The 65,277-nt window shown below is 47.1% G+C and overlaps 21 protein-coding genes across 21 annotated transcripts in view; 8 read left to right on the top strand and 13 right to left on the bottom strand.

Moving 5' to 3' along the window:
* Positions 1-901, bottom strand: part of BDW43DRAFT_289594 (ankyrin repeat-containing domain protein) — a 1,721-nt gene extending 820 nt beyond the window's left edge. Inside the window, exon 1 of the mRNA XM_032043405.1 lies at positions 1-901. This exon is cut by the window's left edge and continues 820 nt beyond it. Within this exon, the coding sequence (XP_031895849.1) occupies positions 1-871 (871 nt within the window). The 5' untranslated portion in view covers positions 872-901.
* A 318-nt stretch (positions 902-1,219) lies between these two features.
* On the bottom strand, positions 1,220-2,511 carry BDW43DRAFT_198181 (uncharacterized protein). The gene is made up of 7 exons (XM_032039106.1): positions 2,431-2,511; positions 2,176-2,380; positions 1,994-2,119; positions 1,587-1,910; positions 1,422-1,527; positions 1,346-1,369; positions 1,220-1,288 (listed from the first exon to the last, which is right to left on the bottom strand). The coding sequence occupies exons 2-7, from the start codon at positions 2,357-2,359 to the stop codon at positions 1,276-1,278; spliced, it is 777 nt and encodes a 258-aa protein (XP_031895848.1). The 5' UTR covers positions 2,360-2,380; positions 2,431-2,511; the 3' UTR covers positions 1,220-1,275.
* An 891-nt stretch (positions 2,512-3,402) lies between these two features.
* On the top strand, positions 3,403-4,486 carry BDW43DRAFT_289576 (uncharacterized protein). The gene is made up of 2 exons (XM_032043404.1): positions 3,403-3,699; positions 3,771-4,486. The coding sequence occupies exons 1-2, from the start codon at positions 3,568-3,570 to the stop codon at positions 4,395-4,397; spliced, it is 759 nt and encodes a 252-aa protein (XP_031895847.1). The 5' UTR covers positions 3,403-3,567; the 3' UTR covers positions 4,398-4,486.
* Positions 4,487-6,199: 1,713 nt separating this feature from the next.
* On the top strand, positions 6,200-12,061 carry BDW43DRAFT_289566 (uncharacterized protein). The gene is made up of 7 exons (XM_032043403.1): positions 6,200-7,521; positions 7,574-9,240; positions 9,298-9,648; positions 9,710-10,327; positions 10,377-11,259; positions 11,327-11,635; positions 11,686-12,061. Exons 1-7 carry the CDS (start codon positions 6,445-6,447, stop codon positions 11,902-11,904), a joined length of 5,124 nt encoding a protein of 1,707 aa, XP_031895846.1. The 5' UTR covers positions 6,200-6,444; the 3' UTR covers positions 11,905-12,061.
* A 1,162-nt stretch (positions 12,062-13,223) lies between these two features.
* On the bottom strand, positions 13,224-14,170 carry BDW43DRAFT_315344 (class I SAM-dependent methyltransferase; the record flags this gene model as incomplete). Its single annotated transcript, XM_032048032.1, has 2 exons — positions 13,224-14,100; positions 14,157-14,170. The coding sequence occupies 2 exons, from the start codon at positions 14,168-14,170 to the stop codon at positions 13,224-13,226; spliced, it is 891 nt and encodes a 296-aa protein (XP_031895845.1).
* Positions 14,171-15,106: 936 nt separating this feature from the next.
* Positions 15,107-17,062, bottom strand: BDW43DRAFT_303443 (IucC family-domain-containing protein; the record flags this gene model as incomplete). The annotated part of the gene is made up of 5 exons (XM_032045412.1): positions 15,107-15,151; positions 15,200-15,665; positions 15,742-16,430; positions 16,486-16,586; positions 16,636-17,062. 5 exons carry the CDS (start codon positions 17,060-17,062, stop codon positions 15,107-15,109), a joined length of 1,728 nt encoding a protein of 575 aa, XP_031895844.1.
* Positions 17,063-22,193: 5,131 nt separating this feature from the next.
* Positions 22,194-23,699, bottom strand: BDW43DRAFT_315341 (uncharacterized protein; the record flags this gene model as incomplete). The annotated part of the gene is made up of 1 exon (XM_032048031.1): positions 22,194-23,699. One exon carries the CDS (start codon positions 23,697-23,699, stop codon positions 22,194-22,196), a length of 1,506 nt encoding a protein of 501 aa, XP_031895843.1.
* A 610-nt stretch (positions 23,700-24,309) lies between these two features.
* Positions 24,310-25,368, bottom strand: BDW43DRAFT_198102 (uncharacterized protein). The gene is made up of 3 exons (XM_032039105.1): positions 25,123-25,368; positions 24,723-25,029; positions 24,310-24,668 (listed from the first exon to the last, which is right to left on the bottom strand). Exons 1-3 carry the CDS (start codon positions 25,302-25,304, stop codon positions 24,486-24,488), a joined length of 672 nt encoding a protein of 223 aa, XP_031895842.1. The 5' UTR covers positions 25,305-25,368; the 3' UTR covers positions 24,310-24,485.
* Positions 25,369-28,721: 3,353 nt separating this feature from the next.
* BDW43DRAFT_322432 (uncharacterized protein) lies at positions 28,722-29,557 on the bottom strand (the record flags this gene model as incomplete). Its single annotated transcript, XM_032049550.1, has 2 exons — positions 28,906-29,557; positions 28,722-28,809 (listed from the first exon to the last, which is right to left on the bottom strand). Exons 1-2 carry the CDS (start codon positions 29,460-29,462, stop codon positions 28,722-28,724), a joined length of 645 nt encoding a protein of 214 aa, XP_031895841.1. The 5' UTR covers positions 29,463-29,557.
* A 2,524-nt stretch (positions 29,558-32,081) lies between these two features.
* BDW43DRAFT_289561 (uncharacterized protein) lies at positions 32,082-33,858 on the top strand. The gene is made up of 4 exons (XM_032043402.1): positions 32,082-32,631; positions 32,684-32,923; positions 32,982-33,050; positions 33,101-33,858. Exons 1-4 carry the CDS (start codon positions 32,087-32,089, stop codon positions 33,768-33,770), a joined length of 1,524 nt encoding a protein of 507 aa, XP_031895840.1. The 5' UTR covers positions 32,082-32,086; the 3' UTR covers positions 33,771-33,858.
* A 126-nt stretch (positions 33,859-33,984) lies between these two features.
* On the bottom strand, positions 33,985-35,983 carry BDW43DRAFT_322431 (uncharacterized protein; the record flags this gene model as incomplete). The annotated part of the gene is made up of 4 exons (XM_032049549.1): positions 33,985-34,801; positions 34,888-35,012; positions 35,048-35,689; positions 35,744-35,983. The coding sequence occupies 4 exons, from the start codon at positions 35,981-35,983 to the stop codon at positions 33,985-33,987; spliced, it is 1,824 nt and encodes a 607-aa protein (XP_031895839.1).
* A 1,815-nt stretch (positions 35,984-37,798) lies between these two features.
* On the bottom strand, positions 37,799-39,167 carry BDW43DRAFT_303439 (aminoglycoside phosphotransferase family protein; the record flags this gene model as incomplete). Its single annotated transcript, XM_032045411.1, has 4 exons — positions 37,799-37,952; positions 38,151-38,406; positions 38,465-38,639; positions 38,925-39,167. The coding sequence occupies 4 exons, from the start codon at positions 39,165-39,167 to the stop codon at positions 37,799-37,801; spliced, it is 828 nt and encodes a 275-aa protein (XP_031895838.1).
* A 3,175-nt stretch (positions 39,168-42,342) lies between these two features.
* BDW43DRAFT_315336 (uncharacterized protein) lies at positions 42,343-43,203 on the top strand (the record flags this gene model as incomplete). Its single annotated transcript, XM_032048030.1, has 1 exon — positions 42,343-43,203. The coding sequence occupies one exon, from the start codon at positions 42,343-42,345 to the stop codon at positions 43,201-43,203; it is 861 nt and encodes a 286-aa protein (XP_031895837.1).
* A 977-nt stretch (positions 43,204-44,180) lies between these two features.
* Positions 44,181-45,732, bottom strand: BDW43DRAFT_289556 (class I SAM-dependent methyltransferase). The gene is made up of 3 exons (XM_032043401.1): positions 45,044-45,732; positions 44,655-44,988; positions 44,181-44,602 (listed from the first exon to the last, which is right to left on the bottom strand). The coding sequence occupies exons 1-3, from the start codon at positions 45,574-45,576 to the stop codon at positions 44,486-44,488; spliced, it is 984 nt and encodes a 327-aa protein (XP_031895836.1). The 5' UTR covers positions 45,577-45,732; the 3' UTR covers positions 44,181-44,485.
* Positions 45,733-50,009: 4,277 nt separating this feature from the next.
* Positions 50,010-52,604, top strand: BDW43DRAFT_303437 (C2H2 finger domain protein; the record flags this gene model as incomplete). Its single annotated transcript, XM_032045410.1, has 5 exons — positions 50,010-50,404; positions 50,505-50,718; positions 50,822-51,144; positions 51,218-51,594; positions 51,661-52,604. 5 exons carry the CDS (start codon positions 50,010-50,012, stop codon positions 52,602-52,604), a joined length of 2,253 nt encoding a protein of 750 aa, XP_031895835.1.
* Positions 52,605-54,176: 1,572 nt separating this feature from the next.
* On the bottom strand, positions 54,177-56,114 carry BDW43DRAFT_315333 (caspase family protein; the record flags this gene model as incomplete). Its single annotated transcript, XM_032048029.1, has 1 exon — positions 54,177-56,114. The coding sequence occupies one exon, from the start codon at positions 56,112-56,114 to the stop codon at positions 54,177-54,179; it is 1,938 nt and encodes a 645-aa protein (XP_031895834.1).
* Positions 55,775-56,778, bottom strand: BDW43DRAFT_289553 (uncharacterized protein). Its single transcript, XM_032043400.1, has 3 exons — positions 56,736-56,778; positions 56,618-56,669; positions 55,775-56,557 (listed from the first exon to the last, which is right to left on the bottom strand). The coding sequence occupies exons 1-3, from the start codon at positions 56,744-56,746 to the stop codon at positions 56,384-56,386; spliced, it is 237 nt and encodes a 78-aa protein (XP_031895833.1). The 5' UTR covers positions 56,747-56,778; the 3' UTR covers positions 55,775-56,383.
* A 378-nt stretch (positions 56,779-57,156) lies between these two features.
* Positions 57,157-58,140, top strand: BDW43DRAFT_303436 (uncharacterized protein; the record flags this gene model as incomplete). The annotated part of the gene is made up of 4 exons (XM_032045409.1): positions 57,157-57,185; positions 57,220-57,536; positions 57,588-57,823; positions 57,886-58,140. 4 exons carry the CDS (start codon positions 57,157-57,159, stop codon positions 58,138-58,140), a joined length of 837 nt encoding a protein of 278 aa, XP_031895832.1.
* Positions 58,141-58,667: 527 nt separating this feature from the next.
* On the top strand, positions 58,668-61,683 carry BDW43DRAFT_322425 (CHAT domain-containing protein; the record flags this gene model as incomplete). Its single annotated transcript, XM_032049548.1, has 2 exons — positions 58,668-61,414; positions 61,668-61,683. The coding sequence occupies exons 1-2, from the start codon at positions 58,749-58,751 to the stop codon at positions 61,681-61,683; spliced, it is 2,682 nt and encodes an 893-aa protein (XP_031895831.1). The 5' UTR covers positions 58,668-58,748.
* Positions 61,684-62,205: 522 nt separating this feature from the next.
* BDW43DRAFT_289546 (uncharacterized protein) lies at positions 62,206-62,862 on the top strand (the record flags this gene model as incomplete). The annotated part of the gene is made up of 2 exons (XM_032043398.1): positions 62,206-62,459; positions 62,525-62,862. Coding segments are annotated over exons 1-2 (307 nt in total), but the record flags the coding sequence as incomplete, so codon positions are not given.
* A 984-nt stretch (positions 62,863-63,846) lies between these two features.
* BDW43DRAFT_322423 (uncharacterized protein) lies at positions 63,847-64,453 on the bottom strand (the record flags this gene model as incomplete). Its single annotated transcript, XM_032049547.1, has 3 exons — positions 64,209-64,453; positions 64,099-64,168; positions 63,847-64,061 (listed from the first exon to the last, which is right to left on the bottom strand). Exons 1-3 carry the CDS (start codon positions 64,392-64,394, stop codon positions 63,847-63,849), a joined length of 471 nt encoding a protein of 156 aa, XP_031895829.1. The 5' UTR covers positions 64,395-64,453.
* Between the last annotated feature and the right edge of the window lie 824 nt (positions 64,454-65,277).

The raw sequence follows: 65,277 nt of genomic DNA, 5'->3' as shown, positions 1-65,277 counted from the left end.
GATCATGTCTTCGAATAGCCACATGTAATGCCCGATGTCCATACATCGCGGCTTCTACCCCATTATTGAATAAAAAGTTAAGCATGGTTCTGTCGCGGCGCTGTACCGCTAGCTTTAGAACACCTGCGTAAGATAGCGGGGCCCCATAATTCAGTAGCATTGCGATAATATTGTATCGACCATCCTCAACCGCGCGGTACAAGGGAGAGGGGCGATAGCGGTCTGGATCAGCCCCTTTTTCAAGCAAATATTTGACTAGATCCGCATGCCCACACCTGACTGCTAGAAAAAGTGGTGGAGGGTCTTTCGCGCGACTGTGTTGACGTCGGATCCGTCCGGGACTATCATCACGCAGATTCCCACGATAGAAGTTTGCCTGAGCACCCCACTCAAATAGAAGGGTTACGATCTCCGGATTATTTATTTCAATAGCAGCAAGTAAAGCCTTCTGGATCTGCACAATATCTGCCACACTGTACCTGGCAATCTTTAATGGATGAGCTGAGATGTCGCGGGTTAATGGTTTCATATCTTCATCATCCGAGTCCCACTCAACCTCATCTGAATCCTCTTCCCATCGCTCCTCAGCAGGTGCTTCGCTTCTCCAGCATGGTCTTGGTGGAGTTCGCAACCTAGTTCGGGCGGTTTGAAGTCCCTTTAGAAGTTTTTCCATGAGTCCTATATTTCCTTGTTTAGCGACAAACGCTAGTGCAGACCCATGGTAGTAGCGACTGTTGTATTCATAGAGATAATCGTGTAGCGTATGATAGAGGCGGCGGTTTATTCGTACCAGTGCATAGACATCCTGTTGACACGGTAGATATGACGCGATCAAGAAAAGTGTTTCGTTCGGTAGGCCAGTGAAATACATTGCACGAGAGCAAATCTGCCGGGAGGTGATTAAGAACTAGTGATGGAAGGGAGCCAAACAATGGAATAGGATTTTCTTATGTACAGGCAACACGGGGTCTAGTTTCGGCACTAGTGACTTCAGATGAGGGTATTCTAGACCCTGATAGACCACTGGTCTGTGCCCAAATTATACCCAAGCTTGGCCTTCAGGTTTCTTGTCAGTCCCCCGCCTCATTAACAGACAATCTGTTTAGAATCTGCGCTCAACCATTTACATGTCCTCCGGAAAGCGTCCTATCCATGTGCTTTTAGTCCCAGTCAATAGTAATACAATTCCTCTTTTTAGTCTTTCCATCCTCCGGGCATATGGTGTCCGGACTGTCATCAAGGCATTTTCCCGTTGGGTTAGCCCAATTACACTTGTCATAATACACGCCTTGTACACGTTAGAGACGCTGCTGGGGCAAGCTCAGTAAACACCCGATCAGCTTACCTAGTGCAAACAGGGCATGGGTGTCTAAAGGGCTGTTAGAGATGAAGCGGGAATTAAAATAGTGGACAGATCGTACCTGCGTTTTTGCAATGCCTGATTGGGATCTTTCCTGGCAAGAGCCTGCACAAGAGTTGCGCCATAAGCACCCTTGGTGACCCCTTCGTGCTGTATTGGCATGTCCACTGAAACTAGATTAGCTATATTCATTAGAACCAGTGCATCTTTGAGCTGGCAAGCTAACCTATCTGCTTTTCCAGGATATTCCACGAGTGGAAGGCCTCATGCAGAAGGGTATTTCCAGCAGCACGATTTTTTAATAGAGTGAGATATTTGCCCTTCATTCCCGAGAACGGAGTCCCTGCAAAGTCAGATAAAAATGGAGGGGGTTCACCGGCCCATTTATTCCACGCAAGCGGGCAGAGTACCATTTCTTCCTGTTCCAGCATTTCATTGTAAAATGAATAGGCTTTAGCTGCTGGATTTTCCCTACATGTCATCATCGGTGCTTGGGTCTCCACATACACGGACGTCCCTTTATGTTTCTCCCGGGTGTCCTTGTATCTCCCTACATTCCGCGGGCGACAGTCAGTTCATTCTATGGACAGGGGCAATGCAGACCGATGACACAACTGGTTAATAGTAACTCACGGAACCTGTCTCCATTTTTGTCGATGCGATCATTTTCATACACAAGCCAATTGTCGTTGCAATTGACAATCAAATCAAACTTCCTTCCGGAGTTTTCTAGAGCATTTTTGATCTTGGTGAACCGTACTGCAAATAGGTCAACAAGCAGCTTTCATAAGGCTACCATAGATATGCTAGCATACTTCTCACTTTATTCATATTAGCAATAGTCTGCGCTATGGTGACCTCCCCGTCATTCCTTTTAAGGATTGGAAGCCCAAAGAAGTTACCCCATAGTTTGAAGTTCCGATACAATGTGGTGTATTTGTGTGGATTCCAGTCCTTCGGTTGGGTCTTTTCCTTGAAGATCTGTATTAAGTCCTTCATGGCCTGCTCAGCTCTCTCGGCCTATACCAGCTCAAGTTAGCAAAGGTCTATATTACATGTGAAATACATACCTGTGTCCGAGCTTCGCTAAATTACGACAGCAGATAGCGCTGCTGGGCTGGGCTGCATGTGGCTTCAGGGTTGATATAGCCTTTCTCGGAGATAGCAGTATAGTAATCCTCTGGTATAGCCTTATTATCATACCAAGCTTCTATAAATCTCTGCCCTTTAAAGATAAAGAGCGGAGTCATTACCTATCCATCTGCAGTGATATATTTAAGCGCTGTGATATTCTCTGCATGCTCTGCTTCAGTATTATCGCGAGGTCTCTTTTTCTTTGTCCCTAGTATTTTCTGATTCTTTCCTTGACCTGGTTGGAAGCCGCATTCGTCAAAGTTATATATGAGACGATCAGGGACCCCTTTAAGCAAGTTGGTGAGCTGAATATACCAAAATTGAAGTAATTTAATATCCTCTGTCTCTATACACTTCTTCTCCTTTGTTCCTTGCATCTCAGGGCCAAGCTGGAGGTGTGGAGGAAGCTTCTTGATAAAGTGATATGTCCAGGATCGATCAACGCGTCGCACAGATTTAACCTGCTTCAAGGTTTGATTTGCAAAGTCAATTAGAAGCAATACTGTGACAGGGAGGTAAAGATCTCACATTCTAGTAATCTATCTTACTAAGGCATCCTCTTGATACTGATTTAGAGCTTTATTTGTAGAGGGGCGACCATTTCGAGACTTTCTATGATCATGGATGCGGCCGTATAGAGTACAGTAAGGAACTCCGAATTCTCGCGCGATTTTAGCAATATTAGGTTTTTCAATTTGCTGGGCCGCTTTGGCGGCTTCATCTACACATCCATCATGAATTTCAGACACTTTAGGCATATTGGGTGGTTTGTATAGCTTCAAAAAGATGATATTTTATGATATTTTTAAAATCTGCCTTTAGGCCGAATCTGCCGGTAGGCCGCCGACCACCCACCGCCTTCCGCCGGTGGGTGGTCAGGTGGTCCGCCACAGATAATAGCGGATTGCGGGTGATCGACCAGTCGTAAATACCCAGTCTCCGCCACGAACTTTTTACAATCCGTCATCTTCCTAATCCCCTCCTTTTGATCATTATATATTTTTTTTCTCCGCGGAAAATAGACCACCTCCGCTCGAGACAAACTAGACAGAATCAGATTACCCACTGTAGCTATGTTTAGGCGCGTGAGACAGATCGAGCCTGACAGGTTCTCCATAAGACTGAGCAAAACACTTCAACCTCTCAATGTGTTTCCTTGGGGAGCGCTTGCAATGTGGTATCTAGGCGTCCCCATTGCCGTTGGAGTAACGTGTACCTCTAGTAGTAGAATTTGAGCCCAGTCATGTTCCAGCTAACCGCCTTTCTTTCTTCGTAGGCCCCCATGATTGTGGTGGAAGACGACGACTACACAGCCGCCATGGAAAAGCTCGAGAGCGCAGGATTCTACCGAAGTGTTCCCAATCGCACCCCTCCTCCGGAAGTCATGGAGGACCATCCAAACCCACAGCAGATGTTGGAGGAAATAAATGCTGGCTACAGCCGCTTGGATCGGTCTTGTGCAGTGTTTAATTATCCACACGGTGATCCAGCAGAAAAGAGCTTACAACTATTTTTATTTCCGAACACCTTTGCGCACGTTTCTCAAGAAGATATAAGAGATGCAGCGTTAACAAAACGATACAAAATCTACGGCAATCTTCGCTACCCACTGGAACAGGCGTTAGTGGAAAGCTTTGTAAAGGCTGCCATTGATGAAGAAAAAGAGACAGGGTTTTCTGCGTGGGGTGAGTCCCTGAGGTCCTGGATATCTCTGATGACAGGATACCTCGAGGTTGACAATGATGTCCTTGATCATTGTCCGGATAAACAGGCAGTGGAATGGTATAGTCACAACTTTGGTCGAATCCATGAAGCCAACTTCGGCCCTATCGATCGACGGATTTCAAAACGTCTCGGCTCGGGCAGAGATATGCCGATAGATATGAGGGGGAATCCTATTTGACAATGACTATCATTCAGCTACAACTACAACTATGTAGTGCCTGCTCGCCAGGGAACTATCAAAACAAGGCAATTCATATCAACTACCAGACATGTAACCAAAATAGATAGACGACTAGTGTTCGACTAGACCATAATCTTTTGTCCCATCAACGTTCACTGGTAGCACGTTTCAGCGATACTGGCAGCCCACCCGGACGTCCCAGAGGCCACCACACATTACCTATGGCCTCGACAATTGACTGAAGGGGTTTGCCGGAATTTCCTACCGGGGAATTTCACCGCTCAGTTATTAACTGGGTCGAAGAAGATGGTAGAGAAAACTTACTAGTTCTGGAAAATAGCGCTACATGGCCATATTTACAATAATCATGGCTCTGTTGAGAGCCTTAGCGATCGGTAACAATGCATAATGGGACGCCGTTCTAGATTACTATGGTCGATATGGAATTGTTCCATCACTTTATCACTCCAACTGACATTGGCGATTCGAAAAGCACGGCTGCAATGGGTGTGCACCAACGGATCCACCTTCCTCGCCTTGGCTTCTTTTATCCCTATGTATTGCGCCTTCTACTTGCCTTTTATGATTCTAGTTGGCACGGAGTCCAGAGAGCCTACGGCAGCAACAGTATGCTATCCGGGTCAATGGCTACCATATGGCAGCCGAGACAACCTTGCTATTCGGGAAGTGTCAGCCGCTATGCCGCGACTTAATAAAGAACATTGCCATGCGGTATATACCGCCGCTGCCTACATTTTCATCTGTTCCTTCATGAAGGGCCCTCGACCTTGTGAGTATCTGGCATTTCGGGATGACGGTTGAGAAGACTTTCTGACTTTGTTCCTAGGCTTCAGAACAGTACTAGAAATCTGCAGCAAGGTGTTTTCGCCTGGCGCAGTTTTGGGAAACACGGAAAGGGGATCAGATTCTAGCTCACAACGGGAAGAAGGTGCAGGGGCTCCAGTCAGGATCCAGCCTATCTCGTTCGAATATGGATATTGGCTGGACCAACTGCGACACTTTCTAGGATTCGAGCTGGAAGCTGATTATGCCCGGTATCCGATATATTGCACAGCAGCCGAAAGGATTTGGCCGTCTTACGAAGCTATATATAGCTCTTACCCGCCCACAATGACCGCACTGCTAAGCTACATGTGTACATCACACTAGTATAGTGACGTTGAAAGAGGACACGTCAGCAGGACAGGGGTCAAGCGGGGTCACTGGGTGTGCAGTATTGAGATTCAGGCGGTTCAGCTGAGCTTCAGGTGAAGAAGGTGAAGAAGGTGAAGAGAAAGCGGCGAGGGCGCTAAACCCAACGGATCAAAAAAACAAGGTAAACTCCAACATACAACGGCTAGCCGGGATTCGCTAGTGGTCACCCATCCAACTACTAACCGGCCGGTTGTGGCTTAAACGCGGCCAGAAGTCGGGTGGCTGCCGCCCGGGGAGCTAGCGGGTGAGCCGCTTTACCGTCGCGCGACCTCGGGTGGGCTTGGGTGAGTGCACAATAGATGGGGTGAGCCACTCACCCCAGGCTCACCAAGGCCACTCGACTTGCTCACTGGGCCCTGAGGGAAGACTAAGGTACAAGCGGCAAGGCGCGGCGGTGATAGGCAGCAGTTCCCGATTAGGAAACGTGGGAGGTGTGTTTGGAACTAAAGCATATGAGGGCCGGGAAAACCCTAATCCAGAACAGCTGGGCCTAAATGGAAATTCCACTACTAATAAAATTCATTCTCATAGAGCTCGATTTGCTTTTTACTGTCGGGCGGCCACTGGCTCATAATTCCATGCACGGGGAATGGGTCGATTCTCCGGAGGAGTTCTGCCGCAGTCAACTCGCATGACGCTAGCCGTAATAGTGGGGAGCGCTAGTATATTAATTACCACTGTCGACAAGGCAGCCTGGCCACAATTAAGAACGCTCACCCCTCCCTCGTTCTTGCCATCATTTATGTAACGTGGCTATGAAACGATTTTACCTTGGCGGAAATGGTCCCCATTCTCCGACATTCAATTCTCATCAAGTATAGCTTCAGATATGTATAGAAGGGAAAGTGCCCGTCGGCTAGTAGAGGAAATTGCCAAGGATCATGGCTATCTCGACGAGACGGTCCTCGGCACTATGCCGGCAGAGGTGCGGCGAAAGGTCGAGGAAGCCATGCTCAAGAAAGATGAGATGATCGGATCTTCTGTGATAACGTATGCAACCATCTCACTGACTGTGTGCTTTTCTAATTTGACATTACACAGACTATCCAAAAACCTTTACAATAGTAGTGCCAGATTTGTCTTTGAGCTACTGCAGAATGCTGATGACAACTTATACCATAAGGCACAATCACTCGGATCTATGCCCTACGTGTCATTTCGCGTATATCCCAAACGGATTGTGCTAGAGTGTAACGAGGACGGCTTCACTCCTGAGAACTTGACTGCAATATGTAGTGTGGGAAAGAGCTCCAAGCAGGGAGCTCAAGGGTATATCGGTGAAAAAGGGATTGGGTTCAAGTCCGTTTTTATGGTGGCCTGGAAAGTTCATATTCAATCGGGGGACTTTTCATTCTCGTTCAATCACCGACCTGGCGATTCCGGGATGGGAATGATATCTCCCGTCTGGGAAGAGCCTGAGCAGATCCCTGAGCCCCACCTCACACGGATCACTCTGTATTTGCATGAACCTAGCACAGATGAAAGCTTCTCTCGACAATACGAGACCACACTAGAGCAATTTCGAGAGCTCCAGGCTACATTCCTTCTATTCATGAAGAACCTTCGGCGGATCGAAGTGAAAATCCATAGTGATCGCGGCGAAGAGACTTCTTCGACGATATTTACTCGAGAGCCTGGACATGGCGACCGGCAGACCACGCTTCGACAGCGAACTGTTGAAGGCAGCAATGTTCAAGAAACAAGCCAAGATTACTATATCGCAACTGAAAAAGCATGCCACCTTCCCAAGAGCGAAAACCGCACCTACACACAGAGTGAAATAGAGAGCAACGCCTACGCTACATCAGACGTGGTCGTTGCTCTTCCTTTGTGCCCGGACTTTACGCCGATCATCGAGGTACAAGACGTCTATGCCTTCCTCCCCATTCGGAAAATGGGATTCTATGTGAGTGAATCATGGTTGGTCTGTGCAAGCAGTGAATGTTAACATGAATTAGTTCTTGATCCAAGCCGACTTTGTCACGGATGCGAGTCGTCAGGATATTGTTCGTTCATCTGCTCGCAATGCCGCTCTAATACCCTTCATTGCAAGCGCCTTTGTCCAGGCATTATCTAAACTAAGTATTGCCCAGCATTCATCCATTCGCTACACATGGATGCGATTCTTGCCAGAGATTGCAAAGATGTCTCAAGATCGCTTCTGGGGCAAGTTGGTAAACAATATTTTCTTCTTCCTTCTTGGAGAAGCAATGTTGTGGACCAGAACACATAGCCGAACACGCGGGATCTCATTCATGCTGCGGACCGGATCACGCTATCTCGACAGGAGTTGGGAGTGTTTACTTCCCGACCTACAGGATGAACAATATCTCGCCCCCGAATATAAAGCCCGGGATCTGGATCTCTTGAAAGGCTATGGCCTTTGCTGGATGGAGTTCTCCGACTTTCTTGTGAGGCTTGAACAAGACCTGGATCAAGGCTCTGGATCTAGAATGCACGCCCCCGACACATCTGATGATTGGCATACTCGTGTCGCGGACATCTTAATTGAAGCCTGTCCCAAGTGGTCTACCAGAATTAGAAGGCTTAAGATCATTCCGCTCGTGGGTGGAGCTTGGACCTCCATATCAGCCTCGAACTCTAGTATATATTTTTCCTTCATCGCGAGATATAAGATTCCATCCACAACAGGCGTATGCCTAGTAGAGCCGTCAGCAGAACTCAACCCAAGGCGAAAGGCGCTCTTCCGCCTCATGGGGGTTAAAGAGGCTGAGGTGCCTGATGTGCGTCGTTGGGTACTTAATTCTCTTAACAAAAATATTCCAGATCTAGGGACTTCTCGAAAACACCTAGCTTTCCTCTACCAGACCGCTCACCTTGACCCAGACACGGATCGATATGCATATTACAAGAATTCATCCGTCTGCGATCATCGAGGCTATTGGCGATCAATACAGGCAAGCAGGTTGTACTTCCCCAGCCATGACGAGTACGGGGCCCAGCAGCTACTACAGCCTGAGTCCGATTACTCCGGACATAGTTACATCCTCCACCCAGAATACATCAACAAAAACACTCCAGAGACGCCTGAAGGGGAAAGTCGCACCTGGCAAAAATGGCTACAACAAGTGCTCAACATCCGCGATGAGATCCCCTTGGTTGAGGACGGCAGCCTCAGTATAGAATGCGCGCACGTTGGCAAAGCCCTGCCAGCGAAATTTCTTGGTTTTCTATTACGTTACTGGCTCAGTGGAGGAGACAAAGTTCTGGCCGATCCAGCTTTGGTCAAAAAGCTCTTGACAGTCAAGGTCCCCTGTGAGGATGGCAGGGAGCACCCCATTGGTGAAACATACGTTTGCACCGAACATCTAGAGTATGCGAAGCAATTTCTCCATGATGGTGAGTTTTTCCCGTGGCTGGATTCCTCCGTCGTGGCAGAGAATCAAACACGCCTTTCAGACATATCTATTGTCTCCAAGGCCCTAGGGTTCGGGTATCCCAAGTCAGACATTGAGTTCATCTTCGTCGTCCTGCGTTATATCAAAGAAGCAAACCCAGGCCCTTCTCCGCTTCAGGATATAGGACGAGTCATTGATCTCTATGATCGGCTATACACGAGATGGCGGGAGTCCGCAACTCCGGATATCACACGGAAAATGATCCGGTACGATGGTGTAACCTCAATCTTTCTAGGCAATGACGAGGCTAACGTCAATTGCAGAGACGCGTTTGATAAGTATCGCCTCGTTTATATTCCGCGTCCGGCCAACAACCCTAAGCACTATGTAAGGTGGGATGCCCCGAAATGTTGCATATGGGAATCCCCAGAGCATATTTGGAACGTCCACCCTCTTCAGAAACTCTATGGCGACATTCCCGATACCGACTTCGTCGCTCGACTTTTTAAAGATATCCTATGGATTCGCAATGTTGATGCGATGGACGTCTTAGAGGAGCTGGTGCTGTATAGCCAGGAGAACATAATGGAGGAAGATGGCGAAATTTGCAGCCTATACCATACATTAACTAGGCTATTGCCGCAGAAGACCTCAGAAGACGTTGAATATATCCGGTAGGCTCTTTGAACGTTCCGCCACAATACAAGAAATACGTGGCTGATGAAGGACCTGCAGGGAATCATTTTATAAATATAGCCTTATCTACCACCAGAACGAGGATGGCTCATCGGGTTGGTACAAGCCTTCGCAATGTCTATGGTCAAAAGCCACAAACATCGACGGGATGGTAGCCTTGAACGACGAATACGAAGGTCTGGAGGAGTTCTTTGTTGACATAATTGGCGTACAAACCTTAACGCTTGAGATGGTGATTACGAAATTAGTCGACCAGGGAAGCACGTCTGCGTCTATTGAGGAAGTCAAGGAGACTATTTGGCTGCTAAACAAGCATCTCCAAACAGACGAAGAAGTGCCAGATAGTCAGTCGATCCGGGATGCGAAAGTGTTTCCCGTGCGGGATCTCAATGGCCAGATCCTACTCCGCAGCTGCGACGAAGCATTCTCAATAGCGGATCGTAAACACCTGTACGACTACTTTGCTGGAAAGGCCCACTTTCTCGACTTTAGTGTCAATGACATACATCGACTGGCGCCCTTTTTGAACTGGGCTGGACTTGAGCGACGTTATTTGTCCGTTTCTGTCAAAGAGATTTCTAGGTTGAGCAATGGTGCCCATCAATCTCTGGTGTCAAAAGATCGAAATATAGCTCTCAGAGCGTATGGCTTGCTGCGGTACGTTAATTCATCAAACATGAAGGAACAAGCTAATGGCAGAAAACAGCATCGCTGCACATTACAATAGCCCCAGAATGCTAAAGAGTGAGGATACCTTTTATGAGCTTCTTAGAAAAATCAAGGTCTGTGCCACGGACGGGATTAGCTCTGAATTGCATCTAAACCAGGACGGAAAAGATATCTTGGTGGAAGTGTCGAGAAGTGAATTACATCTGCATGAAGCTGATACTGACCTGACAATATACGTGCCACGAGATGAAAAGGCACAATGTCTATGCTTTGTGGACCGAATTCCAAAAGCTCTTCTAGAATGGATCATGACAGAGCCGACCACAAGAATATGCGCGCCTTTTCCTGACAGAGCGTTGGACGTGATGGAGAAGGTGTTACAAGTGCCACTTCCCTATGTCGCCGCTACCCTTGATCGAGCGGGGGTTGTGAGTATTGAGACCGAAGAGGTTGCTGAAGAGGACGATACCGACCTGACAACCAGTAACGACGACCGTCAGGCGGAAGAGGTCAGTGGCGACGCAGCATCTGGCTATAGCAACCAATTCGGCACAGAATCAAATACACCCAGTACAACCTTTCCTACGCCATCAGTCGTGTCGGGTGAAATCGGAGGAGAAACTATGCCATCGCCAAGGACCAGGCCTAATTTCTGGAGCTTTCCACCCTCCTCTCTGCTGACGACCCCCAGGCCCGCATATAATGCTGCGCCCGTAGATATAGAATATCGGTCCATCTTAGACAAGGTTGTCTCAGCTGCGCGCCAGTTTATCTTTCCCACTCGGGACTCTATCGATACATCACTCCTCGGTGAGTTCCAGAACCTGCATCTCCGCGAACAAGGCGACAATACCGGCCACCTTCGTTCGCTAGAGAAGCTCGAGCGAGACAAACGAATAGGTGCGGCAGGTGAACTATTTGTGAGTATCAGCATGAAAGCCTCAGACATAACGATGTAAACAAGAAGATAGACTAATTCATCCGCAGGTATTCGAAGTCCTATCCCGTCTCAGCCCAAATCTACCAGGATTCTCCAGAGAAAACTGGCAGAGCACCATCCGCCAGTACATTCAACTTCACGAGGACTACATCGACTTGCAACCATGGTGTGGGCGTGAGACAGCCGACCTTGTATATACTGACAGCGAAGGTATCATGACCTCCTTCCTAATAGCAAAAGGCTACTTAAGTTCCGAATTATGGGCGGGGAAGCGACCTCGTTTTTACCTGGAAGTCAAATCAACTACCTCCTCCTGCGAAACGCCCTTTTACATGAGCAAGTACCAATACGAGCGGGTACGTATAGCATGTAGAGGGGGAAAGTATATGCTGCTAACTTAAAACAGATGCAATCGTCTTCTGAAGACGCATCAGGGACCGGGGGGTCAGAGAGGATCTATATCATATTTCGCGTTTTCAATATAGGGACAAACTCTGTGGCAATGAAGGTATTCGTTGATCCTGAGAGTATGAGGAGGAGCCGGCATTTGCTTTTCACTGCGGAGACTTGGTCGATTGTTCCGGGTTCGGGCGAAGCACACTTGAACAACGGCGATCAGCCCTAACTAGATATAGGGAAATGGCCACGTTGTGTATTTATACCGATCTTGAGGCCTCGCAGTGTGTACCTAACGTATTTCTTTGCAAATCTCCACCAAGAACATAGCTGTCAAACTCGACCATATAGTTATGCCATTTTACGGAAACAGAGTTTTAGAAGAATTTTTTTTTGAGATTTATACTAGGAGTATAAGTTGGAAGGATACTCGCCAGTTTGACCTTTGATCTGGAGTTCTGATAGCCTGATACATCGTATCAGAGGCTGAACACACTTAATACCCCATTTACTCCAGTGCAATGTCCCAAGTTCCGGTAAAGTCGGTCAGTTTTGGACATGGGTTACAATTGCTAATAATTGAAGGAGCCTGGGTTTGAGAACGAGCTTCGAGCTATCTGCAGTATGGCAAATAAGCGCCTAGAATGGGAAGAGAAATCAAAGAGACGTCTCGATAAATTGGAGCTAAGGCTAAAGGAAAGCCAGGTTACCTACAACCAAACGCAGGACCATTGCACATATCTAGGAGGAATTATCGCAGAGTTAGAAAGAACAATGCTGCAACCGGTAAGAGTGTCTGTCCCGCCTTAGGCCGCACCGGCTGGCACCTGTCGCATAAGGCGTACCTGACGCGGGATATTTCCTTTCTTTCGCGGCTAATACAAGATTGTAGAATTTTGATAAGCAGTTGATGGAGCTGGTGTAGCTCACGTGTATGGGATTTGATATGAATCTATACGGGACACGTAATCGCTATAGCGGCTTGGCCGGATCAGCAACTCCTCAACCCCTGAAGGCTTTACCCATTAGTAGGAAGAAGAAGCGCTCAAGATAGTTGAGATAGTCGTCCATAAAATTGAGTATCTATCCGAATGGCATCCGGTCCTCAGTAGGCTACGTACGTGTAGCTGATACAGCATCATTCTGCCCATCTTTCCCCTGAGATCACAACAGGATTGATTGTCTTAAGGTCTAAATCTACTCTACAGAGATATTCCTTGGTGTTGTGGTCAGGTCACGTGGCTGCTGCCTTAGGCTCCCATAGGCTCTGACAGCAGTTTTGATACTCTATGTTATATGGCCTAGATGTGACTACTAATAAGGACGTGAAGAAGGATATCTACTTCTCATTCTCGAAATTTATACATCTGGTGAACATGAAAGGCAAAGTGCAACAATATATTCGCACATTTGGCGTGCTCTATCCGACTGGAGATCTTAGTGGACGTCTCGCGTGGCAAAAAAAAAAAAAAAAGGGAAAAAAGGAAAAGAATAAGAAACGAAAACCAAAATCAGACGAGATATATATCATTGTATCTAAAAGTGTCCTTATTTCCTTCTAGCCATTAGGAGAATGCTTCGCGTTTCTATGTCTAGCTTAATATCCCGCCAATTACCCCCGGACGCGGTATACTCACGCCACTCTTCTTCAACCTCAACCATCTCTTGCATCAGGGTATCAACAATATCTCCGTTACCGCCCTTATTCACTGGTAGAGCCTGAGGGTGTGCCCTGCGCCATTCATGGACAGCACTCCACGTCCGCAGCAATCCCTCCAGTCTGTTAAGGGTTTGTGGTATATGCATGCGTATTCCTCCTCCCGTCCCTGATGCAGGAGCTTCAACAGTAGGCTCGTACTCTAACCTCCTTATATCTTCCCAATTAGAGAGATCCCGGCATTCTATTGGTCGCATCCAGTCGTCCCAAACCGCCTTTCCTGGCTGAGGCCAGTACGACGTCAGACACTGAGCAGAGAACCGTCTCAGCGCCTGATCAGCGTGAGGATGTCCAACCAAAACATATTGTCCCCAGTTCCAAAAAGCAACAGTGCCCCCAGGCCGAACTATTCGTACCATCTCCTTCCACAGCTGATCAGGATCAAACCAATGTGCTGCCTGACAGGATATGACCAAGTCAACTGTGCGCGGCGTGATTAGGGAGAGATCCTCTGCTTTGGATTGACAATATTGGATATTATCGAAGTCTGTCCGTGCCCTGGCTTCCTTTAACATGCCGTCAGAGGGATCAACTCCTAAAACTAAGCTGAAATGCCTGGCTAGCGCTCGAGCTGCAGCTCCGTGGCCGGAGCCCAGGTCAACGCATAATTCGTACGTGGCTTGGTGATAAGCCAAAATTGTGTCAAACACAGCTGTGGGGTGTGAAGGACGATGTTCAGCATATTTTGAAAAGTCATACTTTTCATCCCTTTATGAGCAATAAGAGTAGGTAAAGTGAAGAATAAGACTTAGATAACTACTTACAAGAAACTAGTCATTGAGTACGCGTGATTTGCGTATGATTTGGCAGGAAACTAAATTCAATGCGATTGCCTTGATGAATCTTTTTCCGATATATGAGCTGGTATGTGAGATTGTTAGGTGATTCTGATACAGCCTTTCCCTTATAATAGATTTCCTCGCAGTTGAGCCGCTACGTCACCTCGCCTCGAACCCATCGTCATGACTGCTGTTGATGCTATGTTGCTTTTCCTTCAATACCACCAGAGAGTAACAAGCTGTCGACACAACTTAAAAATAGCTTCTAGGCCTAGGACACCATATTCAGGATATGGAAGTAAACTGTCTGTATGTGAGTCAACTGATGGAAGTATGTGTCCATTACCCCGATACTATTAGATTATCTACTGATAAATTTGGTCGGGCTAATTGAAAGCTAGATGGAATCTACGTTTTACGGTAGTTTCATCCGTGATGTTGCATTCCTGGGAGTACCCAACCAAAGCAACGCGCTCTCTACAAACCTAATTTTAGCTGAAGGACGCCTTCCATAGTTTAATAGTATCCCAGCTCCGTATTTTAACGTTTAGCTGAATTCAACTCAAATTTGTGTTGTACTAAGTCCTATTCTGCTCAATCTATGAGTCATTCACTCACTGAGGTTGCATTGAGTTTCTGGACTTGTTAAGATTGAAATCGGCGTGAGGGCAGAAAATAGATTTTTGTTCCTATGAAGAAAATGAATTTTAGTAAAATCTATGCAACTAAATATCCTCGTTATTACTAGATTATTTGTATTGTTTGAATAAAATATAATTAAACTATTAAAACATGATTTACATAGTATTTGAGATAAAAAGACAACCAAGTACCTGTATGGGCTTTGTACTTAGTGAAACCCTCCTATAACTCATAATTTTATGGAACAAGAGAAGCACTTACCCTAGTCACAGACTCACAGTGACCTCCCAGCATCATGCGCTCCGGAGAAGAATATTCGGCAACTCTCTCTGATAGTACTGCGCAACGTCAGCCGTATACTTCTGTTACAATATAGGGAGGCATACATCGCGATAAAGGCCCTGCAGCCGCATCTCCATAAAACACTTAAATGGCATTGTCACCTGCATGAAAAAATCATACACCATCCTCCCACCTGGGTCTGCAGACGGATTCAACGCTTTCCTTAATTCTTCACGAACAATGGGCCAACCTCCATTTGATTCTAGGCCCAACATGTACAACAGATGGCCAACGTGTACCTGGAGAAGAGCATGGTGCACTTTATGCCACACGGCATGCAAATCATCAGTAATAGTACTAGCACCCGCAGGGATCGCACCGAGATCACGGCCAGAACGACGAAAAGTAGGATGATGAACCCTTATTCCTCCAAAATCTCGAACAGCGAACCCAACTACCTCTTTTGCCTTGATGTCGATACGGACAAGAGTATTTTGGCTATGGCTTTCAAAACCAATTCCATAGCGGGCTAATGGGGGCAGAAACAGGGAGAACAGCTGAGCAAGGTACCTGTTTTGTAATAACCATCAAATTAGATCATAGAGGAAGATGTTATTGCGTGATACAGGGGGTAGAGGGAGTTCACCTTCTAAACCAGGTTTGCCTTTTCGGCAAGTCATCCAGCCCGAACATGATCTCCATGTATGTTCGGTCATCTTGGAGAGGTTTCTGGTATAGTCCGGTAACTGGGATAAGCGCCTGTCCAAGATTCTCTGCTTGCTGCTCCAAGCTTTGTCGTATAATGCATGTTAGATGACGCGCTTTAGCGAAGTCATCCTGGCCACCTGTGATAGACGCTACTTCTTCAAATACCCACAAATTAGGTGGAAGTAAGCCCTCCAACGCCTTACTGAGTACAGGGCCTAGAGCCGCACTCCAGGGAGTAATAGTTCTCGGACCCGATGTAATTTGACAATTCAACGAGAGCTTTAGATGAAAAGGAAAGTCCACTTCAGGTGCGAAAGATAGAGTACGTATTGAGACTAGTGCTTGGCAGCAGTTTTGCACGGCTCGAAGCTGGCGCGCGTCGGGGAACAGTGGCATAATATTTGGGAGCTGGCGAGAGAAACACGGTACGACGATTAAGTCCGGTGATTCAGGCTTGGCAACACGAAGAGATTTTAGAAGAGGCTCCAGCAGCTTCTCAAAGGGTCCAAATGCCTTCATCTGCGACCTTGTCACGGAGAGGAACGATAGTTCAGGTCGCAGTAGCTCTGGGATATCATCAGGCATCACGGCCTTCAGCGGTGATTGGGCAAGACATGTTCGGTGTAACTTATTTGGGTTAATTTCCAGATTGTTGCTATTCAAGACGAATGTAAAGCCGTACCGGATGTGTAGGATGTCCAAACACAACTGATCGCTCCCAATCGGTCAGTGAAGACTTGAGATGCAGCGTTGGTAGCGTAGTTGCGATTTCCAGCCATTTCCCTTCCTCAACTCAGTTTTAGGCTTGACAGGAAAGGGGCTAATGCCTCACCTTGATTATCCGCGGAATTCTGTACTTCTTTCATGAGGGACTCTACTGCGCCGCTCGAATACTGTTGAGGTCCCCAGAGACAAATGATGCGACAAATCACACCCGGATCCAGCTCCTCAGATACCCCGCCTTCGATGCACCGGATAAGCACAGGAGCGAGCAGGTCATCTGCCCGGATGAATCCAATAACCTTACCACCATCCGTTTCGACGTAGGAATCCGCTCGGATACCACATTTGATCCAAGTGTCGCCATAGTTGGTCGTGGCTTGATTACGCAAACATAATGACAGGCTTACACTTGCAGATTCCTCGATCGTTGCTCTGGCTAATCCATCATTCACAGCGCTGGCAAGAACCCGTTTAGTTGTCTCGAAGAGCGCTCGTTGTCTATTGGATACTATAGATGTGGCCAGGGCTGGTGGCATGTTGATTGGTTAAAAGGGCTGCTGGCCTATAAAGTTGGGTGTAGGTAGCTTTTACCAATGGACTTGTCCAGGTAGGCTCGCTCATCTATTTAAATTGGACAGAAACTCAATACAACATCAGTGACTGCTTGAATACGTATGTATACCGAGTGGAGCCGGGCTTGATGCAACATAAGTTTAGGAGTGGGAGGGCCATAAACTTTAAGGTTATACTCAACTTGTAAACGTGGGCTATATGACGCAATCTTTTATACGGGAATTTCATGTCTTCTCGTAGGTTAGATCTAGGAGCTCTAGAGCTGGAATTAAACCTAGGTTGTGTTTGAGAGTTCCTGCCTGCTCCAATATTTCATACTTAGGGGTGGTTGTATATCGTAGCCGATAATTTGAAAATCTGCGCTGTCGCCAAGGATCTGGGGATCTACTGGGAGCACGATCGGACTGGTATCTGTCATAACCGGAGAACTCGAAATGCTAGAGGCGTCATTTGGCCCTGGAGTTTCAAGGTGAGAATAAGACGAAGTAGTTCCATGTGGCTGCCCTTCTGACTCGTCAAGCATACAGTGCAACTCCTGCATAGAGCCTTGACCAGGTTCATTGAAGCTAAGTTCATGCACACCAGAACTGCCAGAATCTAACAACCGTTTTGATGTAGAACCAGTGTCCAGCTCAATACGAAGTTTCCAGTACACAAACTGAGGAGCCTGCGGTTTGTTCGGGAAATTGGAGGTCAAAGAAAATCCATTTACCACAACCAAGAGATCCAAGTTATACTTCGTTTCCAAACCTCTCGCTACACTGTACCACATATTTAAGGAGTCATGATATGATACTTGGCGTACGCAAAAGCGTCCGATATTAACAGAGGAAGTAGCTAAGCTATCGTATAGATGGGCTTTAAATACAAAGTCTGTACAGACAGCGATTGGGATAAAATTATATGGTCGGACAAGTGCTCGGTTGAACTTGGATCTGGCCAGCTCAACAAATATGTGTTTCGCCTCAACCTACACAGGGAAAAGTGGAAAAAGAATATCTTCAACCGTATAAAAAGGGTAAATCGGGTAATGGTCCCGTTAGCTACTTGGGTAAAAATAGCAGTGATCTTGTGCGTTTGGAGCGTGATTTTGAAGCCAAAAAGCAGGGGTATGCCGCAATGAGAATCTACAACACTACCAAATCCTAGCCAAATACATGCTTGAGGCACAGCTCTGAACAATGGCTTATCACCAGGTTATTCATATCCTTTACAGATGCAGTTCGCATCATAACGGATCGTCGGCCCTTCTGTAAGCTTAGAAGGGGAGACAAGAACGTCATTTCTATCACTTAAAAATCATGCCAATGTTAATGCCACTTCTGATGATGGAGCCTTTTAAGTATTGCTGCAAAATAGGCAACCAAGAGATGATTCAGATACTTCTTGACAATTTGTTGGCTTAGATGACTGTTGGAGAGCACTGCCGTTATACGCCATATATACCCTGACAAGGTGGCCAGCAGCAAGTGCGGAGCACAAGTTCAACTCCCCTGCCAGAGTGGCCGCAGCGACAATACGTGCGAACTGACGAGCATTATCACCAGGGCTGGTCGGGTGAGGACCACGCACACCGAGTTTATCGAGATTAGCAGACTGTCCTTCAAGAATTGTGCCACCGCCAATAGTCCCAACTTCGACTGAAGGCATAGATACAGATATATGAAGGTCACCGAAATGACTAAAAAATGTCTGTTAACACACTATTTCCTAAAGGAAACACGGAGGCAAAAAGGCGACCGGGGAATTTATGGTCGGGTTGTAAATCAACGGTGTCACTTGGCCTGCAACAGTGATAGCTTGAACGGTTACTGCTCGAATGTGATATCACTGTCAAGGACAACTTGACCATAGGCACCTCATCTGTGCTAACGGCTGCTGCATCTGCTCAAACAGCAATAAGACAAGTACTATTGTCGGTAAAGGAACAACATCTCAACTCTGGAATGAGGTGTCGCGTGAAGCAGTTATTTAACTGTATACTTTCTCGAGCACAGGGTTCGGCAGTTCCTGTGTTCTCGGAGTAATTGACTTGGCCATGATCTACTTTCTACACGGGGCTGGGGAGATTCGCCACATGCTACTTATGGCTTGGGGAAGCGAGCCTATCAGCAAAATTCAGTATAACAAGGCATTCGGAAGTGAGTTCTCGAAATCCAAGAATGAGATTTGTTCCCTAGGTGTCTTGCATCAGGATCTCCAGCTGGACAATATTCTGTGGAACACTGAGCTAGGGCGGGCCCTGATCATTGACTTCTATAGTTCTGAATTGGATCGTTGACTCCTGAACCAGAGAAGCCTTTGTGTAAAGTAGAGACGCGCGAGTGAAAGTGTCTCCGTGTAGTTTATAAATAAGAGCAATAGATAATATAGTGTAGGTTTCGCTTGTGAACATTCTGTAGCGGATTCATCTAGTACTAATGTAGTGAGTAGTCTATACGGGTGTGAATAGACTTGTTACGCCCGCGAGTTGGGCCGGGTTTTTGAGGTTGTTCAACCCAGCCCGTTGGGTTTAGGCCGGGTTAAGATGATATACAAACCATCCACGGGTCAAGATATATATATGTGAACCACCTGCGGGAGCCCACAGCTATAGATCCCTTCCTACTGTAGTAATGATTTACATTCTTTATATGATACAGTAATTTATTTATATTACTATAGGTAAATAATATATTTACAGTATTTTTGTCTTGGCAACCCGCAGGCTAACCCGTTGATCGGTGGGCCACCCAGGGAAGTAACCCGGCCCATGCCGGGTTTCGTGGGCTGGGCCTAACAAGTCTAGGTTTCTCCTTTATAAAGTATCAGTCTTCAGATTTGTTTCAGGACAACATCCACCTGTGATGATTAGTTATTTATGCAAGGAATAGAGAGTAAATATATTTATATCTTCTATCTTTCAATGGCCAGGTTATATCTTTGATTAGTAGCTGAAGCCTGTTACTTATAATAAATCCTGTTTTCTTTATTTCTCTGCTCTTTTTAATACTCTTCAGTGAAGCTGCGTAACTCACTGAGCTTGTGAAGCTTCTCTAACTTTTGTTATTATTACTCTACTTTAGATAAATCTGACATGATATTATGTGATATTGGTAGATATAGATAATAGTACCAGGGCAAAGTAATGAAAAGATTTAAAGAGAGAAGAAATTTTTTGACGAAGTGCAAATGATATCCTCCCTATTTATTTTATATAATAGAGATACTAGGATAGCTTAATGTGCGATTGAGCCTGTACTAAATCATCTAGCTCACCCAGCTCACCCAGCTCACCCTACAACTTAGCGTCGCTCACCCGTAAAGCAGTGAGCCCCAGAGGGCACCCCTGTCCTTTGACTGAGCTTACTCAGTTGGCTTAAACGCGGCCAGAAGTCGGGTGGCTGCCGCCCGGGGAGCTAGCAGGTGAGCTGCTTTACTGTCACACAACCTTGGGTGAGCTTGGGTGAGTGCATAATAGATGGGGTAAGCCACTCACCCCAGGCTTATCAAGGCCACTTGACTTGCTCACTGGGCCCTGAGGGAAGACCAAGGTACAAGCGGCAAGGCGCGGCGGTGATAGGCAGCAGTTCCCGATCAGGAAACATGGGAGGTGTGTTTGGAAACTAAAGCATATGAGGGCCGGGAAAACGCCAATCCAGAACAGCTGGGCCTAAATGGAAATTCCACTACTAATAAGATTCATTCTCATACAGTCTAGACCGAGGTTTGTCCGGTTTTGGGCTAGTTGGGGTATCCGCCTATCCGCCTACTGTACTATCACCCTGTCATTCCTTCGCGATAGACAAACACCAAGAAATATTATTTTGATCTTTCTTTTTCCCCTTTCATATTAGCTTCCTCACACCTATTCTTTGTGAAGACGGTTCAACAATAACGCTATATACGCCGAGGGAGCCGAAATTGGCCTTTTTCCGGAAGTAACCGCTTCCTGGTGGTCGCCCTTTTTCACAAAGAGCTGACTCCTTTATCTCCTTCCCCTATCTCCCTCCATCACTTATCTTCAAACCGCTCTCTCAGCACCAGGGATAGTCCTCTCTTGGTATTCTGATCCTTGCGGTATATCTATGTTGTAATTCAAAGGAAGATTAATTGTTCTTGATTACTTCCGTAAACCAGAGGGTTTATATACAAGATGAACATCAAGATTGATTCTACATGGAATTATTCCGTATCTGAAGCTCTATACTTTACCTGGTCGAGCCTCAGGTTACAGCAATCTATCTCCTTATCAAGGCTCTGTTCCTCACCTTGAATCATGGCTCGTCACTCTCGGCGTGACTACGCTGGCCGTAACAGCGGCGGGGAAGAGACAGCGAGCAGCGTATCTTTCCGTTTGGACTTGGTCGCCGTATGTTTGTTGACGATGTGGTTCCGTTGCAGGAGACCTCTCTCCACTTGATGAAGAATCTGCTCAGGATTGAAAAGAACTAATCCAGTTGCCAAAAAGCGCTATAGATATTGCTGCTAGTAAAGGCCAGCGTGCGGGCCTTAGGATAGTCTGATTAAAAATTATCTTTATCAATATGATTGAATCCACAGCGCATTTTAAATTTAACTGGTTTTCCGTACACCCTTCTTAGAGGTGAAAAGCAGATAATATCAAGCGGCCGAAATTTATAAGAAGCGTGAGCAGGCATGTAGATTGGTACAATATCAATCAATCTCTGAGCAAATCTGATCAAATTGAGGCGTAAGATGACTATCATGGCTATTGAGAATAAATATGCGATATTGCCACACAGACCGGCCTGTAGTAGTCGGCAACGTGTCTATACTTAGTCAGTCAATCCATAACTTTCGGTCTTCCTCGAGTCTCATTTACTCCATAGAATAGGATATTTTTCCAATGATGTATGGACGCCATGCCAGGCTACAACTTTGGAATGGCTGCTCTCTGAGGACCAGAAGTGACTTTGTTAAATCGACTCTTAGCTTCTCCCCGTTGACCCCCTTCTCTTACCTAAGAACCAAGTGCCATTACTTCCTGATCTCCCCTTGAAATCGATAGAGATACCCTAGCATATTTAGGTAGATCAATGCTTGGCCACTTCTAAACAGAAAGAATTCTGCCGCACTCTCCGTGTAAGGCTTTCAGGAAATGTCCGATGCGCGTGGCAACAAAGTGAATTTCAGATGTTCCCAGCGAGTCGCGTCCCCGATAAGTGGTATTCTTCTGCTGCAACTCAGCTTTATCCGACCCCTGTCCAGATCAATACTAGTGCCATGCACACGGGCAAACTCAGGAATAGTCTCAGGTCCCTGGATTGAATCCTCGAAACATTTCCCTTCATCAAATCTAGGATTGTACAGAACCCGTGCTGTGGCTTCTTCACAGATGATAACACGTTCGGCCACAAGTGCCATTAGTTCGCCATCCCAGGCGCCTTCCCTACCACTGCGCCTTAGCAGGCTGAGCGAATGTACTCTTGTACGGTGATCCCGACACTTCAAAGCAGTGAAATAAAGAGGAAATATTACACACATATCGAGTTGAAATAGTGAGCAATCAAAGCTTTTACGCTCCCAACCTGAGCAGTTGGAAGGACACCCCTTCAGAAACCTCCGGGCGAGTATCTCTTCTGCCAGGGTGACAATCTTTGTAAATTTTACAAAGAAGAGGTCATACGTTGCTTCCTCTTGTTCCAGCGATGTAGAAAGCATGATAAATGTTGTAAGGAACGATAGTAAAAGGGTCGAGTTGGTCTCAATTCGGTGGCAATCGGAAGCAAAATGACGTGAGCTAGACAAGTTAGAGGGACTGATTTCTTTGATGAAAGCCTCAAAGCTAGATTCCCATTCCTGAAGATCCCCTAGGAGGTTATTTCGCTCATCAATTGCAGAGTTGAGCCCGCAGAGATCGGATTGAAAATCTTCTATCGGTGACATTGGTTTTGGCTTGTAGTACTTCCATTTCGTCGCCACGTGGCGGATAAATTGGAACACACGGACCTCTATTGCGCATAAAGAATCCCGTGCCTCCATCAGTGAAGAACAAGGAGAATTCGTGGGTCGATACGGTCTTGATAAAACCAAGCGTGGGATTCTGGCTCCTACAAAAGCCGCTGCTTGTAATTCCAGCTCGAGAAAGGCTCTTTCAATCGAGTCCATAGCGGTCAACACAGTATCTGCGGAACTGAGAGACCCTAACGTGAAGTTTCTTGAACGTACTGCCGGTAAAGAACAGAGGTATATTGCACCATCCAGATGTGTCAAAGCTGAAGTTCCACAGCCACGAAGTAACTCATATGAGACGAGAAGGAGGCAAGTCATCAGTATTTCTGAAAGTGTCTCACGGAAGTTCGCTTGGTTGTCCAATATCCGAATGATTCTCTTGATGGCTTTTCCATATTGCTGACTTGAGTACTGGGAAACTTTGTCCTTCGCGAGGTAAGAATACGAAATACCCTTCTTATTGACCAGAATATCATATTGAGAGCTAAGTGCCAGCATGGCATAGCGGACAGCCGGCAAGGAATCGCTCAGCAGGGGAATAGTTTGCGTCCAAATTTCACGGTGTAAAGGACTGGAAACCTGAAAGGCGACGTACTGGCGGAAGTTTAGAGCGTGGCGACGGTCAGGCGCGGTATGTGGGTTCATCTCCAAGTAGACAGAAGGTCTTTCCCTGTCGTTGAACGATTGTTGTCGAAAAGGATCAAGATATCCGTCGCACTTCCGACCGGACGAAATACACCTTGTACATTGTGGTTTTCCCTCGTCGCACTTGACATGCCTCTCTCTGGTTAACGCATCGTATTAGAATGGCTTAATCACTGCACTACTTTTTTATTTTGATGGGGAAACCACTGACTTGCATGTTAGGCAGCCACTTTTAACTTTCGGTTTGCTCGCCCTAGTCCTTCGGGGGAGAATTTCAGTCATCTTAAGAATCAGTGACTACATGGGCATGGAATTGTCGCGAAGTCTCAGAGGCTAAAGGCCGAAAAGTCAACCTTTTCATTGCCTGTGGGTACCAAAGCTAAATCTGGAAACATAGTTACAGTACCATAATGCAGGGGTCACACTTCTGTTGGTACCGGGATATCTATGTTCCGTACCGGTATCTGCCTCGCCCAGCTATCTCATCCGCTAGATCGACTACCCGTATTAGGTACCTATACCAACAAGTTGCACAACAAAAAACCTCTGCGCAGGAACTTGGTGATTCTTGACACGTCAAATAGATGGATGCAGTGTGCTAATGGTTGAAATTGGATCTTATCTAGATCTTATCTATACATATCTCTATAAACTTGAAGCCGCCTAGACAATGCAGTTGCATAATGATCTGCTGTGAGGACCAGTCAAGTTCAAATGAAAAGTTCCAGACGATGAGCCTCAAACAGCACCCTTTTGTCCAATACAAGGACCTGAATAGACGTATCTTTATGATGGCAAGGCAGAAAAAGCAATAAAGGCGTCCGGGGTGACAGGTCCAATCTGTGTGTTGAAATACATAGTAACAACCCTGGTCCTCAATTCTGGTGAAAAGTAGTCATATCCAACAATGACGTTGCATGAATTCACAAAAATGGTGACAGGGACAGCTCCCTGGTACATGATATCCCACTGAAATGTTTATCGTAAGTAGGGAACGGAGACGAAATATCATTAGAGGCTTACAGAAGCAACTTTACCGCTGACAAAATCTCTTTCGACTAGCCCACCAAACACAGCCTTGTTTTGGACCAGTACGTCATTTGTCCAGAGAGGGAAGTTTTGATGAACATAACCATGGAAAACCTCCGGCTTGTTGAAGTCTTCAGTGAAAGAGACCATGGTATTGTCAACCAAGCCATTTTCGGAAACATTGCCGTAGTTAAAGAGAGAGGATGCCAGAGTGCCCTCGTGAGCTTGGTCAACACGGACTTTACCCTGTTCAGGGGAATTGTAGATATGACCAGTGGTAATATGGGACATGTTCGAGTTCCTATAAATTCTGGTTAGTCTCGTTTGTTCTATGATAAACCAATTGCAGGCGTGGCGAGAAAAAGGGCCGGTAGGAATGGAAGGGCACTCAGACCATTTATGTTGGATAAAGTTCGTGCCAAAGGCAGACTGTACCAACGGCGGAGCACTTTGCTCAAAGTGCGAAGAGAGAAGTTCCATGGAAGAGGGGAATGGAAGACACCGAGTACCATTTGGGGGCGCTACCGCCGCGGCCGCAGCCACAAAGGAACACAGAAGGGCTGCTGGGTAGTACATAGTAAAAAAGTAAGGACAGAAATCTTGTCAAAGAATGAATATAGAAAGAAATGAAAGAGCGTCGGAAACAATGATATTGGCAACAGTTATTGATTGAGAGGGAATCCATCGAATTTATAGATAAGTTAGTAACCAGCTATTGAAGGGGGTTGGTTCATCAAATGTGAATGTGCCGCTAAACCACTTTAGGGCCAGTTTACGAATAAGCTCAGTCTTAGCACTCAGCCACAAAATATGATAGATAATATATTCAAGGTTGGCTCCACTACACTAGACTATTAACAGCTTGGTTTACGATCACACTGGTTTGAGGGATGGGTAGACCATTTATTAGGTTTAGTGTGAGCATGACTGGTATGGTTTTTCCCCTTTTAGGGCTAAATTAAGTCACAGTCCTGGATGCGAAAAGTTAAAACTGGGCGCCTTCTCAGCGGGCCCTCTTGTGTTGTCACCGACATTGGTCAGGCTGACCCAGAGATGCCGATATTCAACATCGCCTTCAAGACTGAACTGAAGACATTTTGCTGCTTTTTCTATCACATGATCGTCTTTGTTGTGAATTGAGGCTCGACCAGATAAACTATAGAGCTTCAGATACGGAATAATTCCATCTAGAATCAATCTTGCTTAACTTGTATATAAACCCTCTGGTTTACGGAAGTAATCAAGAACATTTAATCTTCCTTTGAACTACAACAGTCTTCACTTGAAGCGACGCCCCTTCCTTCTTCAAGAACCCCAAATATTTCTCAGGAGCTTGCCAAAATGAAAATTCGATGCCAATTACCGTTCGCGAAACTAGTGCTTGTCAGCGACGGATTGTCGAATAACAGACGGCTCTAGGATTGGGAACGAATACAGCGGAGAGAAAGAACCAGGAAGAACCACTTTATTCCCCTGCTCCATATGAGGCTGTATCAAACGGTGTTAGGCGACGGCTATGGAACACCCAATCGATCTTGTACAGGTTCCAAGACATAAGTGTGCCCCATGCAGCGGTCTTAGATCGAAGCCTACTAAATCTGCTCAAACGATACACATTACCTACGAATCGTCTAGAAGTGAGCTTCTGATGTCCTATGATGTGAGCTCCTTTTTTGGTGCACCAGGCTATTGATAAACTGACCACCTAGAAGGACTTGAAGGTGATAGAACTAGCTTGTCGAAATGATACAGACCGGCACACCTTGTCCCCGACTCAAAAACCCGTGGTCTTATCACTTAACCTGACCTATACCTGCAGTGGTCTAGGCAGCCAATTCCGCCTGGGTAAGACTACCTTGGAAAATGAAGTTGAGAGGCCGCTCAAGCTTAGTGGCATTAATAGTAGCAGTAGCAGAGGCCTCTTTACGGGTAGCTATGCTTTTCTGGACCTTAAAAACATCTTTTTGCAGCTTTTTAATGTTGTTGACGGTGAGTTGATAGTAGAACTTGATGCTGGCGGCGTTTCCGGACGGGATTCCCCTAATACTGCTTACCTTTCACCCAATTCTGGTAGCTCATACTCTTTCCCCTGGTCATACACTACCAGATCTATCTCGGATGAACTGGTATTAATAAACCCCATCGATACCTGGGGTTTCAAGGTTACAGCCCTGGTCAAGGAATAATGTGATGCGCCCGTGCTTGTTGCGTCTCTTCCATTCCGCGCGAGCTGTGCGAGGGGAAGCAACGAAGCCCAGTTATCTTGCGTATGATTGCAGAAAGCTCGGAGATACTCTGCAGTCGTGGCATTCATTCGTTCAATTTGTCCATCGGTTTTGGGATGGAACACTGTTGATAATCGTCCCTGGATATCTAGCAGTCCGCAAAAGTGTTCGCAAACTTGGCTCAAGGCAAGTAACTGGGCAATGGTCTCTGGAATGGACAAGGAACTAGAATTACTCCCTTTCCCAGCCAATCGTCTATTACCATCACATCCTCACAACTATTGGAGTTTGGTAGTATAGTTATGAAGTCGATAGCTACCTCGCGCCATTTCTGGTCTGGGATTCGTAGAGTGCACAATAGATGGGGTGAGCAGCTGGCTGACACGCACCCGGGAACACGCGATCTCACGAAAAATTACCCAAAACCGAACCTTATTACCCACTTCCTCGAGGACAAGGATGGGTGCGATCGATGGCAGAGGTGGCCCTGAAACTGGTGCGCTTTCCCCGTCTGCCTGCTGATAAATGGATAATTCCTCCCATGAAACCCCCAGCAACCGAACAATATTCGGGTGATGAGAGAGTAGACTGTTGGAGAGGACTCTAAGCTCCAGAGACATGAGCTCTACCTTGCCTCGAAGCTCGCTTTATAGCGCGTTACTTCTGACTCCAATTGAGGCAGCGAGATGTTGATTCGTTTGATAGCAAGCGATGTATCGCCAAGGTGCCGGGGGCTGGATGCTTTATATACCACCATAAAACCACCAGAGCCAATTCGGTCCCCGATGACTATATCAGCTTGTGGGATAAGATGTATATCATGACTCTGCACGTAGCAGATGTATGACGTGTAACCGGGCAAAGCCCTTTCCCTCGCGATAAATTGGGAGGCCTCGCTCATAATCCTCGAGGCTCCAGGAAGACTGCTTCCAAAGGTTGACGACCAAGAATCCATGGCGATAAGGTGGAAATGAAGTATTGGACTGGCAGATGTGTACCACAGCAGGTTAGGAACAGAATGAAACCCGTCTTTCCAAGGTTGGTACTCATCAAACTGTGGTTAGGACAAGCAAGGCGACAAAGTGTTTTGGACACCAAAGGCTGAGACAGTCACATTGCCCAGATTCAGCCTCGCTTTACCAGAACCAATCATATATTTAAACCTGAATTTCTGGTCTGAACAAAAACAAACTGTGATTCTGTTTTATACCCTATGAATCCTCTTTCTTTTCTTCCTTAGCATTTAAGAACATTCCGATAGCACATCTCTTAGACTTCCATATACTCTCTATAAGTTACCATTACAGTATTCAAGACCCTGTGTTTACTATTTCTAGAATAGATAAGACAGTCACTAGTGATATCTCTAGACTTATTAGGCCCGCGGGTTAGGCCGGATTTTTGAGGTTGTCCAACCCAGCCCGTTGGGTTTGGGCCGGGTTAGGATGATATACAAATCACCCGCGGGTCAATATATATATATGTGAGCCACCCGCAGGGGCCCAAATCTGTAGATCACTTCCTTAAAGAGCTATAATCTATATTCTTGATAAAATACAGTATCATAATCCTGCCTTATACAATGACCAACCACAGGGACGTAACAACAAAATGAAGCAAACAAAAAAAATGGTGAAACTCCAAAATTACATTAATGGTGCCAGACATATATCAGCGAAAGGTATAAGGATCAGCATCATGAAGATAACTGGCTATACCTGGAGGTACTTTTGCAGCTGGCATCAACAAGAGCGCGGTGGTATTTTGATCAACAAGCAGGTGGAATATCCGGTGCGTATTTGTCACCGTAGTAGTTGGATCCTATATGTGCAACGGTCCCGTCAGTGGAATATGCACTGGAACAGAATTGGTAGGTCCCCGCTGGTTCATGGGCCACGTAATAAGCGGCACCAGAGACCGCTGATCGGAGTCCGGTCTCTGTCTTCGAGGACTATCCCTTGCGCGCAGACCAGGCAAAATCAATCTCCTCAATCTTGTATTTCGTAGCTTGGCTATCAAGCTGTGACGGTTTCTTATTGGGGCAATCGGCATCGCAGTCCATGGTGTCAAACCTAAGGGTACGGGCATGAACCCTTCCGCCGGGCAGCATTGGGACGGTCAGGTTCATCGGCTGATCGATGGCATGCACATGGTGCCAGTCATAAGTCAAGGCGGTGGTGTTGATGAAATTATGGATGACACCTTCATGGGTAGTATGGACGAAGGACACCGCATCTACGGCGTTTCTAGTGGGAATCAGGGCATCGGACAAGCCTGTGCCGCCATGCGCGTGAATGACAGCGTTAATACCAATCGCTAGAGCAGCTCCAATGCATCCAGTGGCCGCCTGGCTCGGCATGAAATAGGCACAAGCAAGCCAAACCACACCTCCGAGTGCACTGGAGGCGTTAACATACCATCGGAACGAGGCTGCATGAGCGGTACGGGCTATAAGAAAGCCTACAAGCGCTGTGATTGACGCTGTGAAGCTGAATGTTCTTGCTCCCATGGTGGCTGTGGTCGATATGGGTTAAGGAATTCGGCTAGACGTTGCAAGGCGAGCACCGCGATATAGAAGGCAATAGACTTAAGAAGATAGCCGAGAGACTGTTGGAGGTCATCATTTATCATGACGGAGATAGAATATTACTCTGATTTATATGCGCCAACGCCTGTGTATTTATTAGGCGATTGAGATGACTAAAAGAGGTTACATGTCATCACTCTCAAACACTCGCACTCCACTGGCCAAATGTGGGCTGGTGGTATACAAAGGATATTTTGATTATTACTGGGAGGTTGTGTACGTTGAGATTTGGAACGGAGATAAGTGCGGAAGCGGCTATCGGGAAGGCCTATCTTTCCAGGGATCGGAATGACTGACTCCATCTTAATCTCCAAGGCTCCGAATCAACACGCACAAGCGTTAGTACCTCTGCTAAGGCTTGGGGGAACTTGGTTATTTCGCATTGCCGCGAACCATCCTAAACCCCTTTGATATAACCAAACAAAGTTACTCCATCTATGGTGTACTTGCTCTGGTAAATTTGATACAGTGATAATGAGATGTTTTAGTGCTCATCAGTTTTAATATTTCTTTCTTGTCTACTCCGTGCTACAAAGGTATATCATATTGGTTTTGCTGACACATTGTATAGCTACAAAAGCTGGGAATCCCTTCAAGAAAATAATTAGGCGACAAAGGCGGCCCTTCTCTTAGAGTCTTAACTCCACTTAGACGGACGCAGATCCCAGGGCCATTGTAACCATAGGATGGAAGCACTGGCACACCTTCATGAGACATAGCATTTCTAAAATACCTCCTCAGGAATCATTAGGGACAAGGATACAGGGTGAATAGGCGGCTGGAAGATCCATGAGCTGACGTGGCCATACAGGGGAAGTATCAGCCTAATGTCTGTACTTAACGTCACATCACCTCAACGAGGCTAAAGCGGGCTTTACATCCTGTCTTATTATACTGATCTGCAGGGTGAATGTTGAGCGTGACGCTAAGCATTTAAACCCTGCATTCGGACATTGAATTCTGAACTAGTATTTGCACTGCCTCAGAAAAGGCTACCATGTATTCTGCCAGTATTCCAGCTCTTTCTTAGCACATATTGAAGTTTACGTTCACGCGGACCACATGAGTCATCCAACAAGACCTCTTCCTCGAAACTCCATATTCCTAGGCCAAATGAATCAATGGAACGAAGTGGAACAGACGTGGTGAGTCTGGTGCTTAGGACACTGTACTAGACACATTCACCCCAACTGTCCTGATTCCCTCAGACGGAGCAGCACGTTGTGCTCAATACCTCGGCCCTTCGCAGCAATGCAGTTCTCCACTCTAACCTCAGCAGTGAGTTCACCAGCGATGCTGTAGCTGAGATCTTGCCCGGTGAGGTAAATCGTAGCGGCAAGTTGTCTATTAGACTACCGCAGGATATATTTTTATTTTGAAAGCCTAAGGTGATACTTAAAAAATTTTTATAACTTCTCTATTTGGGGTGAAAAATTTGATGTTCCTAATTTGCACTTTTTGTCTGGTTGGGCGACGAACGAGCTTTCAGTATCTAAATCGAGACATACAGTGGAAGAACAAATTACCATGCAGCGATGGTTCCCTGACCAAAACCAGTAGGAAGGCGCACCTGCGTAGAATAATGTAGGCAATATATTGAGTGAAAATCGACAGGCTTGCCCATGGAAGCCGTAGACGGAATGGATACTATTGTGGAATCTCAGGGGGAATGGGTCGCAGGGATCTATCGTATCGGCTACAGGCTCATCGGGTGCCTAATTAGGAGGTAGATGTCATCGGCGGAAACGCCAGGTATCAATGTATCTCAACCAACTGAGCCTATTGCATTCCTAGCTATATCATTCTATAGCCCTCAGGGTGCTCATCCATCAAATGCTCAGGAGCTGAATAGCCCCAACTAGTATCCCCCCACGCCAAACCGGCTGTGGGATATAGTGTTTCCATAACATATACAATGGCTGTAGGCGGAGGTTTTATCAATGTAGCTGGAAAGATAGTTAAGGTTGAAAAATGATATGAATCTATATGTTGTGATCTCAGGGGAAAGATGTTAATTGCAGCTCGGAGAGCCGCAGGTAGTAGGGGAATAGCGTGTTACGGCGCCGCAGGTGGCAGGAGCAGGAGACTAGGTTTCCATTGAATGATCTACTACCATGTACAGAGGTTGATCACTGGTTTCTGAAGCTATTGGGGTGCGGTAAGGATTTTACCGCAGCGGGTAGCACGTGACCACACGTGCCACTATATCAACCGCAGGCGCTGTAAGGTACGCCTAACGCTTTCTCTTTCCTTCTCTATGTTTGATGTTTCGTTAGATCGCCACGTTAGATACGAATAATACATCTTTCCAAAGTGTATAGGATCATCACACCTACAACCCCCAATTCAATAGCAAGTAGTCTCCCATATCAAGGTGGATACAAACCCAACCAATCCAATCAAACAAACCAGCCAATCCCTTCCTGAATACCTTGGCGTAAAAACAATCTCAGCCTTGCCCCGCCTATTAGCCTAGGCCGACCCACATGGGCCTTTAAGATGGCTCATTCACCTCACAATACCCATTCCCCGCAAGACAAACAAAAATGGAAGCAATAGGATCAGCCTCGGCGATCCTGGCCATCGCAACGGCCGGTATACAATGTACCGTGAAGCTGGTTTCGTTCGCGGGCCAGGTCAAGACGGCGCCGGAGCGAATCACGCATATTGCTGAGGATGTGTCTCAGAATGCGAGTATTCTGCAGCAGCTGGGTGATTTGATGAGTGAGGATTTGGATGCGGAATCCATCGATGGGAGTGGGGATGGTGCTCAGGTCACATTGGCGTACAAGCAGAGTGACGAGAAAGCGAAGCAGGAGAGGCAGAGTGTGTTTAGTGAGGCTGGTCTTGAAACTACGACGAAGGTAGCTTCGAGATGTCATGAGATTTTCCAATCATTGAATAAGCTTCTTGAGGAAGCTGGGCGGATGGATTCCCGGTCTGGCAAGTTGAGATCGGTGCAGAAGTTGAAGTGGCCGTTTTTAAAGCCGGAGATAGATACCATGCGAGAGGAGTTAAAGGAGGCAAAGGGTACTTTGATGCTGATGCTGCAGTTGGCGTCGTTGGCCATGTCGCGGAAGATGATGGATAGGTATGTTTTTACCAATGCTTGAGTGAAGGTAGTGCTAAGGGTCCTGTCGCAGATATTCCCCCAAACTCGGACTGCTGCCGCATTCAGAGGTAGAACGGCAACTTCTTATCAACTCGATTGTAGCTCAGAAGGGCTCCGAAGATCACCAAGCATCGAATAAACAGCCCCTACATAGATGCATAAGCTGCGCCACAATGTCAATCGATGGAGAAGAGCAAGCCGGCCCGGAAGTAAACTTCGTAACAGCAAATCTATCGCCCCGAGGGCGAAGCATATCTGGTTCTCCAGTGAGGTAGGAATGCATGGATCTAATACTATGATTATCACTAAATTAACTCTCTATTATCTAGCCCGCCATCCCCGACACACGAGCACAGATGGGCAAGGAACTGTAACGTGTGTGACTATATTCCACTAATGTACGCATTGCCCAAGGCCATTACTCTCTATATAGGCTAATTAGACCCAGGTCCCAGGCACCTATAAACACCAACCCGCCTTTGAGTCTGTATATCATCAGACCGCACCCTTCCCTTATGGACCGCAAAGTCCACATCAATTGCACATATCACCAAGTCGCACTATCAGAGGAGGAAATCTCGTCACGCCTGAACGATTGGAGATCATCATCCAGCACTACCGTCCTCGATCAAGTTCTTTCTCTCACAGCTCAAGAGCTGGACACTCTGAACTCCTTAACCGAAAGGTGCTGGGACGGCATTGATAGAAAGGTCTCATGGATACATTTCGGCGAGTACCTTCCTGTAATCGATGGGTTTGATGAGGTTAAAGCACGAACCCTGACTGTCATCATCACTCAACACCCACCAAAGTTTGAACCGACTTCCAGAAATGCCGAGTCTGGATTCCGATGGGGGACGGGACGACCTCCACTCGCTAGAGACAGTTCGCCTCGTATGAGACCATATGATGCCCCCTACGACGCTGGAAGTTCCAATTCTATGCTGGGAATGGGTCTTCCACATGACCAACAGGGAGCAACCTTCCAGTCTGGTAAGACTGGAGGTGTTGTAGTCCAGGGAACGATAGAAGGCCCAGTGGATGATGTGGATGAGGTAGATGGCGAAGAGACTGAAAAGATCGTTCAAGATCTGCTGGCTAAATATACAAATGTCTGAGATCCGCTGAGACCCGGTGTTCAAAACAGATTTGACATCCACGGGCCTATGTCAAAGGCTTGGAATGAATGTCAATGGTGAGCCTATTATAACATGCATACAAGACGAATAGAATCACAATGTTGCTCTCCATCACCCCATTAATCATGTGTTATAATCTTGAACGTAAGAAGCCATAAAGCGCAGACAGGCGCATACAAGATACACTGACTCATTACTCATATAGACGATCTCTTTCAGCCCTTTGAGCCAGCCCAGACCCCGTAAGCGCAAGGTAGCCATTTGGTTCCCCCGCTCGCACATCGCCTAGTCTAACCGGCATGTCCTTGAGCAAATGCGACCTCTCTAAACCATCAAGCATCGAGCCTCCATGAGGAAAGGAAGAGTGTTCGTTATCCCTTGTCAATGTAGAAACGTATCCCAAGATATCCGGAATATTAGTGATATGCATGATGACCGCCGTGTACATGGCAGCCACTAGCATGACGACTGACGACACAACAAACACAGTCATCCAGCCCGGACTAACTACATATCGATATGGCTCCCACGTTACCAGTGTGCCGTTGGCGAAGCGGACGAAGGGGCCGGGATCGCGTTTCCTGTCACTCGCTGCGGACATATTCCCGGTTATTGCCATTGTAGAAATACTACCGAGATAGTACGTGTTGATGATCTGGGTGAGACGTTCAGAAAATTCCTGCTTTGGTAGCTTGAAAAGTGGATTGTCTTTGACGTCGGCGGCAAGTGGATTGGCTGGGTCGTTGATAAACCTCTCCGTCAATGTGTTTGTTCCGGCGTGTCCGGATCCAGCGACTACCAGGTTCTTGGCGAAGTTAGTTATGAGTGCCGGGAAGATAAATGGGGTGACGTCGCGGGCTGGGTGCGGACGGAGACTGTCTCGCATCGCTGCCACGGCGCATTGTAGTGTGGGGCTGCCGGTGCCGATGCATGTAATGAAGACTTCGACGTAGATCTGGTTGATGTGGCAGTATGCGAGGGTAGAATCGTATCGCTCGCTAGACCAGTATCTTGATTGAAAGGGAGGATAGGTTGGTCATTGAAATAGGACTCGTTATTGCCGGTGATATTTGGGAACAACTCAATAGAACCCCACGGATAGTTAGTGACGTATTGGTTTATGCCTAGACTCCAAGACGGTGAACATCGGTCGACTGAGCACCCTTCACTGCCATTGGTCCCTAGAAACGCTCCCTCGACTGTTTTATTGATTGTGGGAGGCTTGTCGTTTTGATTCATTGTAAGGTTGCCAGTACTGAGAAAGGGATTAAGCCCTCTTTGCGCTGCAGGTCATAGCAATCGATGTCAAGATAAGACGTCTCAATTTGAAACGTTGTGTTTGAACCCGCCTCCAAGCCCTGGAAAGGGACGCCCAGCAGAGATGTATATGTGAGGCTGGTGTGATTCTTCACGTCTCGCCAACCAGAGCTGTTAACAGGGCGGTCAAGTCCAGATATCGCCGGAATCTTCACGTTTCCCCATATATCCATGGTCGACTCCTTACTTGACTGCGGCGAAAGAAGAGAGGACAAATAGATGGCATTAAGCTGCGAAACGCCGGACTGTATATCGGAACCTGTGCTGAACTCAGACGGAAACTGGGAACTCAAGTACGTGACATTGACTGACGAAACGCGAGCATCCCGCTCAGTATCAATGATGTGTAGGGAGGACTGGCCACCAAGTGGCGACAGCGCCCATAGAACAATCAGTCCTAGACCCAGGAGGTTGAACGACTTCATAAAGATTTGGGTAGTAATTGCGCTTATAATGGTATTGCTCCAGAACAACTGCTCCAGAGACCCCAATGGTGCACCTCGCTCCAAGCGCCAGGTTGCAACTGCCCGTGTCATGCGACCGGTAACTGCGGCAAACAAAATTGGGAATGCAGTGACTGCCTACATTGACAGTTAGACATCTGTACTCATTCCAACCATATGTGCAATGCGTACGGCGCTCATGCCCCTTTGAATGCGTCTCCAGTCATCATCTTTAACCTCCTTATTGTGGCGATTAATGGCGATGCCAGCGAGGACAAGGAACGGGATCGAAGCAAGGACAGCGAACACATCGAAGGTTGCGCGGATGGTGTGCGACCCAATTGACCTCTTTAATGTGCGTGGCTGCGAAGGCCAGGCATTGATTAATGTTCGGTCTTCGACATCGCTACCTGAGATAGTGGTTGTCTTCATTGGGAATCAAGGGGCCAGGTGTCGGGTAAGAAGGAGCAACACCCCATGAACAATGGATAGGACAGACTTGGGAGAAGGATAGTCTCAGCCTGTGCACGGATATTGGTCCTATAAGGTGACCCTTAGATTACGCTGTGACTGGAAATGTTGGCCTGAAAAAGTCTCGTGTGTGCGAGCAGGACATATAACTGCCGATCACTAGGCCAGCCTTGCGGATGCAACGAGGCTGAGACATGGTCCGAGTACACGTCGATAACCTTTGATACGCTTTTTGGACCGAGGATCTACAATATCTGAGGACTGGTTCATTGCTATTCGTCCTGACGACATGCAAGGAGAACTAGAATGGCTCGGCGTTGGCGGCCTAATTTGCCGGTTCGTGACGGCGCAACCAATAGTGATCTATGTAATCCGGGCCGACTCTATGCAGGGTGACATTTGCAACATTGGATTAGTGGTGGTAAGAGGTCCACCCTGCCGATCAAATCTTGGTTCGGCAAATCGATGCTACGATGATGGGCGAACATCGCTTCTGTAAACAGAACGAGGAATTCTTCTATCGACACGGCGTGGATGACCGAATTTGATGCCGGTATAACCATAGCCTGGGCATGAGAAGGCGGCAGCACCAAAATAACAAGTAACAGTATTTATTCCTGGTTCTTGATATTAGTCTGGTACCACTTCTCTCCACCATCGCCGCACTACTCTGGAGCATAACCATGAGCCGCTGAGGAACATTGGTGGAAACCCCGATAGCTTTCGGTCCTACAGTGTCTGTGATTCGTACTGCAAGGAATTAGCGCTTGCACGATAGGCTAATACAGGTGATCCTTTTCTCATAGGGTCCGTGCAATGGTCAGAATGGATGCGATTGGTTCCAGACTGAACGGAGAGACGGCTGAGTAGTTAACCTATCATGCTCCTCCTTTATACGATGACCTGCAAGCTATCATTGGTTTGCTTGATACAACAGGCTCCTAGATGCTGTTCTGTACAATTAAACCCGGATGTATCCATTGAAATGCGTGTTTTCTCCACTGACACGCATTTGTGCGCTGTCTTTAGTCGGGCATATTGGAGTTATTGATGCCCCGGGAGTCTGGGTTCCATTGGCTAACGACTGGTTTAACCCGTCCGCTATGTTTGTATCACAGTTATGAAACCATGCTTACCATTGAGAATCTCGTAATTGTTGCATGGTTACCCTTGTATAAAAGCTTAAGCGTAACCGACTGCGGTAGGCTATAAGTATAGCGCGGGGCACCCTAGCCGTGTAAGGGTAAAGTGGATATGACAACAAGTCTGTTCCCTTTCCCGAATCCAAAACGCCATACACTTTAAGCCTTATCACCTGTTACCGTACCTACCCATTTCAATCTATGTAAAATGTGCGGTGCCGAATTACCCTCCGCCGCAAAGCCCTACACTCATGGGCACAATCAACGAAATAGCCCGACATGCAGAAACGGATACTATCCTCCCACTCGCCTACCACTCACTATTACATGCTATGCGGCTAAAGACAATAGCATGTGACCTCACTGTTCTTCACGATGGCAACTTCCAATTAATGCGCTGAGGAGGTGAGACGGACGGCGTTGCTTATACACCGTATTACGCTGAATCTAGGAGGCCTGTTCACTCGATTGTTTGCCTCGAATGCGCTATCAGGATAATCAAATCATTCTTTGTGATTTGGTGCGATGTGTTCCATACTCTGCTCTTTGCGTCCTAATTGTCACGGTGCTACTATGAAATACTGTTTGTTTCAATGATAGTAATGGTTCAAGGGACGTATAGTTAAACATACCCCTACCGAGTCCCAGTTTTTGTTTCCTTGATGAACCTTGCCGCTCTCTCATTATCATGACCCCTGCAGAGGTGATAATAGTCCAACAAGGATTCCAGCCCGTCGCTATGATCAGGCATATATTTCCGTAACAAGGCCTTCCACTCCCTGTCCTCACTATTGTGATGATCTTATACAAATTGGAAAGATGTATTTATTATTCGTATCTAACGTGGCGATCTAACGAAACAGCAGACGTAGAGAAGGAAAGAAAAAGAAAGAAAGAATTCAATTATACAGGAACGGTAGGATATCAATGTTGTGGGATCTTATCAATAGTGAATAAAGCATTTAATGCCTCAGGCAGAGTTCAACCTAAGGCCCTGACAACTATCAGTAATCAAGGTACAAGCATGTTCCCACCAGACCGGAAGATATGCAGACGTCTCCCAATCAATTATGCCAGTAAAGGAGCAATCCTGCACCATGATATTCAAGTTCGTAAGGTCACCATGCGTAAAGGTGAATGGGGTAGCGGGCAGCATGCGACGCCGAAGTCGTTGACGCACAGTCTCAGGTACACTCTCTTGTAGTCCACACTCCATCTCAGCCTTAAGTTTGTCATCGGTCGCTATAGGACCGTGATGTAAGATTTCCAACTGTGTTTTTAAACAGGAAGTTAGAATAACCTGGATAACCATCCAGCGCTTGAATTCTGTCTGACTGAAGCTCGCGAAGTTGTAGCAGGTAGTCAGCAGTCTGTTTTGCGATTGTCTCCCTTTGATCTGCCGACAGCTTCAGCCAGGCTGTGCTAAGGGGTTCGCTGGGGATGCGCTTGGTCAATAGAAGCGCGTGATCATCTTCCTGTAACGGAACTACTTATCAGGGTAGGACACCTGTCGATTAGGCAAGGAAATGCAATGGGAGAAACTTAGGCGCAACTAGTAGGTCCATTTAGTACGAGACTAAAGCTTGGAGGGAGGATATCCATCAAATTCCACCCCTCTACTCGACCACAAGTTCCGTGGCCTAGGTCACCATGATCGCTCTATACGTCAGATGGCCTTAAATGGCTTTGTTCCCGCTCAACATTCCCGGAGCCGAATAGCAGACAGTATGTGAAAGGGTAAGCAGGAAATTTCATTACACTTCCTTCCAGCATTCGACAACAGTAGGGACTGGGATAGATGTATTTGCCTGGACAAACCAAAGGTTTGGAGCTTCGAAAACTGGAAGGATCGCACCTTTTTCTCTGAGAACCAAATTTGAGCGCAATGACCAGATGCCCCGATCACTGACTGCATAGAATAGTCTAACATGGCTTCTGTAGCGACGACCCTCTTGGCGTTCAGTGGTCCAGCTACACGCTGAACAAGGTTCTGTGGGTGCCATACCATAGGGCAAATCATGACTAGACTTAGACACAATGCCACTCTTTTTTCATCTCAATAGCTCAAGACATATTAATATGCCTTTTACTAACCAGGATCTTGAATATAAGCCCTGAATCCTATTAAATAGCGATATGATTACTTGTTGAAGTTAACAACTTTTTATAGTCTTAATTTTCCTAGACATGAAATTGGCTAATTATGTTTTTGCAGATATAACTATACTAAATTACTTATAGAGATTATATACCTGATAAAACACCTCCAGCAACTCAATCCATATATATTCCAGCAGGATGTCTTTATATATATCAAGTCCTAACTAAAGAAGGAGTCTATTAGTACTACTCTGGCAGGAGATATCCTGCTCTGCTAGCCTAGTATTAAGGCTATCCTCCGGGAAAAATACAGTGAGATTCTAGTAGCCTATGGGAACCGGCTGGCTGTCAAGAGTATAGAGATTCTGTTCTGCTGGCTCTAGAAATGACAACATAGCCGGTTCCAATAAAAGGGATAGGATAATAAACTATATTATATACTCTATTAAAAGAGCGTTAAGATCATTACTCTTGTTCAAGATAAGAATACTGCCTGCCAGTGGAAATAGTCTCTCTGGATCTCCTTTATCCAGAGCCACTGGCTGCTTCTATACCCACAAAGCCAGGGTTTCATGCAGAAGGATAAGGAAATGGGACAGCTTATATAGTGGTCCAGTATCCACTAAGACATGGCCTACTACTATCAGCAGCTATACGGTCCATCATCTTCTGTGCTTCCAGACCATTCACGCTTTCTCCCATTCTGATCGCACGTCGAGATTGCCTCTGCCGCAAGTACTGCACGTCGCATTGTTGTTGATGTTTGTTTCTTTAGAGTCCGGGTTTAAAGATTGATTAATATGTATAGATACATAGAATGACACTTAGCGGTATTTAGAGTTAATGGAGTTAATGTTTAGGTAAGAAAATACATCCTATTCAAATTCTGCAGACACATTCAGCCTCTACTTCGGAGTATACTTTAGTGTGTGTGTGGATAACAGAGTATTGTTTAATGTAAAATACAATTGGAAATGACCTCAAACACATGGTGATTCAGCGTATGTCGACTATTCAAAAAGGACCAACCTTTCTGGGATACATAGAGAGAGGAATATGGGCTCCCCAAAACAACGAACATTAGGAAAGAAAAAATTGGAAAGGTACAATCACTCACCTATGGTGTGGCTCAGGCATATCATAGTAACATAATTCCCGGTCCAACTGATCACCTCACTATTCTGACAGTAACCAGTAAAGAAAAAAAAAAGTCCATAAAAACAATCAGAAATGTATACGAGAATCTAGGTGAAGAGATATACCATTCAGTGATCACATAGTATGAATAGTTAGTGTAGATCCCATATTGTCATTCGTGCGCAGCATATACTGTGGGGTCAGAGTGAATTTGAGACCTCTATTTGTTCTGTCAGGTTTGCAGCTGAAGAACCCGAGACTGCATCACCTGTAAGATTGAGGTATTTCGATTGTACCAGTGGCTCGTTGAGGGGTTTCTCTCTGCGATATACACATTCTTAGTATATGCTAGACCATTCCTATTTAGGCAGTCGTAACGTAACATCGCCAGCCTTAAAATGACAATATATATCCACTTAGTCCCTGCGTAGTGATAAGAATAGTAAATGACTGGACCCGTATATGATATGCATAATCGGGACAAATTCCCCGCTGACCGGGCAGACCCCTGTACACCGAGTCTAAAATAACTAGTATGTGTTATCCTAATTAGAAATAGGGTGGGACGGAAAATCACGGCATATTTATTCTCTCATCTTGACTGTACTACTAATGTGTCTCATGTATTAGGATTAGTTGATAAAAATATTGCCAAGAGTGGCCCAGGTGACCCCCAGAACTTAACCTAATGTAATCATACTGTCAAAACAAGACTCCATGCAGCCTACGATTAATTGACCTTGAGCCTTGGGCAGACCCGAACTAAACTCTGCTTCATTAATGATCGAACTATTTCGCACGGAAGTCGAATAATAACACCATGGCTCTGTCCGCTCGCAACCCACTTTATTCCTAATTAGGATAACACATACTAGGTATATTAGACTTGACCCATAGGGACCCACCTAGTCAGAGAATAGTAAAATCTTGCAAGTGATTGATTGGCTTAATGATCACAACATAATCAATACTTACCATGGGGAAGCTGACCTGCGACATGTTCATTTCACGGCAGGCTTGGGAATTTTCTTATCAGATCCAAGGAAGTCGGCTTCAATCTTGTACAGTAGTTCCAAAATCGTTACTACTTCCCCCTTATCCAGTGAGCCTATTGATCTTAGTATTAATCAAACCTTCGAGTAGACTACGAGTCTTCCTTGCCGCCGCCATCAAGGTTGGTCGATCCTGGAAACGTTGGAAGCACTCAAAACGGCCGTCGGCGCCATGGGTAATCCCCCGGGGGGGGTGCACAGAAAGAGAGACTGGATATAGAGATCGGATATCAGATAATTTCGGGTGATTTTCCCCAAGGACAGTACTTTTCTTCAATAATCGCTGTCGGTGTGAGGGGGCTGACTGTGAAGTGATATCTTCAGCCAGCCACTTTAAGAAATTTCTACTAGGGTGAGGACCCTTGCTACAAGGTGACATGGCTTTGATCCTCTCGTTTTTAAAATTCATAAAATGCAGCTCTTATGCTGAGGGATAATCAAGTTTCAGCTAGCCAAAAGGCTCATAGGCGTTTGTTTCTTACGTCTTTGTGAGCATTTGCTGAGATTGAACAAGACCATGAACGATACAACAGCTGACCTGAAGGCCTAGAGGATTTCCAAATGTAACAGTACCCTTGAGAGGGGTTTTGATCTATGCAGAGTGATGCATGTTTGGCATTCATCACCTGCAGCCTGTATCACCGCTGATCCAGCTCCCAATCATTTACATCAGGAAACACATTATATCATTTTTGACCAGATTCTAGACCTGAGATGATGACGTGAGAGTGATTGTCGAACAGCTCTTAGGGTGCAGCTAGACAGTATAAATACCTTGGTGAAGTCCATACTATCTCCCTATCTTCAAGGAAGTAGCCCCGTTCAATTATAATCTTACTCAATACATCACAAATTTCCAATTTCAATACGTCGACATCGGACCTTCAAAATGGTCCACTACACCTATGTCACGTACCAGAGTACTGGAGACGGAAACCTAGGCGAATACTTCAACTGGGTTATGGTCACCCCTGATCGCAATACTGCCAATACATATTTCCGTGCCCTGCAGCAGTTTCAGACTGTTATCGACTCCGACGTCAACGGTAACCCAGGTGCCAAGCGTACTTTTACCTCTGTCGACCGTTACAACTCTCAGTTCTGGACTTACGATTCAGACAATGGTGAGAACTTTCATCTCGCCGCCCGAGCGCTGTGTGGTAATCCCAAGATGAAACAAGTGAATCCCGACTTCTCTAGCGTTTTCGGCAAGATCAGAGTTTACTGGATCGGAGCCTATGCGGACGGGCGATTCCGTACCTTCTTCCCACATGACGATGGTGCCGGCGGAGCCGATGATGGTGATATGTTGTCCGGCTATAGCTTTTTCGTGAAGCGTCGCGGTATCCACGACTATTGGTGCCTCGCCTCTTCGGGATATGTCATCCTTGCCAGTTCTCGGCGGTCACGATTTATCTTTACGATTTTGCAAAAATCAGGGCAAAAGATGTATCCTAAGATGCCGATTACGGATGATGACGAGGTCAAGATCGAGGTTCTTGACCAAGGGTTAAGGATCCCAATTGGCGTCAACAGTAGCAACCAGTTGGTTGTGGGGGCGGGTCTCAGCCACCAGAGATTCACATTCCATGATTTGAAGGCTCGCTTTTCTCTTTCGCAAGGTAGAACCCAACATGCAAATGGTGACGAGAGCCTTTCTATTGTGACCTGGACCAGCACGGAGAGCTTGGGAAGTGCCGACTCCTTTGAGATTATCGATGGTATTAATCTGAACGAGACCGAGTCTTAGGCTTACTATCTGTGGGCTTTGTCGAACTGCTAGTCAAATGGCTTTTTTGGGACCCTGCACTCCTTTCACCGGGCTGTTGAGGAAGGTTGACAAAGAATCAAACTAGTCGATAAATTCACTTTATTTTCAAATGAATAAACATTTTAGACGTTTTGCCTGCCCTCATTCCAAATTAACACCACACTCCAACAAAAATATAGAATTCAACAGTATATTAAGGATATTTCCAAAACTCAACCAAAAGAAAAATACAGAAGCAAACGACTAATACGGCCAAAAGCCTCTTACATCGGCTGAGGCTCGGACTTGGGAGAGAGATTGTCTGATCGGCGCGCGGTGGAGAGGCTTCTTTGGCTGAAGTCAATATAGGAAACAATCCATATGGCGTAATATTATCACATCGCTATTATTTTGGCCGGATGGAAATAAAGAGAGAGAAAGAATACGGGCATTCACTTAAACAGAAGGTGAACCCGAAGCGGGTGCCTTCTAGACAGTTTGGTTAGTGATATTTAATCTTAAAGTACTATATAAAGATTATTCTTGTGAGAATCCTTATTATTTTTTTGATGCGATCTATAGCTATCCTATCACTAACCTAAACGCTCTGCCAGCCAGATCATCCTACTGGCCGGTCCAGTCAGGACCGCCAGCCGGAATACCCAGCCAACAGAGGATGTCGCGACGAATGAAGGTTCATTCGGATTGGGGTGCTAATAATGCAGGACAGTGATTGGTGGAGTAATGTCCATATTTTTGAAAAGTTATATACACATTCCTTTGAGACAACTGTTCCGATGTGCTCGGTATTTTCAAGGGTGCGTTATGTAGAGTACGTGACTTAGTTTGCAGCACCAATTTTAATGATGAGATTTGTTGTAGTATCACTATCCTAAGTACCTATATCCGCCAGATAATACTCAATGCGCTTCTCCCATACATTCATTTCTATCCAACAATGCTTTTGACATACCTTTAACAATGGGATCTACTTTAACAGCGCCCAACCTTCCCCGGAGCTCAGCCCCAGTCTGTCTGGCGACGTAAGCTTGTGGAGAGACATTTACTCGCCTGGCGGACTGTAAGCGACATTCTGACAGTGCTCACAAAACAGTACTGCAGACGTGAAATAGCGCGCAGCCCAGCAAGGCAGCCATCACTACAGAGTCTCTGTGCCTTTGTCTGCAACATGGGAAGGAGAGACTTCCTTTTGACATTTAAGCATATATATCATAAGGTCAATACGTTCGTCATAGCAGTTTAATTTGGTCATGTATAGTGGCTAAATGTCTGGTTTTTGCCCGTAAACCAGCGATACCTCGACGTATGCGTGAACGCTTGGATTACTTAGCGCTTCTCGCATCTTTGCAAAAATAACTTCAACCTCTTCTCTTGACCACTAATAGCCACTGTTAGCTCCTGTGCGTTTGTTCTAGATAGCGGCTACTCACTCCAAGAACCTTGGTCCACAGCATCATTGCCCACATCTCCAGGCTCTCCTTGACAACGAGTCGAAAGTACCGACCCAGGTTCTTAAGATGCGGGTCTTTGGGCCAGGGGCCAATGGGCAGCTTAAAACGCCGTTCAAAAACGTCAACAAAGCCAGCATCAATCATTCGCTGCTTGGACTCATGGACGATTCGCAATGTTTTGCCGAATTTATCACCAGCTTCGAGACTCTTTTCACCCCATGTTTTGTATACCGTGCCTTCGGTGCTTCCATCATCCGAGATCGGGGTAACGCTCATTTCGATCTGTTCCAGATATCCTCCGGGGTGAAGGTGTCTAAATAACAAGATATTCAGCATCAGGGGGCGGCTGCTTGGTTACGGGAGCATACTTCAGAGCTTGCTGATAGAATCTCCCCCAATCCGCCACACAACCATATAACCCGCGCACATGGATAAAGTCAAATGGGGTTTTGTACAGCCACTCATCGCAACAATCATCGACCTCGAAATGTACGTTGGGAGGGACAAAATTTGGCTGGATCGGGGAAAGGTCCGTCCCAATGACAGTGGCTTCGGGATGAACGTCGGCAAATTCGATGGCCCAGGACCCAGTTCCTGTTCCGATATCCAGAACCCGCTTGGGATTCATGATCGGAGAGAGGTATAACCGGTCATCTAATAGCAACCTATATAGATGATGGCAGATCTCCATTGCGTCAATGGACTTGTCGTCGTTAGATCCCCAATAGGATCCCGCATGGTAGGCGTGGTATCGTCGACCGTTCTCGTAAATGTAGTCGGCGATGCTGCTCCGAAGTGATGTTACTTCTGAATCGGTCGCCACATAATTGGAGCCGTAATCGTCTCCGGAGTCGACTTCGATCACTTCCTTGCCACTTGCCATGTCGATAAATCCTTCCATGGAATCGAGGTTAAGGGTAGAGGAAGGTTGAAACAAAAAGACCCCACCCTACGTGCAAGAGGCTATATATATGTCAGGCGGCAAGCATGACCATCAGGTTACATCTCGGGAATTTGTCTTTATTATTTATGTGGGAGTAGTCCGCCGGTAACTAGCGATACAAGATCAGCCGTAAGCAGAACTAGTACACTAGTCACAACGGTTCAGACAGTGGGCCCGGGGAATCAGGCAACTGGGGCCGCTTCCCAATCACAGCTCCCAGAAGAAATCTCTGAAATTAAAAGACAGGTAGTAAGTTCTGTAATGTTTAATGGTGAATACTGCTAAACCTCAGACCACCTTCTTCGACAATTCAGTTACCCGCAAAGTCTTGTAGCAGTTAATATAGTGTAGGGCTGCGCACGGATAATGCTGGAGCATATGTTAGTAGTTGTTCTTGTTGCAAGTTGAAGCGATTGATCCTTTTCTAGATACAGGCAGGAAGACTGTCATATATATACACTCCCAGTCCCCGTCATGTTGTTTCAGCCGCTGGGGTATTCAACAAGGATAGTGCAGGACATACTGTGATACTTATTATCATATACTTTGTTTAGTTCTTCGTATTCAGTTGCATATTGTTAGTTGATGCCTACCATTGCAAGCTCGAGTGAGACCGTGAGACATTAGACACGTGGCGGCGGGGGGGAAGATGATGTTAGCTAGCCTACCATTAATTCCTCTCTATTTCCCTCCTTTCTATTCTAGTCCTATCTCTGATTTGTCTGGTTACCTCTAAGACTTCATACTATTTTTATTGTATTGGACGAGTGATAACTAGCAAGGATCTATTTCAGATGTGGTAGAAGTGCTTTATGCCGCAAATATATATTCAGAGCTTACTAAAATTTCGAACGAACACTCTAAGCTGAGACTATTAAAAGTTTTAATAGTAAACTTTTATTAGCTTATCTTTAATGGAAGACTTTTAGCTGTATAGCACTTCTCTTACCGTTCCTGTACCAGCTAAAGCGTTAAAGACATATAAGTACATTATCAAGAACTAAAATATCTTTGATCTGAAGCAAGTCTGGGTTCGTCCGGTTAGACTTGCTTTACTCCACTTATCTCGAGTAACAATGTTCCGCCCAAGAGCCACTGGTGGGGTGGGTGCTTGATCAAGTCTGGTGATGGCCGTGGAACGATCCGAACGAACGATCCGAACCCACGGATAACCCATATAGAAGCATACCGGAGCACGGTATGCTAAGTCGCGGTTAGGGACATTATCTGATAGAAGGAAGAATACAGATCGGACAAACGGTAGGGAAAGTAAAATTACTGCCAGCACCCCAGCCAGACTCAAGGGCGGCTGGGACCATGGCATGATACATGTATTACCAATTCAGACCAAACAGCCAGCTTTAAAACAAGGCCATGGTTGGGTGGTTTAAGTCGCGTATCCACATCAGCTAATGTAATTAATTATCAGTGTTTCCGACCAAGGCTCTACACAGTAGACTTTCACGCATCGTGGTGGGTGTTGTTTCTTATGTTACTCCACTAAAGTTACTAGCTCACCCTGTGTCGAGCTTACCAGATTGTAAAGTTTTCTGTCGCAAAGTTTTGTGACAGCGAATACACTGCTTTACCTTGCTAAGTGGGTGGTATTCTTTATTCAATATACCGGTCTTCTAATCGTATATTTTGTTTCACCCTTTTTACCGAATCAAATATCTGGATATCCTATTTTATTAGTCACATCATCAACCTTCTATTGTTCTCGCCTACCCTATTACGTATAATCATGTAGACTTGAAAGGAAAAGAAAACCCTCGGTTATCCATGCCTAGGTCTCGCGAATAACATGTGTATGACTTGCCTGGCTCTCCGCGTCGTAATCTGGAGAGTAGCGGACGATAGCCCGGTTAGTGCCTCCCTCTGGTATTGTGACTAACTTATGTTTCTCGTTAAAGACGTCTCCAGTGCGACCACTATAAGATGCCTTGAAAAAGGTTATAGTATACGTCCTCTGCTAACTACTATAGTTTGTTCTCTAAGGCTTATCCCAGATGATCAGAGACTATAGAGGAAGGGCTTGAACTGACCAGTAGCCTGTCTGTCTATTAGCTCTGCTAGCCAGTCTGCCTGTCCGAGTCCGCGCCCTCACAAGAATATCTAGATTCTGACTTCTGATTTTATTATATAAGTATTAGAATTATAAATATGAAAAACTAATCCTTCCCCATAACCTCCGCTGCGGCTATGAGGAGGGGAGGGAGGTGAACGCGGGGAGGTTAATCCACTCTAAGAAATACTACTTAAGTATTATTTATTATTATAAGCTTCTTAAGATCCAAAGAGCTATCTACAGTAGATAATACTTTACTTCACTAACTGGTAAGAAACCGCATAGATATAGAGACAATACGGATATAAACTATAGTATATACTGTAATAGAAGACTATTATACTAGCCAGATATATAAAGCGACTTATCGCTCAGGAGATAGAAGTCTTACTCAGCGGAATATCAGTATAGGCTAGTTAAAAGATGGAGAGAAAGCAGAATTGTCTCCAGCCGCAGCCTGTAAAAATAGATAGAAGCAGGGATAGCAATAGAATTCTATCTTCTTTTCTAGCTGCTACACAGCCAGAGATATACTAAGGTCAAGAAGGGTTGATATAGACAGCGAGTACTCTAAGTTAAGTATATATCGCTTCAGAGACTGTATCGATAAGGATTAGCTATAGTTAATTTCTAAATAGACTAGTATAGAATAGCTACCTTCTTATTTAGGAATTCCATACCACGACACGACATGCGTTGCGAGCCATCAACTTAAAATGCCTCCCAAAATCCACACAAATATCATAAAATTAATCGGGTACCTGATTGGGATAGCTGGGCACTGGTTCCATCCACTGGTGTACCATGGTGGCCGCCAGCCGTCCCGTTGTCGTGTGCTTCATGCCGTGAAGTCGCTGGGTAGATGACGAACTATTCACAGGACAAAGGCAAGCTTTGTAGAGTTTGATATAACCGCATGTGGCGGATGAGACAACCTTTAATTCAAGAGTCTGATTTGTGTGAGATAGTTCTAACAGGTGGAGACCCTGGGAGTATTTAGGAGACTTAGTCTATAATTATTAAAGCAGTACAAACGCTTTTTGTAATTCTAAATTATATTCACGTGCATAGGTGTTTCTTCTCTGACATAGCCTGCTATTTTCTTTGCCCCTTATGGCCGCTTTTCATTCTGCTCTGTCCGCACACTTATAGGCACTGTTCTGCCGTAGACGTGGCTTGGATTTCTCATTTCATTTACCGTGGGAAAACATGACAAATAATGTGCGTAAAACAGTTCAGAATCACGAGAGAGGGGATAATACCCAATCGATAAATGTATCTGCCAGGGATACCTCACCCTCACGCCTGGGCTCAGGTTGTCTCCGGCCACTTAGTTATAGCCCTGACTCAGGGCTACGCTGCTAGTTTCGGGATGTTTCAGAGCTACTATAATCTACATTGTCTCAGTATTTCTTGGATCAGTGACTTCCAGATTTCCTGTCTTTTATTCATCTTGACATTATCCGGTCGCGCAACAAATGCTGGAATAGCAAGACTGGTGCTAGGATCAGCGCGGTCCTGTTGGTTCTGGGCACCTTCTTGACTAGTCTGGCCACAGAATACAGGCAGATCTTTCTGGCTCGAGGGCTCTGCATTGGTATTGGTCAGGGTCTCATATGGCTTCCTAGTGTAACACTGATTTTGACGTACTTTATGCATCTGCATATCCTTGCTGTTACGGCCGCTGCCACGAGAATGAGTACAGAGGGCATAATTTTCCGGCAATAATTCAGTACCTTACTCCAAAGATCGGCGAGTCAATGTTTGTTACATCAACGTGCTATGTTTTATCAGGTAAAGTAGAGAGCAGGGTTTCCATGGGCTGTCCGGTGCATGGGATTTATTGTCCTTGTTATGGTAAAAATCGCCCCATCGCTTCTGCGCCCTCGACTGCCACCGCGGAAGTCGGGACCATTGGTCGAATGGAGTGCCCTGACTAGGTAACAGAATAATAGATAACTTACGGGTAGGGAAGATAAGTTGCATTCCTGTTACTGCCTTCTATCCGTCACCATCTGATCGAGATTTGTATGCGTTGTTGGCTCCAGTAGCAACAAGACTACCTACTACAAGAAAGAGTTACAGCGAAACAACAACAAGGCCACGGAACAAGGCTGGAACAATCTTACCTCAACAATATGACTACAATAAGCCCAGCTGTTCCTGCCTCTGGCCCCTCCACTTTTTGTCACCCTCTGCTCGCATCGCGTCTCCGAAAGCTCGACTTTGTCGTTGTCCATTGTTTCAACTGTATCCGATCGTCACACTCCTCTTTGCTCTCTCTGTTGCTTTTGCTCACTACAGTCGGCTCACACGTATGACCATGCGTCGTCGGAGAGAAACCACTGCGAGCTCCCGCACTGCCGCCACTGAATCATCCACTCCGTCTCCTGGAATTACCGACGACGATAGATCCTTCGAACCCAACTTCGAGACAGATTTGACGGAATCCGAACGCCCGTCTTCCCCTGTTCGGAAGGCCAAAAGAAGGAAAACAGGCCGGGCCCCCGCTTCAAAGTGCCTGCGGACGGACTTTCAGGAGTTCAATCCTTCGGAAACTGAGAATATCACGGATGTGTCGGCTGCGGGGCTTATTCACCGGGGCCGTTACGATCCAGCCGATGATACAGATGAGGATCTGTCTAAGATGCCGGAAGATTATGGCAAGTCGGATAAAACCCGGAAACATAACCTTCGACTGAAGAACCGCTGGGCTTGGTTAGTATCCACGCGGACCAAGCCTTTTTTTTTTTTTTTTTTTTTTTTTTTTTTAAACCGTTGTCTTTAATAGATCGACCTCTGACCCATATGCTTTCAGGTACTGTCGGATCAAAGCAATCGAGCCGTCAGCCGATCTGAAATGGGAAGACGCAGAGGACGCCTTACGCCAAGCCTCTCCGAATGACATGCACCGGTTTCTGAATTGGTGTCTCAAGCTGGAGTATAATGAGGATGGTCGCCATCTGAAGGGTTACCGGAAAGCTAGTTCCCTTGACGCGGATTGGAAATTCTTTCGAGTTTACTATACTAAAGTCATCAAGTAGGTGATGAGTAAAGAAATGGGTGAGGCGGTCCGCACTGTGTGTTCTCCCCGTCCTGCGTCCTGTGTCAGCATGTTACTGACCGTGTGGGCAGGGAATGAGACACTTGATCGATAAACACGCGTTGGACAAACAGCGACGGGCGAACATTCCAGTTTATATTGAAGACATGGTACCGTTCAATGAAACAATTCTTCAAACCCGGAAAAAGCGATTCCATCTTGGGTTTCAGCGGATTATTCTATGTCTGTACAACACCATCGGGCTGTTCACTGTTAACCGGAAAGAGGCGATGCTACACGTCCAGTTCAAGCATCTACAGATAAGACTCCAGCGGGATCCACGTGGAGGACCTCCAATACCGACGGTCGAAATTGAACCGGAGTTTGTGAAAAGCGTTCTAGGAATGTCAAATGTGTACGTGGCCCTCAGCCTCCTACCTCACCCAAACCCGGTACCTGGTTAGCTCATTGAACTGACAATGAAACAGCAATACCTTCGTATTACCAGAGATCGTCTATGGTATATCGCTTGTTTTCAGCCCACATGTATTGCTCTTCGTCGTACTATTCTATGTAAATGCGTTTGAGGCGCCTTACTTGACTTCGATGGAGGCCCTTCGGAGGCTGCTCGTTGAGGATGGCCGACAGGAGATGCAACTACCTCTGAAAAAGGGGATGGACGACTACTATGTTTTTCCGAAGGTTGACGTGATTGACGGCAAGCCCTGTATCTTGTGGAAGATACGCATGAACGGCTCTACACTCGATGCGCAGCTTAGGTCAATCTGTGAAATACTTGATTTGCTGAATCATTTCTTCTCCCACCAGTTTCGTTACGGAACTGGGGAATTGCTTGATCAAAGTGGTAAGGACTCTAGTCTTTCCGACCCAATTTTTTTTAACCCTAAAGATCACTGACTATCGAATCTAGGATTTGTGAGCGACGCGCAGCGCAACGTGGTCATGGCGCACGCGAGCAGCAGAACCTTCGTCGAGCACTATCGACCGCGGCAGCATACTGGTATGCTGGAGATCGTACGCGGACTCAACCCAGATGAGGAATTTGCGAGAGCTGTAAAACGAATGAGCCGTTCGATTGACGAGAGGCGACCTCGGTACCTAACCGCCGCTGAAAAAGCGGCAGTGGAGATGGATCCCGAGTTGCAATCCGCAATACGATGGAAAGTTGAATTGAAGGACCGTTGTGCTCAATCCAACGATCCAACATTGCGGGCCTTGTTGGAACAACAGAAGCGCAATGTTAAGAACACTCGTCGCCGTCTCTCCTGGAGACGGCGGAAAGAGATCCGCCAGGAATTTAGCCGGAAACAAGCGGTCATTGATATTGAGAGGCAATTGACAGGCGCTGCGGTTAATGACGAGCTTGCCCGGGAGGTGTTACGGAAAGAGTTTGACATGCCACCGGTGCATATCCTCCTTGTGGAGACGTTTTTTACATGGTCCACTTCAGACTCATTGGAAGATGAGTGGATGAGGCGCAATAAAGCCGTGATGGCGGGTGTACAGTATTGTGGTTTCCCTGAGGGGGGCCCTCTCCGCGGACGGCCGAAAAGTCCTGCATCAGACAATGAAGGATCAATAGCGGATCCACCGACTAAGAAGCAGAAGAGACCGGAGCGGCCGACTGTATCAGCATGGGAGGAAAATGTTGGTGCCGTCAAGAAAAAGGTGGCGGCGGACAAGCCATCGGCGTGTTTTCAATGCTTAAAAGAATACTCGGATGTTTATGGCGTGAAGAGACACTTTAAGGCATCACATCTGCAGGATCGCAAGTGCAATTCCTGTGACCTGTTGCTACAGCATGAGATGCACCTACGGAGGCATGCACAAGAGGTCCATCGGCTTCGTACCTGAGCTTCTTGCTTCGCGGCGTGTGTAAACTTGGAGTGTGCTTGTCAATCTGATGGCTTTGGTTAAGGCAGGGCGTTGCATCTCACGCGACATCTTAACTGGCACCGTTATAAGTACTGCAATGGACTACTGCCGTGAACACCACGGCCAGGACAAACACTGGCCATCCCTATGCTCCATGTTTCAGATAGATGAGTTAGACCCTACTTTGTCGTCCTATGATCTTCCAGGTGAAGGGTGCGAGTGCCTGGTTTCTCTATTGAGGTTTGCAAGACATTCTAAAGTCCACTTAGTCTCCATTTGGCCACCAATATGAAACAAGGACGGTCTAGGTCGTAATACTATCGTTCAAAAATCTACGCGGACGCTTTCCTATCCTCTTTCAGCCATTGCCGCTTTAAGAGGGTGAGCCAGGTGAGCCAGGTGATCCGCTCACCTACAAAGGCGATCCGCTCATGCTTTCGAGGTGATTCCCTCACCCATCCGTGGTGATTCGCTCACCTCTTCAACACCAACAATCACCCTTCCTCCGTGTGTCGACGCCAGTCTTCTAGCTCCTTCACTTAGCATTGACCATGCGTCGACTAAGAGACAGGGAATATGGCCCTAAGAAGTCAGGGTCCCCGCGGGCCCCCCGACAAAAGGCGCGAAGACGTCCTGCCTGCCCTCCTTGACTTCTTTTCCACTTCTTTCGTCCTGACATCTTGGATTGCTTTGAAATCTGGTACCTATTCCTTCTCTCAGCCCTGCTCTGAATACTGTTCCCCGCTGAACACTGTTTTCCTCCTTTGCGTTACACTCTGTCTCTGTACCGCAGAAATGCCCAAAGGAACACGAAAGGTTGATAGACTGGCTGTCGCCCAAGCCAACGGCTATATTCGGGGAGCGAATCGAAAAAAAGACCAACATCACTTTGAGACCTTCTATTCAGATGAATCCAAGATTCTCCAGGAACGAGTACTATAGGATTATCGTGTCAGTGCCGTCCATACTTCTCTAGTATGCAGTCGTTCATCTTACTGAATCTTTGTCTCTTGAACACGTAGGTGGGCATCCCAGGAGGATGAAAATCTCCGAGAAGGGGGCCTTCGTGAAGGACAGCCCGTGCCAGACCTGGCCACGATTAAGGATTTCATACGATTTTACATTTTCTCCGCACGGAATGGTCTCTCTGCGCCCTACAAAGTCGTCCGTACTGAATTTCGCCGAGCGGTTCTTTGCAGGCTTCACACGTCTTACCAAGTCTACTTTTGATAAGAAGGATACTCGGGACGTTCATAAGGTTTGTGAATTTGCATCTTCCCAAGTAAGCGGTGACTTTCCACTATCAACAAACTGTTTCTAGCTTAGCTGGATTTGGATTAGGGAGGTTTCGGGCAGGGGCTAAGTAATGATCTGAGCGTGTCCATGAGGATTTTATTTGACTTCTCAGGGTCAACTATCAGCATAAATGGCCAATATCCTTCTCCAAGCAGATGACCCTCTGGATTCAAACGCCTCTCTGTCGCGCGTGGTGCTCGACCTGGCCCAGCTCCATCAGCTGGCAGCAGGGCTTGACCTTACAATCCACGTATCCTATCTCACAAAGGTTCGGATAGGAAAATTCAATGCAGCCCAATTCTCTGGAGTGCCACTGCGGCTATATTCGCTACTTCGGACGGTAGCCTTCTTGTTTAATCTTCCGGTTTCAAGTTTGCTGAGCACTGGCAATTCAATCAGGTCAAATGATGTCGGCTGGGAGGTGATAATGATTTTGATGATGTCTTCACATTGCCTGCTACCTTTCCCAATCAGCTCAACTGGTACTTTCATTGAGAATTTTCTTCTCATTTCTCTTAACCCGAGGTCAGGATTTGCTGGAGGAATCACTTCGCAGCCTCTTGAGATATTATCAATCTGCCAACAAGGACCCAGGCTATAGAGATAGACATATAGCACTGTTTGCCCTTTGTTTTTCACTACCACACGGTGCACTACGCCCTCGTCTGTTTCTATCAGATGCCCGGGTTCGTAACACACGCCAGAGGGACTGATGATATGCGCATCAAACAGCTGCTGAAATTGTTCTGCAAATATGTTGTTGCTGAGGTCTCTGGTGAACTTGTATCTCACCAGGTGCTCAACGATGTTTGAAATGGTGCCGAAGGCTGTTTTGTCCTGGGCCATATCTGGCAGATTTTCAATGATTTTCCCAAACCTGTCCTGAATTTCGTACTGGCTGTTGTTGTTCATAGTAATATAGAATGAGTACTCTTGTTCTTCATTCATATGGTAGCTTAGCGACTGCGCTTCCAATGCTCTTAGGAGTTTGTGCAGATGTGGAAGGTCACCGGCTAGTCGAACCGGGTATTTCTGAAAGTATATCCGAGGATACCCTGTGGCAAACCATCTAGTTGGGGTGGGTGAGGGTGCCGGGCCTCCAAGTAGGTCTACTTTTGATGTGAGGGGTCCCACCTGGACAACTCTAACCGATAAAGAGTGTCCGCTTGACAGGGAGCAGTCCCCTGCGGAATTCATGCCTTGTAAAGCGAAGCAGTCTCCTATGTGAATCCCATGGGCGTTGCCAGCGCTTAACACCAAGCTTGCATCCCGGTTCATGATGATCGACGTAATCGCGCGGGGATTCTCGAAGTCGGACTGTTGAAAGAATGGTTGTTTTCTATTCCCATACACGACAGGGTTTTGCTGATGCAAATTCGACTCTTGGAATTTGCTACCCAAATGTTTATGGATGGCGTCGTGTCTTACCCCAAGGCCATTGATCTCGATGAAGGACAAAAGAAAGTACGACAAGGCCCCATGCATTTGACCATTGCCTGGGTCAATTTCTTTTGCCACTTCATGGGGCCCACACGCCGCGAGGATTGCGTACCCATCCGGATTGATAAGCCAGTTGGGTAACATGCAGGCATCTCGATGTCCGGAACCTGAACTGCTGGTCTCCTCTGCGGAATTCTTCGAGAGGTCAGGGTTGTAAGGGAGATACCGAACCATGGAGTCATCGTGACGATAAACAGCGGCAGAGAAACAACAGTCAAGCACAAGAGTAAGTACCAGTCCATTATCAACCATTTTCCGTAGATGACTGGCTAGCACCGCGCCATACAGATATTTTTCACGGCCCTCGTTGCGCTCATCAAGCAAGACCAAAGCCAGATCCCCTGTGGACCAGTTGGAGTGTAAATATTGTGACCCTATTCGGGTCCCGTGGCCAGAGTAATGTATATAAACCAGGTCCCCAGTCTTTGCCGACGAAAGCACCCGTGTTAGAGCAGAAACCACATTTCGGTGAGTGGGCCAGATATGCTGCGGCTCCAGCAAACTTCGAGCTCCTCCATAGTCGTCGCTCCTGGTCGCCGTCAACATCTCAATCTGAACTGAAGTCGAGGCTTCCTTAAGGTATCTTTCTATTCTTTGCACATCCTGGACACTGCCTTCGAGGGGCCTTTCCTGGTAGGCATTGATTCCGATTAGGATCGCGTAGCGTGAGATTGGGGGTTTTGTATCGCACATAGCGAGGAGGTATCTGGATTCTCTTGTAGGAAAAGGCAAGATACTTAAGCAAGCGACACTGATGAGGCATACAGAGGAATAACTTATCCTAATCCAAATTTGGCGGAGGAAAGGTGTGCACCGCAGCTGACGACAGATATTAGGCAACTATTGCGGGGTAGCCTCAGCCTTGTTGGGTGCTGCGACTGTACTCTTTACACGAGCACTCTGAGAATAACTATCGTAGGTCATGTACACAGCTCCTTGGGTCCGCCCAAAGACCTAACCAGTCATGCAGCCGCCAAATCAGCCATCTTTATCTTACTGCCTTCTTTTGCAGGATTACCATCTTCATCACACAGAGTGCAAGCATCGGTGGCTGGAACTGACGCAACAGTAAATGGTCCCTCGAGTCCATCCGTGCCAACAACATACACGAGATCTCCCACATGAAACTTCGGTCTCTGCCAGATCCTTTCTTAGTGGTTACCTCAAAACTTTCTTGACTGCAAGTAGTTACACACATCCACATAAGATACTACATACGGCCGGGTGCCGCCTTCGCGGATACTGGGGCTGGGGTTTGTAGTAAGCCTTGAAAGTCCAACCAGTAGATACAACAAAAAGAAGAATAATCCATACTTCTCGGTCATGGTTTATTAAAATAACTTAAGGTGAAGCGGTAATTAAGATATCGGTTAGATCGCCTAATCAACCACCAGGGAGTGTTTTGGCAGCTTTTATAAGAAGGCGGGGTCACGACCCGTAGGTGCCTAACGAGGCCAACAATTCAACCGGAGGTTCGGGTCTCCAATCAATCTGAAGAGTCTCGATTCTGAAGACCGTGCCTCAAAACTGCGACAGGTTAACTTAAGGCATACTCAGCAACGTGGCTGTGTTCGTGAGGCACCCCACTGGCTGACAACCATTATCCAACTCTCACTTCCGCATATGGCCAAAGGCTCGAAGAACTGGACGCGGTGGCCCTAGAAGATTGCATAAATTTTTGTTAAATATTCATGTAGAACCCTCTTTGTCAACCTCATCTGGAGAAGCCGCAGAAATGGCTTCCCCTGGAAACTCCCTTCCTCTGTGGGAGCCTAAGCAACAACCGCGGGTAAAAAAGAGTAAATACTTCCCGCCTTGCAAGTCAGATTCAAAAACCCGCTAATGTCTCGGAAGTTGAAGATTACCGGTCCGGCTATCCCAGGCTCACTGCACTCCTCTCTTCTCATAGTCCCTATTTCATATGCAGATCCTTCACTCGCCTTCGAGCTCGAGTTCTCCTGTTGAAACAGGACAGACTCTCTGTCCTGGAACAAAAACTGGATCAGCTTGATGAGCAGGAATCCTCCCACTTGTTCCTGGGCAAAAGCCGGAGTGATAAAAACTTGGATCGGATGGCACTACTGTCCGAAGTCGATTCTTGCCTTACTGATTACGGTAAGTACTCGAATTTGAGCATGGCATGGTTGAGTATTCACAGATCTCTAGATAGCTTTCTTGAACGGACTCACCGTACATTGGGGCTCGGCCCTCCATCTCAAAGGGATGTCCAGGCTCTGCGAAATTGGCTTGATGGCACAGGCGCGGTTGCTAGAGATGAGCGGGCATACCTCACACACTTCCAGGATTTAGTCACTGTGGCCCCCACTGGCGATACGGCCGTGGTGCGCTTAGAAACCTGGGTTGAGGACCAGCTGATCCGCTACTACAGCGGTTTCCGAAATGTACAGCAACATCCGTGGACGGATGCCACTGATGGTTACCTTCAGGAGCTAATTTGTAATAGGGGCCTTATCATGATGCTTCAAATGACGCAAACGTATATATCTATTCAGGGTCCTTGATCAGACGAGCGGCTAAAGCACTACTCTTATTCATGATCACAATGCTCCTTTTGGCTCCAGTCATTCTGTGCAATATCACCCACAGTGTGTCACTCCGAGTGATTATTATTATGGCATTTACCATATCATACCTCCTCATTCTCTCGATTCTAGCGAAATCAAGAACAATGGAGCTTATTATTGCAGGGGCAACGTGAGTCCAATGGAGCTCTCTTCCTTGTTTTCACGGCGGTGTACTTGATTCTAACCCTTCCAAGGTACGCGGCTGTTTTAACAGTCTTTCTTTCTAACGGGTCATGAGGCCAAATTACCGGGCATGGCTCGCCCAGTCTGCTGATTTTGAGATCTCCTAACATTGACCGCCACATTCTATCCCTCTCGTCCCATATACATTCTATTCAATGTGTGTACTTATGTTAAAGCTGCCCAATGAGAAATTCTGAAATAAGGTGGGGTGTGACCAGTCTGGTGTCCCTGTAGCAGATCCCTAGTAAATGACCCAACCCTCTGGTAATAGAGTGAGGTTGAGAGAATGTAAATGTCTGCATTACCCGCTCAGGTAGCTTGCGGGCTCTCCCGGGGCGGGGAATTGGCCACCTGGCACCAATCAAGCGTGGAGCCTGCCATGGGGTAAGCTGACATTGACAGCCGAGGACGGAGAGTTGGAGGCTGGGCGCTGGAGGTCGGTCCTGGAAAGGGGATCATCTCCTTATAATAAGTGGGCGTTAACCTCCATGTTCAGGAGTTAACTGATCCGAAGTAGACTGGATGTCTCTAACTCGACGGCTTGAAAGGGAAAAAAAAAATGGATGAAGTTCAACAAGACATCCCACTCACACAGGCCGCCGTCGACGCCATACCAGACAACCACATAGACTGGGCAAGATTCTTCGATATCCTCGGCCAGGACTTGGAGCAGCCTAAATGGCCTGCATTTCTGAACCACCTCGCACAGAATATGAACGATCTATATCTCGAAAATGATGACTTATCCGATCTCGAACAGGCTATCAAACTTACACGGGGCGCTGTTCATCTCACGCGCGAAGACGATGCAGATCCCGATTACCCAGGGTACCTGAATAATCTGGCGAATCTACTCGGCGACAGGTACATCAGGACGGGGTCAATAGGAAATCTTGAAGAAGCAATCGCCGTTGCACAGCAGGCCATCCATACAATACCGAAGAACCACCCGAGTCGGCCAAAGTACTTGAATAATCTGGGCAATCAGCTGAATGATCGATATCTCATAACAGGCGTGCTTGCTGACCTGGACGAAGCCATCCAAGTTGGCTGGGAAGCTATCCGCCTCACGCCGGAAGACCACATCCACAGGCCGGCACTGTTCAATAATCTGGGGAATCGACTCGGGGACAGGTATCTCAGGACAGACTCCCTAGGCGACCTTGACGAAGCGATACGCATCAAACGGGAAGCTGTCAAAGCCACGCCAGAGAACCACCCAGACCGCGCAGGGCGCTTGAATAACCTCGCAATCGAGCTGAGTGCCAGGTACCTGAAGACATTTGACCGGTTAGACATTGAAATGGCCATCCAGGCTGGTCGGGATGCTATTAGAAGCACGCCGGCCGGCCATGCAGACCTGACGATGTATTTGCACAGCCTGGGCAACTCGCTCGATTACAGCGCCGATGCTTCAAACCTCGAAGAGGCTGTCATGGTTGGGCGGGCGGCCGTCAATGCCACGCCGCGAGACCACCCGGACCGGGCCATGGCCCTGAACAGTCTAGGGAAGCGCCTCGGCGAGAGATTCTTGAAGACAGGCGCATCCTGCGATCTCGACGAGGCTATCTCATGCCACCATGGGGCTTTGTATCAGGAGAATGCGTCCACCATCCATCGCATAGTCGCTGGTCGAGCGGTAATTCAACTTTGTGCAACCCGTCAGGACTGGCTACAGGGGTATACAGCAGCGGAGACGGCTGTTGACCTTGTTCCTAAACTAACGATGCGGCCGCTCGAGAATTCAGATAAGCAGTATATGCTTGGTCAAGTGGTTGGGCTTGCTTCTGAGGCCGCAGCAGTCGCATTGAATGCACACAGGGCCCCATCAGTTGCGTTAGGATTCCTTGAGCAGGGGCGTGCCCTACTTGCGGCATCTCTTGAAGAGATGAGGACTGATATCCTTGAACTGCAAGAGCGGTGCCCGCAACTGGCAAGGGAGTTTATTCATCTTCGAGACCAACTCGAGCCCCCGATGGACTTAGATGCCGCATCATTATTACTATCAGTTGAAAACGAGAAGAAGGGACAGTCATTCGAACAGGTCCAAGCAGACACGCGACATAAAGCAGCCAGCAATTTCGACAGGCTGGTCGCCGAAATCCGCCAACAACCAGGAATGAACGACTTCCTGCTTCCGCCCAGCACAGCAGACATGCAAACTGCCGCCAGAAAGGGGCCCATCGTGCTGATCAACGTCAGCGACTACCGCTGTGACGCGATTCTGATTGAGCAGCACCGAATCCGCTCCCTGCCTCTACCCGCCCTGCACAACGTGGACGTCAAGAAACGCGCCCAGTCCGGCGACCTGGCAAGTCTCGGTACCCTGGGATGGTTGTGGACCACTATTGCCCATCCCATCCTCCACGCTCTCGGGCTTTCCCAACCCCCGTCCGCCAACGACGACTGGCCGCACATATGGTGGATCCCTACAGGTTTCCTGACGAAGTTCGCCATCCATGCCGCCGGCCGATATAAACATGTCAGTGGTGGCGGTGGTACTGGTGGCGTAGTATCCTCCTGCGAGTCCGTCCTGGATAGGGCCATGTCATCCTACAGTTCATCCGTGAAAGCAATCATCCACGGCCGCAGGCGCGCAGCAGCGACTAGTCCTAGTACGACCTTGACACCCGGGGGAGCCACCACCCCCCTGCAGCAAGCGCTCCTCGTCGCCATAGAGCACACGCTTGGGGAATCGCCGCTCCCCTTCGCCGCGCAGGAAATCAGAACCCTACACCCGCTGTGCGCGTCCATGGGCCTCACACCCATCTCCTCCACCGGCGGGGGCAGAGGAGCCGTGCAGACCCATCTCCCGCGGTGCAAGATCTTTCATTTTGCAGGCCACGGGTACACAGATACCTCCGATCCATCGAAAAGCCATCTCCGTCTGCGGGACGCGCAGGTTCTCCGTGTTGCGGATCTCCTTGCGATGAATATCCGGGGATCTTCGCCGTTCCTGGCGTACTTGTCTGCGTGCGGGACGGGGCGGATCCGCGACGACAGGTTCGTGGATGAGAGTATTCATCTGATTAGCGGGTTTCAGCTTGCGGGGTTTCGGCATGTTATTGGGACGCTGTGGGACGTGAATGATGAGATTTGTGTGGATGTGGCGAGGATCACTTACGAGAAACTGAGGGATAGAGGGGGGTGTGGATGGGGGTTGGAGGCGGATGAGGCTGTTTGTCGCGGGCTACATGAGGCGACGAGGACGCTGAGAGAGCGGTGGTTGAGGAGGGTTGGGAGCGGCAGTAGACGGGGGAAGGGGAAGGCAGTTCGCGATGGGTCCTTAGAGGGGAGTCCAGGTGTGCTTGATGGTCAGCATGGTAGTAGATTGCAGAGGGATGTTGTTCTATGTGACGACGAGGACGAGGAGGAGGATGGCGAGGAGGGAGGTAATCGAGAGACGGCACCAGCACTTTGGGTTCCATATGTTCATTTTGGCGTGTAACTGTCATTCTTATTGCCTGTCTCGCCCTAGGCTAACTGTTATGTAATTGCTGCGACTGATGGGGAGTTTGGTTTTCGAGTACATCACGGAGACCAGGCGTGTTAAGGCCTACCATATGCACACCGTGGTTAAGCTACACCGCTTGGACTCGATTCTAAGAAATCCAAGCACTATAATCTGGTCTACAACCTCTGTTATTCTAGCTCTGAGCCTTGCATATCAGAGACGCCGAAATAAAAGGGTGCACCCTTATGCTATTGGTTGGTAACAAGCGAGAACACGTAAGGGAGTCAATCTTGGTGGGTCTGGGATGATCCGTATCTACAGCATATTTGGTCCCCCTGATATCGCGATGGGCTTGGACGTCTGGTAGCCTGGCCATCGTGTTGCGGTCCGGCTCGGCCAATGGCTCGAAATAAAAGTGACACTACTGTAGTCTGCGCGAGGCTGGCATTTAGGGGTTCAGCCTTTGGTGTCAGGACTCAAACACTGTTGACGGTGCCAAGTGTACTGGGTAGCTGTTTCCAAGTAAAGACAGGAAGAGAAATGCGTTTTGACGCTCTCCTGGTAAAAGTATGCGGCCTTTACCAATGTAGATTCTTAAAGATAATTAATTAACACTCTCAATGTTATGAACACTCCGAAGTAATAAGCAGGCAAGGCAGGATTCATAGATATGGCAGATTCCACGACGCAGGGAGCCACGAAAATTACGCGAAAGGCTATGGCTGGGACGAGGCAACCTGCGCGGAAGAACGGACAAGAGAAGGATTCTCGAAAGAATACTCATGAGAGAAAGCCTCCAACCCCGCGATCTTCAACCTTTCACGACACAGTCAGCCCCAAGCATCCTGGTCATCCGGTTTTCCTCTCAACACCTCACCTACCTATCTGATATCATGGCTAGATCCCCTTCCCTGCTCATATATGAGTCTGACCCCATTATGCAATAGCGCTGCGTGCGTAACCGCATTTGTGGTATGGATGCTCCACGGTAGGGCCCAAGATGCCGTGCGGGAGGGTTGTCGAGAGGACACGGAATACTTGAGATGAAAGGTCCTACCCCTCCGGGTTCACGCCCTTGATCTCGAACATCGACTCGTTATGTTGTAGTCTGGTCTCGGTGATAGTCGGCACACGGTCCTCAACGTAGCTTCGGATGGTGTCTCGGCATCCGACGCAGCAAACGTAATGGATTGTCATGTTGTGGTTTATTGCTGTTCAGGTGGGACTGGAAGGGAATCTCGATAGACAGATATAAAGGCAGTGGCCTTCTGATGAACTTATACCAAAGCGCCCCAGGGGTGAGAATGCGCCACCTGGCTGTCATCAGACTGTCAGACTGCCTCCTCGTATACCTGGTCGACAGCCTTGTGGTTCGAACACATACCATTGGCTGGCCATCATCACACGACAGGCTTTGGCACAGACAGCCTTGCATTAGCTATTACACGCTGGTTCTACCCTCATGTTACAGGCCTTAATTACCCTTCGCCGCCGTAACCGCTATCTAATCTACATAGTGACATCGAAAGCCTTGGCCCAACTATCAGGCGTCAAGAGCGGACACCAATCAAGCTCTCAGTCTTTGATAGCCAGCCCAAGCCAGCCTTGTCAGTCTTCTGTATCAAGGATTATTGTATGCAGCTAGAATAGTATTATACCAGATCTCAATTATCTATCCTGTAATGAACAGTCAATAAGACCTGTTCTAACAGAAACCAACTTGGTTCACATTACCCATTGTCCTTCTTCAGTCGCTGAATACTCCGGTTGACCCCGGTGGTTTTGTTAGTACGGTGGGACCTTGTCAGGAACAAATCAGTGATTCTGCCATATCTAGTAATTATCTAATATTTATATAACCACCGCCTGGCACATGGCCTGCGTAGATTCAATTAGACCCCTACGGAAACCCTCAGGGACTACATCCCAGGCAGGCCGAACCACCTTCAGAGATCATCAAAGAACTATAGTCCCAGGTGCTAAGTATCAACCATTCCAATTGCGCCGAGCTTGGCCCCACTACGACGCAAGGTCAGGACCAATAGTTAGTGCTCGTGAGCCAATCACAAAGGGGTGTAGATCTTCATGGGTATGCTATGATGAATCAGATTCTTTGATCGACCTAACTAACAAGTGACGATCCACGCCATGTCATCAAATAGAATGACCCTAAGTCCAGTAGCTCATTCATTCTCTATCCAAATTATTTCCATTTCACGCCTGTCATTCTAATAACAAGAACTTCTTCTCTGACGCTCTGATTCAATCTACGGAGGTCCTCCGGTGATACCTTACGGAGGACAGCCGCAGCCTTCACGTCGAGTCTAACTACTGTTTCCCTGTCTTCAATGACTGCAGTTGTGGAGGCTCTGCTGTTCGGCGTCGATGGGTATGAGGGTGTGCCTGAGCGGACTACATCTGCCCAGGACGCAATCTGGGGAGCTGCGTTTGGCACGATGGGGGGCGGGCGAAATGAGTGCGTTGTTGACTGCATCTTTGATGAGCGTGATGTCCTCTACAATCGGCTGCAGGCTGTTTAGTTTTCCCAGAATCTCCTGTGCCGACGGTGGTTTTCTTAGCCAAAATGATCACGCTATTCTGAGAGGCTTTCAGAGATTGGGCTGACAGTTTGGCGCGTTTGGTGTTGCCAAGCTCCAGCAGTGCTGTAGCATCGGCTATGATTTTAGTGGCATGCTCGAAGTGGTTCAGGAGCTGGATCCCCAACACTGGCCAAGTATCCCCACCAACCATGACTTCTGGGCATTGGGAGGTAGCCAAAAGCCTGGTTGATAGATTGAACTGGGATTGAGATCAATTGAGCTTCTAATTAATGAGAAATTTCAAGAATTTGCTCTGAGCTGGGGGTAGTTGTTTTTCTACTCTATTTCCTTGAGGCGGATAAATTTGGATTATCGTAGGGCCGTCTGCAGGCAGGCAGAACCTATTGGGAGAGTGGCGTTCCTTTGAGTGCAGGACAGGGTAGGATCTAGCACAGTTACGTTACTGGAAAAAGTACGTGAAGCGAGGAGGCTGACCGGAGAGTCGCTTTATTCATGTGGCTGTGACATCCAGAACTACCTATATGTCATGCCCAATGCTCCTCAGTCAAGAAGCCATACACTTTTGTACAAGTAGGTCAAGCAAGAACACATATTATATGTCCGGTGTCCGCATAGAACAGCAAGCAGTGGCGCAGACAAGCCAATGCATGAGTTGGCCGAATCAGCCGCCAAGAACAAACTCAGCCTTGCACAGCACACAGACTGGAACAACTGTATGAAGACGGGCCAGGATCTTTTGCAGATGGCATTGTATGCTCGACCCACTCACTGTCCCTGCAGCCTGACTCTTGCGGACACATCAAACACTTCCGACCTCCCTACGCTCTACACAAGCGATGAGTTTGGGTCCTCAAGTACTAATAGAAGCCCTGAGATTCTACCGATCGACCCGCAATTAATGCTGCCAAAGGCCGTCCAGTGACCACATGGTCAGCCTCTGGCTGTGCGCCATCATCCGATCAGCATCACAGAGAAGATTCTTCAGATTCTGAGGTAGACCCTATCTCAGCTGCTGGACGGAAGCGGCGGGGGTTTAGCCAGGTCGCATCGTCCCCTCCAACCCAACGTTCTGC

This window comes from Aspergillus alliaceus, assembly GCF_009176365.1.
Source record: "Aspergillus alliaceus strain CBS 536.65 unplaced genomic scaffold BDW43scaffold_57, whole genome shotgun sequence".
Taxonomy (NCBI): Eukaryota; Fungi; Ascomycota; class Eurotiomycetes; order Eurotiales; family Aspergillaceae; genus Aspergillus; species Aspergillus alliaceus.
The sequence above is the reverse complement of the archived record's forward strand: the minus strand, read 5'-3'. Positions and strand labels throughout refer to the sequence as shown.

What these genes read in the sequence shown, in the direction of transcription:
- BDW43DRAFT_289576 (XM_032043404.1), top strand. Translation starts at nt 3,568, where the DNA reads ATGTTTAGGCGCGTGAGACAGATCGAGCCTGACAGGTTCTCCATAAGA. An exon ending in GCGTCCCCATTGCCGTTGGA is followed by an intron (nt 3,700 to 3,770) that starts GTAACGTGTACC and finishes CTTTCTTCGTAG; the next exon opens with GCCCCCATGATTGTGGTGGA.
- BDW43DRAFT_289561 (XM_032043402.1), top strand. Translation starts at nt 32,087, where the DNA reads ATGGAAGCAATAGGATCAGCCTCGGCGATCCTGGCCATCGCAACGGCC. An exon ending in TCGCGGAAGATGATGGATAG is followed by an intron (nt 32,632 to 32,683) that starts GTATGTTTTTAC and finishes GTCCTGTCGCAG; the next exon opens with ATATTCCCCCAAACTCGGAC. An exon ending in TGTGACTATATTCCACTAAT is followed by an intron (nt 33,051 to 33,100) that starts GTACGCATTGCC and finishes AATTAGACCCAG; the next exon opens with GTCCCAGGCACCTATAAACA.
- BDW43DRAFT_198181 (XM_032039106.1), bottom strand. Translation starts at nt 2,359, where the DNA reads ATGAAGGACTTAATACAGATCTTCAAGGAAAAGACCCAACCGAAGGAC. An exon ending in CAAAAATGGAGACAGGTTCC is followed by an intron (nt 1,911 to 1,993) that starts GTGAGTTACTAT and finishes CGCGGAATGTAG; the next exon opens with GGAGATACAAGGACACCCGG. An exon ending in TATCCTGGAAAAGCAGATAG is followed by an intron (nt 1,528 to 1,586) that starts GTTAGCTTGCCA and finishes ATCTAGTTTCAG; the next exon opens with TGGACATGCCAATACAGCAC.
- BDW43DRAFT_289566 (XM_032043403.1), top strand. Translation starts at nt 6,445, where the DNA reads ATGTATAGAAGGGAAAGTGCCCGTCGGCTAGTAGAGGAAATTGCCAAG. An exon ending in TTCGGAAAATGGGATTCTAT is followed by an intron (nt 7,522 to 7,573) that starts GTGAGTGAATCA and finishes AACATGAATTAG; the next exon opens with TTCTTGATCCAAGCCGACTT. An exon ending in GCAAGTACCAATACGAGCGG is followed by an intron (nt 11,636 to 11,685) that starts GTACGTATAGCA and finishes AACTTAAAACAG; the next exon opens with ATGCAATCGTCTTCTGAAGA.
- BDW43DRAFT_289556 (XM_032043401.1), bottom strand. Translation starts at nt 45,576, where the DNA reads ATGGAAGGATTTATCGACATGGCAAGTGGCAAGGAAGTGATCGAAGTC. An exon ending in TTCTATCAGCAAGCTCTGAA is followed by an intron (nt 44,989 to 45,043) that starts GTATGCTCCCGT and finishes CTTGTTATTTAG; the next exon opens with ACACCTTCACCCCGGAGGAT. An exon ending in TGTGGACCAAGGTTCTTGGA is followed by an intron (nt 44,603 to 44,654) that starts GTGAGTAGCCGC and finishes AGTGGCTATTAG; the next exon opens with TGGTCAAGAGAAGAGGTTGA.
- BDW43DRAFT_198102 (XM_032039105.1), bottom strand. Translation starts at nt 25,304, where the DNA reads ATGTACTACCCAGCAGCCCTTCTGTGTTCCTTTGTGGCTGCGGCCGCG. An exon ending in AACTTTATCCAACATAAATG is followed by an intron (nt 25,030 to 25,122) that starts GTCTGAGTGCCC and finishes CAGAATTTATAG; the next exon opens with GAACTCGAACATGTCCCATA. An exon ending in TCAGCGGTAAAGTTGCTTCT is followed by an intron (nt 24,669 to 24,722) that starts GTAAGCCTCTAA and finishes TAAACATTTCAG; the next exon opens with TGGGATATCATGTACCAGGG.
- BDW43DRAFT_289553 (XM_032043400.1), bottom strand. An exon ending in ATGTAGTATCTTATGTGGAT is followed by an intron (nt 56,558 to 56,617) that starts GTGTGTAACTAC and finishes AGGATCTGGCAG; the next exon opens with AGACCGAAGTTTCATGTGGG.